Source organism: Triticum aestivum, chromosome 7B (genome assembly GCF_018294505.1).
Source record: "Triticum aestivum cultivar Chinese Spring chromosome 7B, IWGSC CS RefSeq v2.1, whole genome shotgun sequence".
Classification (NCBI taxonomy): Eukaryota; Viridiplantae; Streptophyta; class Magnoliopsida; order Poales; family Poaceae; genus Triticum; species Triticum aestivum.
The window spans coordinates 710,471,003-710,543,091 of record NC_057813.1 but is presented as its reverse complement, the minus strand read 5'-3'; the positions used below and the strand labels follow the sequence as shown (position 1 = coordinate 710,543,091).

The following is a 72,089-nucleotide window of genomic DNA, read 5'->3' as shown; positions in this document are numbered from 1 at the left end:
CGCCCCACCCCTAGGGTTCCCAACCCTAGGCACAGGGGGGCCCAGGGGGGGCGCACCAGCCCACCAGGGGCTGGTTCCCCTCCCACTTCAGCCCATGAGGCCCTCCGGGATGGGTGGCCCCACCCGGTGGACCTCCGGGACCCTTCCGGTGGTCTCGGTACAATACCGGTGACCCCTGAAACTTTCCCGATGGCCGAAACTCGACTTCCCATATATAATTCTTTACCTCCGGACCATTTCGGAACTCCTCATGACGTCCGGGATCTCATCCAGGACTCCTAACAACCTTAAGTGTGTAGACCCTACGGGTTCGGGAGACACGTAGACATGACCGAGACGGCTCTCCGGTCAATAACCAATAGCGGGATCTGGATACCCATGTTGGCTCCCACATGCTCCTCGATGATCTCATTGGATGAACCACGATGTCGAGGATTCAAGCAACCCCGTATACAGTTCCCTTTGTCAATCGGTATGTTACTTGCCCGAGATTCGATCGTCAGTATCCCAATACCTCGTTCAATCTCGTTACCGGCAAGTCACTTTACTCGTACTGTAATGCATGATCCCGTGACCAGACACTTGGTCACTTTGAGCTCATTATGATGATGCATTACCGAGTGGGCCCAGAGATACCTCTCCGTCATACAGAGTGACAAATCCCAGTCTCGATCCGTGTCAACCCAACAGACACTTTCGGAGATACCCGTAGTATACATTTATAGTCACCCAGTTACGTTGTGACGTTTGGTACACCCAAAGCACTCCTACGGTATCCGGGTGTTACACGATCTCATGGTCTAAGGAAAAGATACTTGACATTAGAAAGCTCTAGCAAACGAACTACACGATCTTGTACTATGCTTAGGATTGGGTCTTGTCCATCACATCATTCTCCTAATGATGTGATCCCGTTATCAATGACATCCAATGTTCATAGTCAGGAAACCATGACTATCTGTTGATCAACGGGCTAGTCAACTAGAGGCTCACTAGGGACATATTATGGTCTATGTATTCACACATGTATTACGATTTCCGGATAACACAATTATAGCCTGAATAAAAGACAATTATCATGAACAAGGAAATATAATAATAATCCTTTTATTATTGCCTCTAGGGCATATTTCCAACAGGGATATGTATATAGTTAGTACCTTTCTTACCGAGGAAGTGGTCACGTACGTGGTCGCCGCAGCAAGCATCGGGGCAACTTTATTATCATGCTTTGCACGAACTTAAAATAGAACATAATGTTTCATTTTTACATGTGCTATGAGTTTATAGCATTTGGAACAGGCAACCTCAATCCCATATCATTTTCGAGCTTCTTCCTAAAAAAAGCATTGATAATGACACTTTAGGCCCAACAACCAGATTTAGACAGGTTTCTAGTTGGGTAAAAAAACACAACAAAAGAGCTTTTGCATGATATTTTTTTCTCATGGAGTTTCTTGTCAAATAATTCAAATCTAATTTACACTACATAAAACATTACATGCATGTCAGACTTTGAAACTTGTTAAAAACAGTGTTGGTTTGGTTAACTTGGACAGAAGATAACCTGGCATACATATAAAGAGTTGCTAGTTCGTATTAATACAATCCTAAAGGACAGTCAAAAACCAAAGTGAATTTGTTAAAGCTTTTCTTACAGGACATCTCTAGTCATGTATTTGTTTGGAATAGGCAAGTGCAGTCTACTAACCAGGAATACTTCATCGAAAGCAAGCTAGGGAGAAGAAGCCAAGCTGATGTTCAAACTCAAGCCAAGTTGTCAATGGTTCAAACATTAATCATTTTTTGCGGACAATATACTCAGTTGAGACCTATCATTATTTGCACTGCTATCAATATCACAGACACAATGAGCTAAGTTGCAAACAAGCTTAACGATCAACTTAAGTTAGTTGTGAAAACTACACAATGAGGAAAGTGTAAACAAGCAAAATGATGACCTACATAGATGATGAATGCAAGGGAGGTGGCATGATGAGCAAAGTGTAAACAAGCAAAATGATGACCTACATAGATGATGAATACAAGGGAGGTGGCACGATGAGCCTGTACCGCTCAGGCAACCCTTTCCACAAAAGCTACCTCAGCTCCAGCGCCCAACCATCACCACATCCTGCTGCTTCCCCTTCTCCTACAGAACCGACCGCTTCTCCACGGCGTCCACAGACCCACAGTCAGTCAGCCCTGCCACATCGCCACTGACACGCCATCGACCTCAAGCTCTCCATCGACACAGCAGAGGCAGCTCTAAAGTGGAGTCGATTACGTTACGCTCCAAGTAGTCATTTTCCTCCATAATGTTTACATTAACAATGTAATCTAATTCCGTGTCTGTTTGCATTTGATTCTCATGAACAAAATCCGCTCCATATGTACCTGCATCCCAGGCAAACGATCCATCAGGTTGCCCTTCAAGGTTCAAGTGGCGTATGTAAGCATTCTGCACAGGCTTGGACTAATTCACCTCAAGAGAATTGAGTGTTTTTACATCATTGTTATATTGTCAAGATGACACTAATGATAGTTAAAACTTTAAACTTTTGGTTAAAGCTACCAAAGAGTAGAGCACTTCAAATCTCTCTTTCTATATGCAAAGACACCTCAAGTGAGAAGACCATTTAACAGCGATGACATGTCTAGAAGTTGCAGAAATTCTGCAACAATAAAAAATATATATGGAGACAAAGGACGAAACTTATATACATGTGAACTTGCAATCACTTACGTTATACCTCCAGCAGTTCAACCATTTGTTGCCGATACTAAACTGTGTTTTATGAAAAAGTTGGGTTGACCCTCTGTGTTATGAGACATTCTAATACTGTAATAAAATAAACTCAAATATTTTCTCTTCCTTGCATATTTTCTCCCAGCGGTCATGGTGCTTCCTTAACCACAATCTCATTCAAAAAAAACAAATTGACATATCTCTTCATCCGCCCTTACACTAACATAACTTGGCCACTATCAAGTACTTACATTTAAAGGAGCTCCACTTTTGTGTAACAAACAATTCATCTGTACAAGAGACCACTCATTTTAATATACAACAAGCAATAAAATCTAAATTGTGCAACAGTGTGTTAGAAAAGCAAAACCTCAGTATACCATGTAGCTTCTTAATCACTCCTCCAATATTTACTAAACTCTTAGCAACAATTACATCTCCAAGTAGTAATGATCCTGAAGAATAAACGCCTCACGGAACTTAGATAGAAATCAACAATGGATCTACAACCACTGAAGTGAAATATAATGGCAGCTTAATGGGAAATTCATATTTTCCTTTCCTCGTACGCTTTCCTTATCTCCACATGGTAGAGAGAATGTATCCTATCATCACTGAAATTAGTAAATGCAAGAAGTTTTTGTCAGCTGCAATGTCACTTCTAAGAATGTGAACCTGACGAACGAACGGCGACTAAACCAACTATCACGACCGCAAACTGCTCCTTTAGGAGTAGAGATGAAATGCAATTTACCACATTTTAAAAAGTAGAGAAATTATTACACTTAGAGAGACGTATCCTAGCAGACTAACCCCGACCCCAATCCGCTCATTCTCAGTCTTAAAATACACTAGCTCGTATTCTAAGTGAGCCAGTGATCGATGCTAACTTGGCAGGCCAGCGACAAGGGATAAGGGATAACCTTGGAAGCACATTCCGATCGCGTTCTAGATTTGAATTTCCACAACCTGTGCATTCTTGTTCCCTTATGTGGCAGTCTCTATCAATTAGCACTTAGGGCTGTGTAGTACAAGTGTTGCCTTGTATTGAACATTGGCCCCTGGGATTGGTTCTACGGGATTGGATCTGAATGGAACCTCCTGAGCTAATTTACTGAATGCTAGTAGAAACAACTATCGTACAACTAATCTACCGAATGGTACTCAAAAGAACTATCGTCAACTAATATTCCCCCCATCTCACTCACTCACTCAGACGAAGGACATGGATGGGAGTCAGAACAAGTCCAGTAGCCTAAAACCTCTCCCCCAAAATCTCAACCCCTAGTTTAGTCTCATATACTCCCTCCGTTCCCAAATATAAGTCTTTCTAGAGATTCCACTACAGACTACATACGGATGTATATAGACATGTTTTAGAATGTAGATTCACTCATTTTACTCCGTATATAATCCACAGTAGAATATCTAGAAAGACTTGTATTTAGGAACTGGGGGAGTATTTTACTAATGTTGGGGAACCAAGGAATTCATATGTTCATTATAGTAATAGTAATGCCCTGCATTTAAATTAAGTGATTAGATTATTGCTATTGTACCAAAATAACACATGAAACAAACAACCAATTGAATTTTATCTTTTCTATGAAACAAAAACAAAAAACACAATGGTAGCAGCAACATTCACATCTAGTAGCATGAAAAAATTGCAGACAGTCCACACACATCTATCTCTCTAGCACAAAGCCGCGACACAAACTTGCAAAATCTGCCATCCTTCACATCTATACTAATATTACAATCGGCCCGCCATGTCGGCGGTAAACCGTCTTCAGTACTCCCTCTCTCCATCACATATTGGATGTAATAACATCTTACATCATGGGACTGAGGGAGTAACATTCACCTGAGTGAAGATATATTAATACTTGCAATCGATGAATGCCTAATAACAAGGCCCGTATACTGAGAGTTTGTAATCTCCAGTACGTAAAAGGAAGCATAAATTATTTTCATACAAGCAAAATGATTTACATACCTCAACAATTATCCCCCTTGTAGCTAAACTTCCAAACATGGTGCGCCAAAATTTAAGAAAATCCATGATAGCCGAGATCCAATAAAATCCATGATAGCTAAACTTCCAGCAATGGTGCCAAAACAATTTCCGGATGTGTAACAGCACTGAAGAACATATGGAACCATGACAGTGTTGTCCGAGCATTGTCCCCAAAATTTATGCCTTCCCCTTCCATCAACATAATAATTCTGGTAAGTAAAAAAACAATTGGGCTGAGAAATCAGCAAGTAATTTTCAAACCATTCATGTGAGTGTAGTAACAATGATTATAGACGAGTATTTGGAATATGAGATTCATTGGCAAAGTACAGAACCACAAATTTATTTAAAACTGACAGAAGAAAGGGGATAAAAGGGACAGGGGTTTCAATGCTTCAGGTTATCTACTAATAAATCTAATGGTTCCAATAAATTGATATTTTTTAGTTGACAACATAGGAAAATTGTGTCTGAACTACATCTATAAGGAAGTTGACTAAAAGATGAGTAATCACCTACACAAACATGCATCTATACAACACAGGAGCAACTGAATGTGTTGCATCTGCATCCAACCTAACTCTCATGCTGAAATTATCTGCATGTATACAGTAAAATATATGAAACAGAGACAGCAGAACCTTAATTCCTGCAGTATGTAGACATTTGAAGCAAGCACGCAGCTAATACAAAAACTGAATATGAAACTCTATGGGTCATTTCTTGGTCCTAACCACTTAAGATCCTTCATCACATGTATCCAGCTTTGCCCATGGAACACAAAGCTGAATACATATTGATTCCATCGGAGACAAATTATATTTTGTCTTTCAATCCAAATCCAAGAAAGGAAGAGTTATAGTAATCAAAAGTTCAAAACTGAAAATGTCGTGATTACCAATTTATGGGCGCTGGGCGGCTTGACAATTGCAAGTAATTTTTTGGTCGGGTTGATAGTTGGACCGGTATTTGTCCGCCACCGCCACTGAAACCTGCAGTCCAAAACCTGTAAGTAATTTTTGGGTGGCTTGTTAGTTAAAGACGACCTCACCTGCAGTGCGGCCAAAACCTGCAGTCCGTCATGTGCCTCAAGTCGCCACCTCATTGAAGCCCCGTCCCCCTTGCTCCCCAGCATCTTATCACATCCCCTAAGACCCAGATGCCCCACATCGGTGCCAGGGAACTCGAGGAGCAGTGGACGCGGCACAGGCGGAGAGTTTCTGCGGGGATTGGCGACTGTGGCGTAGGAGAATGACCGGTGAGCCCGGTAGTGATTATGGACAAGGTGGGGGCTTGGTCTTCGACGGTGGTGGCGGCGGCCATATCGAGCCCCTTCCGTCACAGCCGCGTGAGCGCAGATTCGGGAGCCGCCTCCTCGACGAGCACGCGCGCGTCGCAGACATGGAGCTTCGCCGCCTAGCGATCTGCAAGCGGATCCGACGATGGGGAGATGTGTGGAAGTGGTGGAGGTGGCTGAGCGGGAGATAGGGGAAGGCGGGGGGGCGCCCCACGCCCTCCTCACCTTAGCCCCGATCTCCATCCCGGTGTGGCACTGTCGTGGGCTGGGGAAGCAGCAGGATGAGGCAAGGAGGTAGCGCGAGCGGGGCGGCGGCGGCGGACGCAGAGGGGGTCGATGGGAGGGGCGGCGGCGGCGGACGCAGAGGGGGTCGATGGGAGGGTTGTGACCTAACGTAGGTGGGACGATAGACGAAAAAAAACCAGCGATTTGACGGAGGTGGGAGGGTAGACGAAATAAAACCAGCGAAAAATAACCGGCGGACTATTCACCAACTGCTCAATTAGAAGTAAAGATTGGATCTACTTTTGACCTAAACTAAACCCCCACGTTCCAACTGTCACATGAAAAGAAATAAAGCAATCTTCTCAGCGTGTCACCTCTTTACTGTACACTGCCTCCCTCATTCCTTTCTAATCTGATCTCCTGCTTGCCACGAAGTCTCCTTGTGCACGGAGAGGGTTCCCCATATCGTGTGCCGACGAGATCACGGAATATCAATCAAGGGTTAAAAAGCGTCAGTCAGCTGACAGGGGAGAAAATTGGCCGCCTCTCAGGTCCCCTCATTGTTGTGATTGATGTGGGTTCCGCATCTATATCTATACCAATATAAAAAGACCCAAAGGGGCAGATCCAATTAATTTCGGTCATCAAATCATGTTAATGCAACGACCTAGACTACTTCAATGTCGAGCGCTCAACACATTTAGCGTGCAGTTAATTTCATGCCAAATATAGTGTTAATCACATAATAACATGCAAATAATATCCTACTTAATATCTGCATGCACTTAATATACTTCTAAATTAACGTACATTGCACGTACACATTGACTAGTAATGGAAACTGACCAAAGGAGATTGGCTACCTGACTGGCAAAGACTACGTGCATGGGCATGCACAAACGCTAGTGGCGTAGACCGAATCTAACATTCTTAAGAAGTTGCTCTCCACTTCTACCTATTCTCTCAATATGCAGCCCATCCACATCATCATCTAGCTACCTCAGCAAATTCCACCCGTCTCATCACTCCACGTCAGCAATGTGAGCTTTAATTTTTTGTTTCATTCAATCGGCCTTGCATACGCATTAGTTGACCCTTTTTATTTCGCACTTTGTTTCTTCAGCACAAACCGCTTCATTTTCTGCCAAAGGCCCACTACGCCAGGGGCCGATCTCACCTCAAAAAGAAAACTCCACTTCAATTTATTTCCCCAACCGAGTCCCCATCAAATCGCCCGATGGCACGCCGCTTCGTTCTCCACTTCTTAGATTTCTGCTTCATGCCCCATGGGGTTCCCCATCGCTGCTCGTTTTTCTCCAATCTCCATGACAACCTTCTCTTTGGCGGCCACCCTGCCCATGCGGCGACTTTGCCTGATGTCGGCCCCTCCTCGCATGCCGCAAAATAGCCTGGGCGACCGGCCCCCACATGACCATCCTCGCCGCCGTCGCACGTGGGCACAAAGCTGGAGTTCGTGAGTTGTCCAACAGATTAAGCGCTCATGGGAGCCATACTCTCATGGCAAGGAGGATGGACGATGGTTCAATCTGATTCTAATCTGCCATTAGAACAACTTTAACCCGATCTGATTCCCAGATCTCTCTCTCACACACTCACTCTGCGTGTGTGCGCGCGCGCGCGCGTGTGTGTGTGTGTGTGTGTGTGTGTGTGTGTGTGTTCGGCCTGTTTCGATGCTCTGTAATTACTCATCTCATATTATTTTTTTGCAGGATTAAATGGGCTTTGGAGAAGAAGTTTAACAACACAGAAACTACAATGCAATGAAATTAATTCAAGGTATTAAAACATCACCTATTTTTTTCTGATTTCCCCCCAATATTTATACGAATCATCTACTGATTTCCCATCGGATTTTCTCATATTTCACTCGCCAACAGCAAGGGTGATACATCAAACTTCTGGTTCCTCACACTTCAACTATTGTTTCCTGGTAGTGCTTTATTATTTAGATAAGTCATGGTCTGACAACAATTTGGTACTAAATTATTGTGTAGGATTCCCCCTCATTCACTTGTGGTTTCTACAACTATCATGCGAGATTTGGTACGTACGATTCCTGGCAATCTACTTCCTCTGAAATGTTTTATGTCATTGGTAACAACTTATTACTCATGGTCTCACACTTGCAACATACATGTGTGTTGCTTCTGAGTACAGTACAGGGCCCAACCGTCCACCATTTAGGTATATAAAAAAGAAAGGGTAGTTAAGATGTTTGTCCATTTGATCATTGGCCATCTCCTATGCCGCTTTCACAGACCGCGCATGCCACTGTCTATCCTAGCAAATGATCCATAGAATGTGTCAGAAACTCATATAACAACGTACGTTCTGGATCTGATACTTAGGTCTGGAGAGGGTAACATTTTTCTGGTTTTATATATGATGAGCAAACATCTACTAGAAAGTAATCTATTTACGAAAAAAGTGGTCTTTTTCTTATGAAGTTGTCCATTTATGCATGGCATATAGGGCATTCTTTTTGGTGATTTGCAAGTTATATGTCTGCCTATGTTGATATAGGTTTAAATAAATTGTATTTATAATCTTTAATTTACATCGGTATATTTAGACCCATTGCTTCTTTCAATGAATTGATGTTCCGAATGAATATATACATATTTCTTTGCATCCAACAATTTATTCTGATGCTTACCATTGTCTTTGCAACTCAAGACATTTTTTATGTTCGGAATTATTATCAGGTGCCATCACTAAATTTATCCCAAGTCAGCAAGCGTTGGCTTCTGATCTTCTCATCGGCTCGGTTGCACCTGTCTATGTGCGAGAACCATCTAACCTAATATTATATCCACTCTTTTTCTTTTATGTCAGCCTCTCAAACATCATATTATATTTGATCTAGATTTGACTATACATGTGCAAGCCAACGAACAAGAAGAGAGATATGCAACTAATCTGCATGTAGCATTTTATTTTACTGTCATATCTTCGTAGGTTTTTATCTACGAGGCATATCAAGGAAAAGCCTCATCTACAGGCACTTTCCAGGGGACGGATTGCACCTCAAGTTCTAGATCGTTCCCTTATTGTTTTAAAAACACATGCATATTATGCCAACTCGTCAAGAATTTCTACCGGCCATTGTATGTCTGCTATCGTCACAAAGTGCACTTCATCACTCTATCTATGGTCCAATTCTGTTTCCAATATATGATCACAGTCATTCTAACATTAAAGTTTTAGATCATGTTCTTATGAAGTCCCGCAGCAACGCGCGGGGTATCATCTAGTGTTCCTAAATTCTAGTAAGCATTGTCGGAAATGGTATTTAGCACTCTCATAAATGGCACCTGCTTCATAAATATCCTAAATAATTTTGATCAATCTCTAAATTTTGCTCAGTGCATCCCTTGCTTTGCAAGAGACGAACTTCTGAAGAAGCTGAGTATAAACGGGTCTATCAGGACCACTGTACATGTCCACCTGGAGACAAGAAAGGGCTCTTGTTTTCTATGCAGGATCGGGAACGAAGAACATAGGACCTTTTTCACAGGATATAGTTGGAAAGAATTTGCCAAAGTGTACCAGTTGGAAGTAGGTATGGAAATATCCCTCAGACTAGGCGGAAAACTAAAAGTCACCTCTGGGTACGTTTGAGCACTAATCCAATAACTCATTTGTGTAACTATTCTGGCATATATCGAGCAACCTTAACTAAGAACAATGCATCCAATGTTATATTTAACAAATATTATTTGCAAATATTTTCATAGCTTATTACGGAGTGGATATTGTAACAAAATTGTTTATAGACAACATGGGGGTTACTGAAGGGAGTAGAGTAACCTGGGAAGAGATGTGGTTTGTCGCCGTCTTTGTTGATCAAATTTGGATGCTCGCAGACGGTTACATTGCTAGACCAAGAGACCATTCCTACATGCCCCTGCTGCACACTTTGAACAAGACCAGCATTGATGACAGACTCATGGTTAAAATTGTATCTACTCTCATTATCTTCAGATAGTCCAGATACTTATGTAGATTACGTAAACTGTTCAAATTGTGTTATGCCACCAGATAATTATGCAACGTGTTGTGCCTAAGGAAATGGGTGCAAATGGAGAGCTAACAATTGTTCTCCATCCTAGAGTGAACATCAGTTTGACTTCATACTCGGCTTCAGGACAAGGAGATGGAATCATCGTCCTTAATGGGTGGAGCAAAGTAGTGGACGTGTACGACATGGATATTAGAGACAGGATGATCTTCGTGCTACATCATCGATGTGCAGGGACCTTTCTCTCCTTGGTTTCATTGTTGCTGAACCAGACGAGGAGTAGTTCTGACTCTCTATCATGTTGCCTTAATGATCGTCTATCTTTGTGGGTCATGTTTTATGCTACTATTGGTCCTGATGTGATGATGATGAACATGTATGTGCTATTAAGTAGTATTATGAGATTATTCCCTTTTGTAATACTAAGAGCACGCACGGAGAAATAATCAATGGATTTTGATACGAGCATCTGAACCCTAAACCCTAAAAATTGATTCTAATATGTTATAAACTCTACCATGGCAGAATTTATAAGGTACTACGTTCCAAACACCAACATGCCATTTTGTTAACCATTTTTTAACCCGCCAAACAATTTTCGTGATGCCAAACATTTTTCGTGACAATACAAACCGTCCCTGAAAATAGACATGCCTAGTGACGCCCAATATTGTCGCCTAAAATCAGGCCAGAACATCGCCAAAGTTGTCGAGGGCGCTGCCCCGGTATGAAAACACCTCGTGACGATGGACCGTCACAGAAAATGATTTTAGACGACGTTTCCTGTTTCCTCACTAAGGTTTTTGTCACTGAATAGAGCAAATTTTGTAGTATCGTCGGCGGGGTGCCTCATTACATTAGCCTCTTGAACCCTCTTTTCCTTGTTCCACTGGGTGTGCTCTGATATTTTCCTCGAAGAAAAAAAATCTTTGTAACCGTGGGATTATTGGGAAGTATCGGGGGATCTTGTGAGGAACTTTTTTCTTCCCATTGACGTGTCTCCACGTTGATGTACCACAGTGGGGACAGTGAGTACTATTGGCATAGTCTCCCCAATACAAAATGCGGCCATACTTGCATACATGAATTGTCTGATATCCAAGACCAAGATCAGAAAGAGCTCTCTTAGCATCAGCGTAAGATTTTGGAAAGTCCACCTTAGGCAAAGCACTATTCAACAACTGACAAAGCATATTGAATATCTTGTTCATGAAGTTTCAATGGCAGACATCGAATATCCAGAATTGTGTGTGGCACCAACCAAACTTTCTTGTCAGAAATCAGCTCGGGATCAACACAAGCACAAGCATGAGGAGGCGATTAGTGCACGAAGAACACATAACTTGACATAATAGGCCCACTTCATTGATGCTTTGAAACTCAATTGTTGGTTCATACTGCAAACAATGTCTTATCGATAGCTCTAGCATCAGCATCTATCTATTAAGCACAAAGATACATTCAAGACAATAGTTTGCAGTAAAGAAACAAAGAATAGATATTGAATAAGGAAAAATAGGAGTTCTGTGTGCCGTGCTCAACTTGCGACTTTTCTGATTTCTGTCCTCCCTTTCATTCTCGATTGCAATATATATCACGATCCACAAGCTCGTGTCGTCCGATGAGCAGATCATGTGATGTACAAGAATTGCTCCATGTTGTTGGAAACTTGTGAGGTAAACCCTACGGACGCACACTATGCTATGATCGTGTGTGCACGACAAAAGACTTAAGCTAGTTGTAGTACACTTTTTTTGAATCTTATTAATTCCTCGGCACATAATCAAGTTATTATCCACTTCTTCTCCCCTCGATCTCCACTAGTGAGCCCATGGATTTACCTCCCTTACGCCTTCCGCTACGGCGACTACTGGTAGGAAGCGGATTCATGCTTTCTCGGCTCCGATTAGTAGATCGGTGGGGTTTTATTCTGGGGGGGGGGGGGGGCACTCGGACGGATGCAGGTGCTTCTTCTTCGAGTCAATCTTCCAGGATCTGATCCCCCTCAAGTTCATCCGTCAGGACGAATTAGACGGAGTCCCGGCTTAGATTCCTGCCAGCTTCTCGAGACGGTGAGGTTAGGGTTTCTCGTCGCTCATAAGCAATGGCGAGATTTGGTTTCATGTTCTTCAGATAAATTCAAGGATTCAACGATGACGACTGCGGGTCCGGGGCATTGGTCATTAGGGCACATGCACGAAGACTTCCTGATTGTCATCAGCAAGGTCATGTTGGCTCATGTACGGGATCAGCAACAATGATGTGTTAGCGGCTCATTTTGGCGGCGGCAATGGTTGTTCCACTACACTAAACAACGAAGATGTCGACGGTCAAAGCCGTCGGCAAAGGCCCAATAACCACCAGCATAGACTTTGCTGACGGTGGTCATCGGCATAAATGAGCTCGGCAAACCTCGGTTGACCGCCGGCATATATGCCCTATGCCGATGGCTTCACTGTGGCCGTCGAGATATATCCGCGTCGGCAAAATAATTGACGACACGGCCATCAAGTGTCGTCCACAAACATTCACACTCCAAATGTTGCCATGTGTCTGATCTATGCCGATGGTATAGCCGGCGACATATCTAGAATCTATATATAAGGCACTCTAAGATAAATCTTTAATGGTTTCTCTCGTATTCAATTATTCAAGATAATGCACTCTATATATTCTAGCAATTATCGTAAGCTAGTTATTATGTTAAGCCTCCGCTTTCAATTTCTAGTGATGTTTCATTGTGCCGATGAACTACACATTTTCACTGAAAGTAAACTGACCTTTTTTAATATGCGAACAAAATTTGGAATACTGATTCTTTTGAAAAAATGAGAATATAAATTTAAAGTTCCAACCATATTTTCAATATGCAAACAAACATTTGGAATCCTGAACATTTTTTCAAAATTTCAACATTTTTTGAAATTTTAAACATTTTTTGAAATATTATATACATGAAAAAAATAAAACAGGAAAAAAACTGGTTATGTAGAAAAAGAAAAAGAAAAAACTAAAAATGAAAAAACCAGAACCCAAAAATCAGTGAAAATCATTTCAGGAACCTTCTAGACGATTCCCTTTTTTTAGGAATGAAGCCACTTTATTGATCAAATTCCACAGAAGGTGGGATACAAACTGGGTCATGTGGCTGGCCAAGCCAAACATGACGCCCCGGAGCTAGGTTTCTAGCAAATTTTGCTAACCTATGAGCTTCGACATTAACACTACGACTTTCAAAAATAAAGTTACAAAAAAAGGGCCTATCTAGCCTTAATCTCATGAATGATTGCTCCGTGGAGACCATTGCTACCCTTGGTGATGTCTTCCACCACCTGCTTGCAGTCGGAAGAGATGATGAATCTCTGGAGATGAAGATCTTCAGCAAGAGATATAGCTTCCCGGCAGGCTATCGCCTCCAACGTCGTTGGATCACTCACTCCATACACAACCAGCGCTGAGCTTCCCAAAAAGTTGCGGTGGCTGTCCCTGCAGACCGCTACTGCAGACCCACCTCTTTGGGCGCGTACACCCGCGTCCACGTGAATTTTAGCATAATTTGCCGGAGGAGCTCTTGGTCGATTAATAGTTTCTGATTGCACATTAGCCACTCTCCCCTGTGTTGGCTGTTCTGACCGTACAACATTCAAGTCTGCAATAAATCGAGAGATGAAAGATTGTATTGCATGTGGAGACTGAAATATAGCTTCATGGACGGCTTTCCTCCTAGAAGACCAGATTGCCCACAGGGTAATTGTAGTTAGCACAAACTGATCATGCGATAGTGTATCTTGTAGTGAGAAAAGCCAATTCTTTGCACTCGGTTCAGTGTTCACTGCTAGTTTGCTCCCCAGATCCTCATCAATGAGAGCCCAAGTACATCTGGATACTATACACTCTAGGAGGGAGTGCCGCCATGAATCCGGCGCACCACACATCCCGCATGAACTCGAAGTCGACATGTGGCGATGAGCACGAACGTCCTCTGTTGGTAGCGAGTGTTTCGAGAGTCTCCATAAGAACATACGCACTTTAGCTAGTACCTCTGTCCTCCATAAAGTTTTCCATGATCCCTCATCCAGGTGAGTACTCGAGGATCCCGATGTACCTTCCAGCCATGCTTCTCGCCTTTGCCGTGCTGACACTAGCATTCGGTACGCCGATCTGACCGAGAACCTGCCACTCTTTTCATGAGCCGACAATTGACCTTCTGTCAGTGACCCTGGAAGAATTGGTCATAGATCTATGACAATTTGAGACCAATTGGTCAAAAGCTATTCGGGGGGCTCCAAACCCTAAACCATTGCGACCATTTTGGTCAGTAAGGTCGTAATTTCCTTACACGAAATGGTCATAAAGCAAACAGTGCTGGTCCGCTGTCTTATTTCTAGTTGTTAACAACCAATATAGATGGTCATAACCTTGTAGAATGTGGTGGGTTGTGATGACTAGGCGACATCTCATCAGTTTTTCCTATGTGTCATGTCCATGTGTCAATTTTTGCCCTAGGTTGTGAAGCAACCTATATTTCTGGTATTCCAAAAATTCCCAAAAAATTCTCATAAATTGTTTGGATCATATCTTCATCAAATATGTCAAAAACCTTCCTTGCCTAGTTCAAAAATAACTCAACAATATTCATTTTCCTATTCTGTTCAGAGCAGCACTTTGTGAAGGAAGTGTTATTTATAATTCTTGATTTCCCTAAAAATTTGTGAAGACATTTTTCTTACTATATGATCATCCTCAGCCAAAACTCACGCCTATTGGCCGTGTGCATTTCCCCTACCGCTAATCAAACACTTGCTGCTAATTCATGTTTGAGCATAGTTCGGTCTCCTCATGAGAATATTATGTTATAATTTTCTTTCTAGCACCTACCTGGGGAGTTCCCAACCCACTAGACATGCATAGGCCACCCAAAACGCATGGCAACGCCACGGTCATGCGGTGACCACGCGGCGGCATGCGAGCGTATGCGCTCTAGAGTTGGGGCCCTCAGCCACCGTCCAAACCTCGATATCTCGCCATCAAACCATGTATTTCTGATTAAATAGATACTTATTTACCTAGAAATGATTTTTTGAAAAAATAAAGAGCAAACTATGAGGCACCTGCAGTTCAAATTTGACCCGCTTCCAACTGAATCGACGGGAATTTGTCTTTTTCACCAGAGGTGGATCAAAACTTTTGACACCCAACCATTTTGTCAATTGTGCATTATATATGGCCTGGTATTTTATAAAATTGATTAGGTCCAATTTTGCAACAAATATATGGTAGGTCCTTCACAAAAAAACTCATTTTGGGCACTCGAAAAAATGGAAAATGAATTTTTCGTCCAAAGAAAATGAAAAGTTCCTTAGGCAACATTGTTTGTCATTCCAAGATGCACCCTTGTGCACGATATGAGGTCATTTGAACAAACTATGCCATGAATTTGGCGATAAGATTGATCATTTGGCTTGAAAGCCATGAATCTTCACACATGATAGCTCATTTCTGAGAACACTTTTTAAAAATAATTGTCGTATTACAAGTTTATTATTTTTCCTGAAAACTTGGTCACATATAATGACACAATGCGAAGGTTTTCCAATTTTCTGATTTTTTTTGAATTTTTTATGCCCGTTTCAAAATGCGGTCAAAACGACGGGCTTGACCGTTCCTAGCTAGTGGTTGAATCTTGGAAAACTTTTGATTTTTCTCTGATTAAATAGATACTTATGTACCTAGGAGTGATTTTTGGAAAAAAATAAATAGAAAACTATGAGGCAGCTACAGTTCAAATTTGACCCGTTTCCAACTGAATCGGTGGAAATTTGTCTTTTTCACTAGAGGTGGATCAAAACTTTTTACACCCAATAATTTGGTTAATTGTGCATTAAATATGGCCTAGTATTTTAGAAAAATGATTTGGTCTAATTTTGCAATAATTATTTGGTAGGTCCTTCACAAAAAAACCTCATTTGGGGCACTCAAAAAATGGAAAATGGCTCTTTTCTGCAATGAAAGTGAAAACTCCCTTAGGCAACATTGTTTGGAAATCCAAGATGCACCCTTGTGCACTATATGAGGTCATTTGAACAAACTATGCTATGAATGTGGCCATAAGATTGATCATTTGGCTTGAAAGCCATGAATCTTCACACATGATAGCTCATTTCTGTGAACACTTTTTTAAAATAATTGCCGTATTACAAGTTTATTATTTTTCTTGGAAACTTGGTCACATATAATGATACAATGCGAAGGTTTTCCAATTTTTTGATTTTTTTTCAATTTTTTATGCTCGTTTCAGAATGCGGTCAAAACGGCGGGCTTGACCGTTCCTAGCTAGTGGTTGAATCTTGGATTTTTTTTGGTTTTATCTGATTAAATAGATACTTATGTACCTAGAAATGATTTTTGGAAAAAATAAATAGCAAACTATAAGGCAGCTGCAGTTCAAATTTGACCCGTTTCCAACTGAATCGGCGGGAATTTGTCTTTTTCACCAGAGGTGGATTAAAACTTTTTACACCCAACCATTTGGTCAATTTTGCATTAAATATGGCCTAGTATTTTATAAAAATGATTTGGTCCAATTTTGCAATATTATTTGATAGGTCCTTCACAAAAAAACCTCATTTGGGGCACTCGAAAAATGGAAAATGGCTCTTTTGTGCAATGAAAGTGAAAACTCCCTTAGGCAACATTGTTTGGAAATCCAAGATCCACCCTTGTGCATAATATGAGATCATTTGAACAAACTATGCCATGAATGTGGCCATAAGATTGATCATTTGGCTTGAAAGCCATGAATCTTCACGCATGATAGCTCATTTCTGAGAATACTTTTTAAAAATAATTGCCGTATTACAAGTTTATTATTTTTCCTGGGAACTTGGCCACATATAATGACATAATGCGAAGGTTTCCAATTTTTTGATTTTTTTTTGAATTTTTTATGTCCGTTTCAAAATGCGGTCAAAACGACGGGAATGACCGTTCCTAGCTAGTGGTTGAATCTTGGCATTTTTTTGGTGTTTCTCCGATTAAATAGATACTTATGTACCTAGAAATGATTTCTGGAAAAAATAAATAGCAAACTATAAGGCAGCTACAGTTCAAATTTGACCCGCTTCCAACTGAGTCGGCGAAAATTTATCTTTTTCACGAGAGGTGGATCAAAACTTTTTACACCCGACCATTTGGTCAAATGTGCATTAAATATGGCCTAGTATTTTAGAAAATTTATTTGGTCGAATTTTGCAACAATTACTTGGTAGGTTCAATGGAAATGAAGACCACAAAATCATCATTGATTGAAATCCTAAGATACACATATGTGCAATATTGGGTCATTTAAACATACAACATGAGGCCAATATGTTGAGTGTTTACCCGAAATAAGAGGGTAAAAAATATAAAAAAACACACAATTACATAAGCTGGATTCTGATTGGTGGAACCATCTATGACACGGATCGATGACATGGCAGACATCCTACCATCCATTGCTAGCCCTAACCCACCGCACGTCCATCCATCCATCCATAACCCACCGCACCCACTCCTCGTCCTCGCGAACCCTACCCAGCCACTTGTCGCCTCCTCCCCTTCCAGATCGCTGCCGCCCGCACCCGCAGCGGCTCCCACCCTCCCCGCACCCGCGCACGCCGCCGTTGGCTCCTCCACCTCCAGGCGACGCCGAGCCCGCGGTCTCCCTCCCCAAGATCACGCCGGAGCCCACGGTCCTCCTCCACCTACAGCTTGTCTCCTCTCCGGTCGCGCTGCCGACCTGTTCGTGGTCAGGCTTCAGCGAGATGAGCAGCAGAGCACCGACGGCTCCTCCTCTCCCCCTGCAGCCGCCTTCCGCGCCAACCTCCCTCCCTCCCTCCTCGCCAACGAAACCCTAGCCAGCAGCCATGGCTAGGGTTTGTGCAGTTTCTCCCCATCTGATTTGGTGAGTCTCCCTCCTCCTCCCCCGCTCCCTAAACCTTAGCCACTCCAAACCCCTGACCCCTTCTTGTCTCGTCTCTGCAGGTAGACCGCGCCGGCAAGCGACCAGGACGACGCCCAGAGAGGAGAGGAGGGCCTTCTCCTCACCGTGTAGCCGCCGACCTTGTCCTGCTCGAGGAGGAGGAGCAGGAGGGGTGCACCCATCCACCACAGTCGCCGTCGTCAAGGGCTTCTTCCACCTAGACCTCTAAATCCACAGCGTCGTCGTCCAGCCACCCAAGGTGAAGGTGCCCCCAACTCCCCTCCGTCCCCTCTCCCCTCCTCTCTAGCAGCCATGGATTTACCCAGAGCCATAACTTGGCAGATGTCGCCCGTGTCACTCGCAGACTGATGTATTATTACCCAGAGCCACCGAGTTGTTCAATCTTTGTTGTAACCTGAATGTGAGGATCGTCGCGTGTCCTATATTTTGTTTGTTTTCTACCTGTTGCGAGTGCATAAATAGGCTGCTTGTGAACAACGCACAAGCTGCTACCTGCAGCCATGGATTGAACAACTCGGTGGCTCAAGTTTCATTCGATCTAGCAGCCATGGATTTGGGTTCCTCAAGGCTGCCTAATTACTCTACCATTGTTCCTACTACTAGCTCTAGTCGTAAATGATGGGTAGCTCCCTGTTTTCTCTGTTTTTATGTAATCCTAGATAGAACCATACAACTATGGATGACAAACACTGCAATTTAATCTAAAATTGTCATCATGATCCTAGCAAATACTCCTCAAATTATTGTAAATTGTTGGACGATTAGGGGCTAGTGTAGATGCAAAATATTTTGCACTTTTAGAGGAGATAAGACACTGATGTTGAATGCTTGGTAGTTGTCTTGTGTTGTGTGCATGTCGGTACTAGCAGTATGTCCGTGAGCACCGTGCTGGTGTTAGTCGCAATGATCAGCTTCAATAGCATGACCAGTACCCGAACATGATGCATATTTATTAACAAAAATGGTAATGCATTTTGCTCATACCAGGGTGCTCGATTTAGTCTGTTGCGAATGCTAATAGACCATGATAACTTGTATATTGGAAGTGCCCCCTCTCTCTGTTTGACTCGCTCAATCTCTCTCTATCTTTCTGCAGGCGCCGCCGGATTAGAACTATACGGCTTAGCGGGTGGCCCTATTTTGCCGTCGGGAGAGGAGCTCTCGTCACTGACCCCTCTTCTCCACTACACGTGTTCAACAGAAAATGTTTTAGTTTGTCATACATAATTGACTATGCTTATGTTGGTTGTTATTGAGTGTATAATTCATTAGATTAATTATTTGTTTTGAAGTATAACTGAAACTTCATATATGTATTTACATTCATTGAAAGCATATAATCAATATCTGGTCTGATGATTTATGTACTGTTATCTCAAATAAAAAAGCATATAACAGTAGCAGTAGCACAAATTTAACTAAATTCAATTAAAATTTCCAGAATCTCTTCTTGATCTGTAATCTTTTAGTGCAACAAAGTCATACCGAGTGAGGTCCATGTGGTGCTCTGAGGTGCTCTTGATGGTTTGTTGTCAAGAGTGATATCCCTTGTATGTCATGATGCTGCTAGCTTGTTTCAGTCCAGTATCTCTTCTTGATAGTCTTGTTAACATAATTCAGTCCAGTAACTCTAATTAATTAACTGAATTTATTTGTTTAATTAAATTACATTGAAACCTTTCCTTTAATTATAATTAAAGAAGGGTTTCAGTTTAATTAAACTGGACCGGCTTTGGGACTTATATATACACAAATCAGTACTAAAGTAGGTCTGTATGATCTCCTGTTAGTAAAATTACAGCATAAATATCTTCCCATGTAGTTCTGCTATTTTTAGTTTGGGTTGAAGTTATTGGTAGGCCTAGTGGTTGTGCGATACTATGATCATATCCTGCAAAATTTATATGCACACCTCATATGAATCTGTGATCATATCCAGTGAAATTTATATCCATGTTCCACTCCACTGCCTACACATTTACTTAGAGCCCGGTCGGAAGCTCTCCACGAGCTGGCTTCCAAAATTCGCTCCGAGAAGCCGGACCGAACGACAACGCTTCGAGAAGCTGGCTCCGCGGAAACGAGGATTTGCCCGTGCAATTATCGCAGAGACGAGAAGCTACGCTGGCCCAGCTTTGCCAAAAGCAGAATCGGGAGTTGCTCAAAATTACGGTAGCAATGCCACCACGAAGTATATCGACTCAAATCGTTTCCTTCGACCTGGTGGCCCGACTCCTCTGCTTGTACAGAAAATGAATGCCCACGCTCCTCTTCTCTCACAACCCTAGCCGCTGCCCCGTCGCTGGCCAGCCGCCGCGCCGTCGCGCCGCCGTCCTCTGCCGCCCCTCGGATCTACGCATCGCCCCGCAAGTCTCCGTCCATCGCCGCTCGCAGCAGCCTCCCTAAGTCGCCGTGCTATCGTCTCCCCATCTGTCGTCGTGCTGTCGTCTCCCCGTCGGAAATCTATTTTGAGTGGATTTGGATGGCTTCAAGAGACTATTGCCACACCGGGAGAGACCTACACAATGTTGAGGATGACGGCAAGTGTGTTCTTTGATCTTCATGACTTGTTGGTACGTGACTATGGTCTCAAAGAAACAAGCTTTGTTAGCACTTATGTGTCTCTTGCTATGTTCTTGTGGACATTGGGAGGTTGTGAATCAAATAGAAGAACTCAAAATCGCTTCAAACATTCAGTAGATACAATCCATCGTAAATTCCATGAGGTTCTACAATGTGTAGTGAACATGGCATCTCACTACCTTAAGCCACAAGACCCAAACTTCCACATTGTGCATGATCTAATTAAAAAGGATAGGAGGGCTTATCCTCATCTCAAAGATTGCATTGGTGCAATCGATGGGACTCATATAAGAGCTTCTATTCCCGATGGCCCGCCGAAAGTTAGGTACATTGGGAGGACGGGCATGACAACTCAAAATGTGATGGATGTGACTTCGATATGCACTTTACTTATGCTTCAATTGGGCAACCTGGTTCTATGCATGATACAAATGCGTTATACCATGAAATTGAGAAGGACAGGCCCTCCTTCCCCCATCCTCCAAAGGATGAGCATTTCTTTTCATTACAAGTTTACACATGATGTACTCTATTCTCCAACTAACATGTATGTGTGTTGTCTATTTAGGCAAGTATTACCTTGTAGATGCCGGGTATCCTAATAGAGATGGATATCTGGCACCATACAAAGGAGAAAGGTATCATGTCCCTGACTTTCAAAGAGGTGCACCTCCAAATACTCCTAAGGAGAAGTTCAACAAGATTCACTCCTCCAAACGCAATTGCATAGAGAGAACCTTTGGAGTGTGGAAAATGAAATGGCAAATTCTCCTCAAGATGCCAAACTACTCATTCCAAACACAGATGAAGATAGTTGCAGCTACTATGACATTGCACAACTATGTTCGCCTCCATGACAAAGATGATATCCACTTCGTTCGATGTGAAAGGGATCCGGATTATGTTCCAACAATTCTGGATAGATATAAGAAGTATGCTATTCCTTCAAGTGCATCAGATGCTTCAACTTCGGAGGCAAGTGCTCCTGACATGGATAGGTTGAGGAATGAACTAGCTACCGCCATTGCTCTTGGTTGGTGAAGTCATGGTCATGTTGTATAAATATCTGTACCCGTTTTGATTTGCAAACAGATGCAAATTTGAGAAAGCTTTCATCATTGGACATATCTTAAACCTTGTGGTTCTTTATCTAAACTTAGTGAAATTCAAAAAATCTGCATGTTCATTACATTATTTGCACTTGTACTACCCAAAACTGCTATCTGACTACCCAAAACTGCTCTTTGTACAGCCAAAATCGCAGAAACATACACAGAAAAAAAATACAAGCAGCTTTGTAATCTGGTCTGCAGTACTCTTTTCAGCCCAGCCTACCTTCCTCACAAAATCGGGCCATCAAGCAGCTTCCCCCGAATGGGCTTCAGGCTCCCTTCCTGGGCTGCCAGCCCATGCAGCAGAACTGGAGCGCCCATAGCAGCCGAACGAACCTGGCTCCCGTGGGAAGCTGGCTAGCGCTGGCTCCCACGAGAAGCTGGCTTTGCGGGAGCCAGGCGACGTTCCAAACGGGGCCTTAGTAATACATACTTCTGCACTTCTGTTATGCTTCTCTCTTTGTTTGTATGAGGCGGCCAGGCTGCCTATTTTGTATCAGTCTGCTTCCATAGTGTTTGTATGGAGTTGAGATAATTGTGTTTTCCTCGGCAGTAGTTCAGCAGACACCGCTCCTGCTATATAGGCTAAGCTGCCGCCAGTGTTTGTGCGATGTTACCGGCTTAGAGCATCATCTCCAATAGCTACTGCCTGTTGATGTGCTTGTTGTAGTGTCATGTGCTTCTCCTGAATCTGTTATACGCTTAGTTGATTAAACGTGCAGTTTTTTTAGTATTTTGGTTTGATGGTGTTTCTTTTTTTGGCTCAAGTGCTTAACTTATGAGCTTATGTTGAAGTGTGCTGATTTTGCACTATTGAAAGATACTATGGATGCAAGATTCATTGTTTGTTCTTGCTCACTATGTGCTTAACCGATGATGATTGTTGTTGTTAAAAATTATGATTGCTTGTGTCTTAATTTTTTCTTCTGTAATGATGATATGAAATATCACGCAGGTCCTTATTGGTGCTGCTGCAGTTGCTGTGGTTGTCGGAGGTGTTGCTGCCGCATCTGGCGGAGCTGCAGTCCGAGAAGGTCAAGGATGAGCTGCAGTCCTGTTGTTGTGGCTGTCTTCTAAGATTTACGGCGTCAAGGTAATCTCACTCTCTCCGACCCTGGTTGTCTTGTGGTACGGTAGATGTAGATGGTGTTCTGTGTGGATCTTGTTATACTGAGGGTGTTATGCTGGTGGTGGCTTGAAAGAAGGGCAGAAATGCTTAGCAATCTATTTCCTGTAGTATTTAACTGTTTACATTATGAAATGTGTGGACAGTAGGTATGTTTCACAGGTTATATGGTAATAATTGTACACCTTATCGTTGAGTTTGGTTTGTGTTTATAGAATGACAAGGTTGATTAATTAAGCCTTGCCTGTATCTTTTAGAGTTTACTTCATTGGTAGCATATTCAGTTGTATTAACTAATATTGTACATGTTGGAGAATTTAGACGATGATAACAAACTATAACCATGAATGCTCAAATAGAAACTTGAACAACCATCTTGTTTAATTTGGTGATGTTCCTCCATGCTAAGAGCTAATCTGCTGCACTGTTATTCAACTTACATCGACAATTTTAATTTCGCTGAAATCATGTTTTCTTTTCTATGTTTATCTCCGTGGATGACCACTACTACCTTTGTGAGATTTTCATTATAGCCTACATTGGTGTTTGGCGATCCTGTTCTAATTAATGTGTATAGTTCAAGCCCTTGTTTCTATCTAAATATGTGCACAGAAGTTCTATTACCTTGTGAAAAATTATTGGTGCATTTTTTTGTTTCTCAAAAACAAAATAGCTTGCTCATTTAAGCTGTGCCATCTCTACTGTTAGCTTTCATATTGTGTCTCTGTTAGCTTCAGGCCTAATTTTTTGCCTTTTACAGGAGCTCTAGGCCTAATCTTTTGAGTGTGAAGCTGTGAAGCCAAGTGCGAAGCAGCGAAGCCCTACTTAGGAAGATGGCGAAGCAGCGAAGCCCTACTTAGGAAGAGTTTTTTGGTTTTGTAGTAGAATTGTAATTTTGTAACGGATTGTAAAAGGCTACTGTAGTGTTATTTGGTGAATTATATTTGTTTTGTCCTGTTTGAAATAGCTATTATGTATGTTAAAAATATGTGAAATGGAAACTTGACCAGGTGGACCAATTTATGTCCCACTTATGAATATAGTCTGAGCAATTTTGAAATTTTTGACATGTGGGACCAATGTATGGCATTATGAGTAGTGGGACCCATCTGATTAGTGAGACCAGCTCTAAAATATAATAATAGAAAAATAGAAAATCAATTGATGTAAGAAGGCCACGACCCAATAATAAAAAAGGCTGCAATATTGGGCTTAGCCCATGAAGCTGATAAAAAAAGACAGAAAAAACACAAATAGGCTAAATTAATGGGCTCGGCCCATATAAAAACTGAATTGGACCGGGCAGAATCTTGTGCCACATCAGCTTGCCACGCTGGATGTCTACGTGGCCTAGTGAGGCTGCTAGTGACCAAAACAAGACAGTAGGCTTATTTTGGCCGTAAATGTCTACGACCTTCTCACAGAAAAGGTCAAAAATGTCAGTTTATGACGGCCAGCTTTTGACCTTCTGGTTTTGGTCACAAAAAGGTCGCAAATAAAAAACTATGACCATTCAGTGACCAATAGTGGTGGTCACAAGTTGAACATATTTCTTGTAGTGCCAGCACCAAAAATCTTGCATGTTCATTGTGCATAGCGGGATGCTCAAGATAACCTTCACATCAAATTGCATAAATGTAGCTTCTAGCAACTCCTTATTCCAAGTGGCCGAGGTCTGATCGATTAGATCAGAAACAACCACAGGTGGGTTTGCTGCAATGCAGCCATAAGGCCTCATCATCTCCTCCCGTGGGAGCCAGTTGTCTTCCCAAATGTTGGTCGTTGCCCCATTGCAAATGCGTCTGATCATCCCTTGTTTCAAGGTGTCACGCCCTTCAATGATAGCCCTCCAGACTTGGCTAGGGTGGTTCCCCAATTTGGCTTGTATAATGGTAGTGTTGGGGTGGTAAACACTTTTCAGAATACGAACACTCAAAGACTCCGGCTCATGTACCAGACGCTAGGCCTGACGTGCCAACATTGCTAAGTTAAATAGCTCGAAGTCTTTGAAACCCAAACCTCCCATTGCTTTAGGCTGCGTCATAGCCTTCCAAGACACCCAATGGGGTTTGCGATGTCCATTTTTAGTCCCCCACCAAAACTTCCGAATAAACATGTTCAGATGCTCATAAAGGCCTCTGGGTAACTTGAAGCACAACATGGAATATACTGGCAACGATTGTGCTACTGATTTCACCAAGACTTCCTTTCCAGCAGTTGAGAGTGTCCTCTCTATCCAACCCTGAATCTTGCTCCACAAACGATCTTTAAGGTATTTAAATGCCCCATTCTGCATACCCAAATACTTCTCATTTAGAGTCTCATTGGGTGAAAGATCGTGGATGTCGCCTAGAGGGGGGGTGAATAGGCGTCTTAAAATAATTACGGTTTAGGCTTGAACAAATGCGGAATAAACCTAGCGGTTAATTTGTCAAGCACAAAACCTACAACAACTAGGCTCACCTATGTGCACCAACAACTTATGCTAAGCAAGATAAGCAACTATGTGATAGCAAGATATATGACAAAGAACAATTTGGCTATCACAAAGTAAAGTGCATAAGTAAAGGGCTCGGGTAAGAGATAACCGAGGCACGCGGAGACGACGATGTATCCCGAAGTTCACACCCTTGCGGATGTTAATCTCCATTTGGAGCGGTGTGGAGGCATAATGCTCCCCAAGAAGCCACTAGGGCCACCGTAATCTCCTCACGTCCTCGCACAATGCAAGGTGCCGTGATTCCACTAAGGGACCCTTGAGGGCGGTCACCGAACCCGTACAAATGGCAACCCTTGGGGGCGGTCACCGAACCCGTACACTTTGTCAACCCTTGGGGGCGGTCACCGGAACCCGTCAAATTGCTCGGGGCAATTTACACAACCTAATTGGAGACCCCGACGCTTGCCCGGAGCTTTACACCATAATGATTGAGCTCCAAACACCACCAACCGTCTAGGGCGCCCAAGCACCCAAGAGGAACAAGCTCAAGGGCACCAAGCACCCAAGAGTAATAAGCTTCTCAACTTATAACTTCCACGTATCACGTGGAGAACTCAAACCGATGCACCAAATGCAATGGCAAGGGCACAGGGAGTGCCCAAGTCCTTCTCTCTCAAATCCCACCGAAGCAACTAATGCTAGGGAGGAAGATGAGAGGAATAACAAGAAGGAGAACACCAAGAACTCCAAGATCTAGATCCAAGGGGTTCCCCTCACATAGAGGAGAAAGTGATTGGTGGAAATGTGGATCTAGATCTCCTCTCTCTTTTCCCTCAAAAACTAGCAAGAATCCATGGAGGGATTGAGAGTTGGCAAGCTCGAAGAAGGTTAACAATGGGGGAAGAACACGAGCTCAAGGGATGTGTCTCAATGGGGAAGAAGACCCCCTTTTATAGGTGGGGGAGGGGGATCCAACCGTTATCCCCTCACTCAGCCCGCACGCTGCGGTACTACCGCACGGAGCTGCGGTACTACCGCGGTTGGCTGCGGTACTACCGCTGCAGGTTGCGGTACTACCGCATGTGCAACACTGGCTAGATGAAGGCCTGTAGCACAGGGCAACGAGCGGTAGAACCGCCGGAGCGGTACTACCGCGCGCCCCTACGGTACTACCATAAGGCAGGCAACACTAGGCGCAGAGAAAGCACGGAAGTAAAAAATTACTTCCGTACCTACTTCCGCTGAGGGAGGACCTGCGCAAAAATCCGGCACGGTACTACCACACACGAAGAGCGGTACTACCGCGTAGGGCGCGGATGTAAAAAATTACATCCGCCCCTACTTCCGCTCATGCTGCTAAGCCTGGCCAGAGCCCACGGTACTACCGCGCCCGCGGCGCGGTACTACCGCGTAGGGCATGGATGTAAAAAATTACATCCGCCCCTACTACCGCTCGAGCAGCTGCGCCTGGCCTGAGGCCACGGTACTACCGCTCCCACAGAGCGGTACTACCGTGAGCACCTATAGTACTACCGCAGGGGACTGCGGTACTACCGCATGGGCCTGCGGTACTACCGCTCCGGAGAGCAGTACTACCGCATGCCCCATATCAGCAACACTAGGAGTCCTTCATTTTGCAGAGAAGACAACAGAGGGAAACAATAAAACCAAAACTGCCATAACTTCTCCAAATGAGCTCCTAATTGAGCAAACTCAAGCTTGTTGGAAACAAGACAACGAGTAGCATCAAAACTCAAGCTTGTTTCAAACTCAAGCTTGTTGGATATAGTAAGAAGAGGCAGGGGAGGTATGCCTAACAAAAAGAGGAGAGAAACCTCCAACAGAGAAGAACCGGCAGAACCTCCAACATCGAAAACATCATAGAAGATGCAAGTGAACTCCGTTTTCGATGAACTCGAGCTTGTCATAAAAATGATCATAAGCTCCAAATCTCTCAAGGAGAAGAACCAAACAAGAACCAATAAATATGATGCAAGGATGCAATGATTTGAGCTCTCTACGAACGATACAATCAAGCAACTCATCGAGAGCCCCCCTTGATAGTACGACAAACGATCCTAAAACCCGGTCTCCCAACTACCACCATGGGACCGGTAAAATAGAAAACCTATCAAGGGCAAACCTTTGCCTTGCACAAAGTCCACTTGAGCTAGATGATGACGACTCCCTCAAGTTGGACCATCTTTCTTGATTGCGTTGGCTCGATGAAGACTAGATGATTGCTCCCCCATAGTCCACTATGGGTGAGCCACTCTTCGGCTCATCTTCACAAGTCCATTGACACCACAATGGACGGCAAGCTTCAAGCACTTGATCTCTTCGTGATGCATCACTTGAACTTGCACACCGCATCCTAACCCCACAAAGAACTCTCACGAAGACCATGGGTTAGTACACAAAGCATAATTGACAATGCTTACCATACCATGGGATCACTTGATCCCTCTCGGTACATCTTCTACGCTTTTTGTGTTCATCAACTTGATTCACTCTTTGACTTAGTCTTGATCAACCTCTCACAAGACCAATCTTTTAGGTAATTCCTTGAATAGCACCTTGGTCGACACAAACTCTCCTTGAAACCAACACATGTACTCCAAGAAAAGCCTATGGACAAAACCTTCAAATAACTCAAGGCAACCATTAGCCCATAGAGATTGTCATCAATTACCAAAACCAACATGGGGGCACCGCATGTTATTTCATTGGGGACATTTAACAAACCTTTGATTTCATTGCGGATATTGTCCGGAACACCTTTGCTGAAGAAGATGTATGACTTATCGTAGTTAACCCGTTGGCCCGTAGCCTGACAGTAAACATCCAACAATTGGTTCACCTCGTTAGCTCCCTCACTATTTGCCTTGAAGAACAGCAGGCTGTCATCAGCGAATAAAAGATGGTTAACTAGGGTTTTCCCAAGGATCCCCTCTCGCTAGGGTTTCTATCTCCTCTCGGCGACGGCGATGCCATCACCGTAGAGACCAAACCTCCCCTACCGCTTCTCCTGGGTTGGGTTCCGCTGCGTCACCGGGACGTGGTGGCCGCGCGGAGGAGGCGGACCTTGGGAAAATACCGCTCGCGGAACCAAAACCCCGAGTGAGAGGATCATGGATTCGACTGCATCTAGACGATTCCCAAAACCAGATATTGTAGCACATGCGTTATCTCATAATTAGGCCGGCCCATCTCGCTTGCTAGGTCGCTCGACTCTATGCGAATGAGCGACCACTTGCAGCAGAGAGTGGCAAATAGAGATTTGCACCATATTTGGCGCTTCGTATTTTTTTCAAAAATATCACTTCTTTTCAATTTCTCGAATTGTTTTGTGTAACTTTTTTGGTGAATTGTTTTTGAAAATCTACGAAATATTTTCAATTCAAAAAAGTACCATTTCTGTGAAGTTAGAATATTTTACAAAAAGATTCATAAATTTCAAAAACGAGTTCACAAATAGTAGATTGTTTTTTACAAAAATTGCGACAGTTTTCTAAAAAAATTACAAAAAAAAGGGATGAATTTTTTCCAAATCAGCGAATGTTTGGCCCAGCCCAACAGGCGCCCGACGAGAGCGACTAGTTGGCCCAAGTCCTAAAGTTTTTTTTTCTATTTTTTCATTATTTCATTTTCTCCTTTCTAACTTTATTATTCTTTAGAAACCTGTTCAAAAAATTTGCAATATTCTTTCAAATACCAAAAGATATTCTTGTCTTCAAATACACTTTAAAATTTTAAAAATGTTCTGGAATTTCAAAAGAGTTTCCTTTTTAGAAAACTAATCACAAATTTAAAAAAGCTAATCACAAATATAAGAAACGTATGCATTTCAAAAAAGTTAACACTTTTTTAGAAAAAAGTACATGGTTTGCAATTTGTGTTCAACATCAATTATTGGGAACTTGTTAACAATTTTAGAAAAAATGTTCAAGTTTATTGAATATTCATATACAATTTGATATTTAAAAAATATTGACAAATTTCAAGAAATGTTTAGGACATAAGAAAATGTACATCTTGATTGATGTTCATGGGAATTGCAAATAACAGAAGCATTAAAGTTATAAAAGAGACATGCTTACGGATGCACCCATTTGGATTAGTCTAGCACACTTCTCTCAACTGGTGTTTTTTTGGACTAAATAGATAAATGACTCTAACTTCTTGTCGTTGTCTCGCACGGACATTTGACGCATCCATGCCAAGTTTGAACGGCTTCCGACACCGTTTGCACGTTGGGACACGTCGTGCCATTAATCGGCCTTTTTCATCGTGAAAACTTTAGAAAATACAAAAAATAAAAAATCCAAACTACTTGGCATGATGCTTTGAATTGGTCATGGAAATGGTGGAAAAAATGGGGCCATTTAACAAACGTCGAAAAATAACGTGCTTTCAAATGGACCCTTCTGGCTTTACCAGAACAACCTCTGTTGCACATAGTCTATGTTTGGACATCATTGAAATGACCCCAACTTTTGCAAGTAGGTGGCCATGCCCATGTTAGGCATCTATGCCTGGTTTGAATAACTTTCGACGCCGCATGCACAATGCGACACATCCGGCCATTTATCGGTCTTTTTCACCGGGGAAAACTCCAACAAAAGCAAAACTTGTCAAAACCCAAATTTTTTGGCATCGTACCTTGAATTGGTCATATAAGGACATATAAAAAACTAGGGTTATTTCAGGTATGTCGAGAAACAACGAGCTCTTAGACGGAGTCTTCTAGCTACGTGGACACCCTTTCTTCAACATGGTCTATTTTTGAACATCTTTGAAATTACTCGAACTTTTGTAAGTAGGTGGTCATGTCCATGGTAGGCATCCATGCCAGCTTTGAACAATTTTCGACACCATATGCAAGTTGCAACATGTCTGGCCATTTATCGGCCTTTTGTTGATCGAGAAAACTAAAAAAATGCAAATTTGTCAAAAACCAAAATAACTTGGCATGGTGCCTTGAATTATCCATACAAGGTCATGCGAAAAAATTGGGGTCATTTTAACGATTTCGAGAAATAACGTGCTCTCTGATGGAGCCTTCTGGCCCTACTCGGGCACGCTCCTTTGAACATAGTCTATCTTTGAACATTCTTGAAATGAGCCGAACTTTTGCAAGAAGGTGATTGTGTTGGGATTCCCCGAAGAGAAAGGGTGATGTACTATAGCAGCATATAGTATTTTCTTCGGTTAAGAACCGAGATTTATCGAACCAATAAAGACGCCACACAAACAACATAAAAGGGTATTTGCGCACACACAAAACAAATACTTGCACCCAACGAAGGCAAGGGCATGCCCATGGTAGGCATCCATGTTGGGTTTCAACAATTTTCGACACCCCATGCAAGTTGCGGCACATCCGGACATTTATCGACCTTTTTTGATTGAGAAAAGTCCAGAAATGCAAAAATTGCCGAAAATTAAAAATGTTTCGCAAGGTAGCTTTAATTGGTCATGCAAGCTAATTAAAAAAATTGGGGCCATCTCTAGGATGTTGGGAAACAATTGCTTTCACTTGAAGCCTTCTGGCCTACTTAGACACTCTCCGTTGAACATGGTCTATTTTTGAAAAAAATTAAATGACCCCAACTTTTTGCACTATACACAACTAGCGACAAGTCTGGCTATTTATTGGCCTTTTTGACCGAGAAAGGTTCAAAAATGCAAATTTTGTCAAAAAATAAAAAAGTTGACAAGGTGCCTTGAATTTGTCATAAAAATTATGGAAACAAATTAGGGCCATCTCAAGGATGTCGCAAAACAATGTGCCCTCAAACAGATTGTTCGGACCCCAATTTTTACAAGTGCTCATTCTAGGCATCCGTGCTAGGTTTGACGAAAAAATTATTTAAATCATAATTTAAACATGTGCTTACAATTGTTATTTTAAGATTTTAACGTAAATAATAAACATAAACGATTAAATTGAAAGGAAAGAATTCTTTTTGGAAAGCATTTAATAAATTTATCAAGGAAAAAAGAATTTTAAATCACAATTTAAGATACTTAATTAAAACTGTTATTTTGGTATTCCAATCAATATTTTAGTTTTTTTAAAGGTCACAAAATAATAATAAAGTTTAAAAAGAGAAAAATAAATTAACAAAAAAAGAAGAAAAACGAAAAACGTAGAAAAGAAATAAAAAAGAAAGAAGAAAAATAATAGAAAAGCAGCAGAATGCGGCATATTACCGCTGTTTCGCACAAGGCGAATGGCCGAGAGACACGTTTGGGCCAGCCCCATCTGGTTTGGGAAACCTTATAGAAGTTTCCCTGAACCAGTTTTTTTTACTTTTAGTGGTTTTCTAGTTTCACTCTCTTTGTCGTTTTTTTTCTTTTGTTCTCTTTTCTCTTTTATTTCACTGTTTCCATCTTTTTCCTTTTTTTCTTTTGAAATATATTAACGTTTAAAAAATGTTCATGATTTCAAAGAATGTTAACTTACAAAAAATGTTCAGATTTTAAAAAGTTGTTTAGAATTGCAAAACAATTTGTTTTAAATTTTTTTACATAAAATTAAAAAATGTCCTAGTTTTTTAAAAAATGTTCTAGTTCTCTGAACATTGTTCTGAATGTAGAAAATGTTCCTGTTCTCAATTTTGTCTCAAAACTCAAAATATGTTGGTGTTTTCCAAAAATTCTCAGGAATTAAAAAATGTTTGTTCTTTCTAAAAAATCACGATTTCAAAAAAAACTTGAGTTTTATAAAATTGTTCATAATTGCAAAAAATATTCGTGTTTTCATATATTTTTCTGAAATTCCAAAAATGTATGAGATTTTCAAAAAAAACACTTGTTTTCTAAAAACTGTTCAGATTGTTAAAAAATGCAAATTTTTATCAAAACTCAAAAAAATTGGGAATTAAAAAAAATGTCCGCGCTTTCAAAACTTATTAGAATTTCGAAAAAAATCCCATTAACAAGTTTTGTTCTCTAAATTCCTTGAATATTTGTGTTTTTCAGAAAATGTTCGGGATTATCATAAATTGTTTCTATCAAAAAAGGCTAGTTTTTTGTACAAAAATATTGAATTTTCAAAGTTTGTTCGAGTTGTTCAGACAATTTCCGCATTTTCAGACATTACTCGCATTTGAAAAAAAATCATAATTTCCAGGAAAAAAATAAAAAATCCAAAAACTACCCGGATTCTGTGTTGTATAGAGTTCTTAAAGTGACGCGCTCATTGTTAGTCACCAACGCTTTGGAGGTCGATTAGTTAGCAAATCTTCTTTGTGAGCTACAGGTCTGTAGTTTGAATCCTTGAGAGGTCGCGCTTTGTTATTTTTTCAGATATTAGATTGCTGCCGGGTGCGATCGCTACTGTAGCCACCTCCATGGGGCGGCCCAATCGGAGTACGTACGGCGTATAAGTTCCAGCGGGGGGCCCACCATACATACAAAAATGGGTATAACTAGTCAAAAGTCCATATTGGCCTTTATACATTTAGTGGGGGGGGGGGGGGGTGTACCGAAGCGGGGCACTTTTAGTTAAAGTTTGAAAGACAACTATCACATATTTACTTCGCAAATCGACGTGAACTGAGACTTGCGCAAAGAAGATGAGGACATCTTAAATGGTCTTCACCATACTAGAATTACTCAGCGGAGTGTTAATCAAACACTACTTTGGTCTTTGGCTATTATCCTAATAATGCAGACTCAACGGCCATGAAGCAAGAAAATAATCAGGAGGAAGATTCTCGGTTGGGCACATCTATCGCTGTTGCTTCTTCTTCCGATGCCAATTTCTACTTTGTGGGATGTAAACTGTGAAATATATTTTCTAGCATTTTTCTTTTTTGTTAAGAGTATGAAATTTTGTACCAAAGGCAAAAATTGCCCATGTGGAAACCTAAGAGGAGAAGAAAAGTTATAACAATAGTTCTCCCCATTTGTTCTTAATTGTTTTCAAGCACTCATAGACCATCAATACATTGTCCATAATGAGCCTACTTGGGACCAAAGCACTTTGAGCATGGTTGATTACCTCAGGTAGAATCAACTTCAAGCGTGTCACCACCATCTTTGATATAACTTTATATACTACATTACATGGACTAATCGGCCTAACTTGGGTGACCTTCTTTGGGGACTTCACTTTTGGGATCATAACAATTGTTGTGTCATGCTAGTGCAATTTAGTGCCCCTTGAGTGTTTTGGAGATCATGGGACAAAACAGTTGAGGGACCAATGTGTTTGCCGGTGAGTAAATTTGTCCCTGGAGTATTGAGGAGTTTGCTACAAAATCCTGCGATGATTTTCTGCGCAACAGGGAAGAATGGTTGATGTCGAGAAGATTTTGTGTCATGGACGACCCCCAAAATTTGGTTGTGCTGAAGCATTTGCTACGGTGTGTTGTTCGAGAAACAAGTGGCTGCAGCGAAGAAGAATGAAGACCGCGTGAAGACGTGGTACTTTTTCATAGTTTTACTTTCTTCATCTGAGTCATGGGGTAACAATATTACTGGGGGGGGGGTTCAAGTGTGTCGAGACTTTTGTCTGGGCTGATGCTTAATTGAAATCCTATGAGCGAGAGAAATCTCATGTTGCGATGTGTTTTTACTCGTAAGATAGTGACAGTGTTCTTTTGTGCTTCGTGAGAAATTCATAGCAATGAGTCAACTTTATATATTTTTTCCTCAAGTAAAGTTGACGCGTGAGTTTGAAATCCGGCTATTGGACACATGTTGGTTGGCCGTTGGATGGTGGTAGGCCCCTATTGGGCATTTCACCCTTGAGATATCTCCCGTTGTAAATAGTCGCCGCCTCCCAAAAATTGTTGGTTGGCTGCTCTGTCTAGTTTGAGTGAGATTGTTAAGAAATCCTTCTCCTCTGAGAGATTTCACCGAGAGAAAAACCCAGAGGCAAATCTTAGATTGTGGTTGAGCATCAAGTAGACCTAAGTTGAGATTGCTTGTGCCTATTACTCTTGAAAACTACAAACTCTTAGACGGTTAGGCGTCAGTCTGGAGCAACCAATGCCATTGTGGTTTGCCAAAGACAAAGTCCATGCAGATTAGGATATTTCCTTGAAGTACCTACCACGAGTGAATTGACTCAAGTTGATGAAGTTGCGGTCAAGGAGAATAAGACGGAGATTCCTTCAACCAGATGTAGCTCTTTTTGCAGAAGAGTTATCTGGATGATCAAATAACCTGTCACCATCGAGCAACATTGGTTCTTTCTATTTACCACATTTCCTTCAGTATTTATATTTTGTCATGTTATTCTCCAGTGTGATTTTTCAGAGTTCTATCTGATAAGTTTGTTGAGCATTTCCATCAGTGTGACGAACATGTTATCCTTCATATTTTCCCCCGTAATGCTTAAGACAATATGTTTGTTTTTTGTTCGCATGTTTTTCATCTACCCCCATTTGGTTATTCTTCTAGCATCGGTTTTCATGACTATCTTGCATGGTGGTACTTAGCTTTTCATCTAATTTATTTCCCTTCTAGTTTATCTTCAAGCATAACTGCTTCTGTTTGAGTTGTTTCCTCTGTGTTGTGTTGAGAGACTTAAGTGTTCCGAAGAAAATTTAAATCTCTCATTCACCCCCTTTAGTCGATATACTTTGATCCTACATGTCGTCCATCCCTTGGAAATTGGACGAGTGTTCTTATCAAATACTTCTTCAGATATATCTTCCCAACATAGGACAAATTGGTTTATGAAAAACAACATGTGCAAACCATATGATTATGGCACCTTCAGATCACCAGTATCAAATAGAGATCTATGAACCTCCTCGACCAAGTATGGTGATAATAAGGTGTCATACATATTGCGATCCCACGCCATTCAACTTGGGATGAAACGATTTGTTCAAAAGAGAACAGTTTATGAGTGGAGTTTCTAGTTGTTCCATACCTTCACACCAAACATTGAAATCATCAAGAAGGTGCTTGATTTGGTTTCTTTTCGTATTGGAGTTGTTTCCTTTTGGGGAAAAAGAGCTGTTCTGATCACCGTGCACCGACCAAATGTTGTAACCAATATATCCCTCTCAACCCATCAAGATTTCAATGCGAATATGGAATTATATCTCAGTCGTGCTCTCGCTCAATCATATTTGGCCTCGGGATCACCTTCTGAAGCACCTTTTCAGTTTTTCCAACATGTTAGTTTGGACTTATGGGAATCTCATGGTCACATGTATGGAGTTCGGCATGAACATCACGAGCGCGATCAACCAAGGGTTTAGCCCAAACCAATTTCACCCAATTCCATGTCGCAATGAGGATCTCAGAGACTGTTTCCTTCTGCAACCAACATGCCTTGAACTGGAGCCCACCGGTGGATCTCGAGAACTAAATCTCGTCATTGTATTTTTTTTGTCCAACATAAGTGGGTGGCGAATAGAGTGTATATGATGCTCATTTGGTATTGTCGTTAAAGGAGACTTAGTTATCCAAGCTGCATTGTCAATGGCTCGGTCTAATCTCTCTCAGATTTCTCTCCTCCTCCAAGTGAAATTCGCTCCTAGTTATTCTTTGTTTCACCCCAAAATGGCTCAACTAATCGAGAAGAGTCCAGGGAGATATCATCCACCTAAAAATCCTAAAGAAAGTGAAACAATGGAAAACAAACTAAAATGGTAACACTTGGTGGTATAATCCAAAGAATATCAAGGTTAAAGTCAAGGAAAATCTGGGTGTTAAATACCATCATCAATACCATGTTCTTCGGCGATGGACTCCTAGTACTAGTGCCCCACAACCAAAAAAAGCCAAAAAATCCGGGAGCTTCTCACTTGCGCCTGATAGTATTTCTTCTTCTGACTCTTGGTGATCAACACAAATCTATTCAACTTCTTATTGACATAAAGAATCATCCTTAAGTAGACAAATTCACGAACCAAATATGTCGAGAGTTGAACCCGAGCCTCCAGAACTTGCCAATGATTCGGTAGACACCATTAACTATGCCAGCCTCAAGAAGTTGTCTGGTACCTTTAAGACCCTAGCCCAAACGACACTCTTATCAAGCACCACTAACCTCATATTAGTAAATCCATCATACTCATTCATTGGCATGTTCCAATCACCTAGACACCCAAACTGCACTATGAAGAGATCATCACCGATTTTTCGCCACTGCACCTTTGTTGCAAACTCCAAGATGATCTCATGCTGGACTATAGCCGGGCTAAATCCCTTTGGTAGTGTGCACCACGCAATAGCAAGCCACTTTGCCTTCGCCTCTTGATCTACAACCTCTTTCCATAGAAAGCCATTTTCTCCATTCCCGTGTTAATCGAGGGTTACTTGGTTCTCCTTGTTCCGCCATGCGACTTTCCGACGATATCAAACCCTTGCATCGGGCACGTGCCAGGGACTTTCCGACGATATCAAACCCTTGCATCGGGCACGTGCCAGGGCGTAGACAAGTGACCGAGACCAGGTACAGGGTCTGCCCGACTAGTATCTGTGCAGCCGGAGAGAAAGACGATAGTGTTAGGTGATGGGTATTGCTTTCCATGAATGATATACATCTTGGCCGAAAATAAACTCATCATGTGCGAGACAGAGGGTGTGTGTGTTAGAGCGGAAAAAGGAAAATTAAAAAAAGAGAGCAGAAGAACATTTTTTTAGGGAAGCAGAAGAACTTTTTTTTTGAGGAATAAGCTTCTTTTTTTTTTGAGTGATTTTTTTTGAGGAATAAGCAGAAGAACTTGTTGCAATGCTTGTATACAGGCGGGTCTGGCCCAAAACACCCTGATGGACCGGACCGGACCGGGGAAGGGAAGCTGGACCCAACCCACCCACCCAGATGGCCCAAACAAAACCACCGAAACTGACTGACCTACCGCGGCCTCCCTCACCCTTCGCCCCCCCTTCCTCCTCGCGCCGCCGCCCCAAACCCTCTCTAAAACCCTCGCCGCCGGCGCACCCACCCGTCTCTCCCCTCCAGACCAGACCGGAGAAGCCCCAGACGTCCGCCGCGGCCGGGGAAGGGATGGGGATCTTCGAGCCGTTCCGCGCGATCGGGTACATCACCACGGGCGGCGTGCCCTTCTCCCTGCAGCGCCTCGGCACCGAGACCTTCGTCACCGTCAGCGTCGGCAAGGCCTTCCACGTCTACAACGTAAGCAAGCCCCTCCGCCACCACCAACCCACCCTCTCATCTCCCCCTCCGCAGGGCCCGTCCCTGCCGCAAACCCGCAGTGGATTAGTGTCATAGCCTGGGAGCTCGCAGGAGCCCGCTGCTCGTTTCTCCGTCCGTATTTAGGGTTGATAATACTACCAGAGGCAGCGATGTGTTAGCTTCCGTTTGGACCTCATGCGCAGTTCAGTGCTGATTTCCTGCTGGTTGCTCGCCACGCCTACAGTCGAGCTTGTGTTCATATTATTAACCCTGCCTTACTGTACTTGTCTGTCTTCTCTTGTTTTTCAACGGCTTTACATATAACTCTGATGCAGCCGACTCCCATTTTGTGATATAACTAATCACGCTGTTTTCTCTTCTTGTTGTGCAGTGTGCCAAGCTCACTTTGGTCCTTGCCGGTGAGCCTGCTATTTAGTATGCTTGGTTTCTTATGTTCAGGGTTGTTGTTTTTCTTCCGCTCATGGTGCGTGAACTTTCTTTGCGAATTCAGGACCTCAACTGCCCAAGAAGATCCGCGCCCTCGCATCCTTCAAGGAATACACCTTTGCTGCATATGGAAGTGATATCGCGGTTTTCAAACGGACCGATCTGGTAAGGGAATTGCTGTAGCTGAATTAGGGTTTCAACCCTAAGTGTGTGGTGCCCGGTGAATGAAATGATTATTGGCTACTTATTCCAAACTTCCAAAAATGAGTTCCTGACCAGAAAATGCCTTTGTCTCAGATGTGCTTGTACATCTTTTGTGAAATCAGATGTTGATTGTGGAATTATAGGTGCACTCGTAATGTTCTGCGAAACAACATATTTGACCGTGTGGTTATACAAAAAAAGATGAATTGTGGGCACTTTCAGTTTCTATATTAGCTCCTCTTCCTTGTTTTTACAGCACACAAATAGGCATGTTTTTGCAAGTGGACTCATCATTCCAAGATCTACATATATAACTATTTTGTGCTTCTGCAAATTTGCAAATTCTTGTTTGAAAAAGAAACCCTGGGACCAAATGCACCCAGGAGCAAAGTATCTGCTCTTGACCCAGACCCCACTATATCATGTCCATCAACTATTATTGAATATCGAGGCTTTTTTTAATGTTTTCTCTTCAAAAATCAGGTGGTTACCTTTACTAAACATGAAGAAAAGGTGAACATGTTGTACCTGTTTGGAGAATACATTCTCAGTGCAGATACTAAAGGTGATATATTTATCTGGGCCTTCAGAGGAGCTAAACCAAGCAGTGAGCCTGTTGGAAACATATCACTGGGAGACAAGTTTACTCCAACCTGCATTATGCATCCAGATACTTACCTAAATAAGGTGCCTGAAATTATTGATTTCTTTTTGGAGATAGTTTGCTTTCTGAATTTTGTGTGTGTTGACAAGTCTGATTATCATTGATTCATCAGGTCATTATTGGTAGTGAAGAAGGACCATTGCAGCTGTGGAATATCAGCACAAAGAAAAAAGTATACGATTTTAAGGGTTGGGATTCATCAGTACGTTGTTGTGTTTCTTCACCTGCTCTGGATATGGTTGCAGTCGGTTGCTCAGATGGATCAATTCATGTTCACAATATACGATATGATGAAGAGTTGATGTCTTTCAACCATGAAATTCGGGGTGCCGTAACTGCCCTGTCATTTCGAACAGGTGATTTTGTCTGACATGACATACAGTATAACCTTTTATAATTCATGTTTGCTCATCCTGTGACAATGATGAAATTTCCAAACAAATCCTGGTTTATGCAAGTCCTCAACTTAGGTTTGTGATTATGATTATATCGTATTTATGATGGAAATTCATTAATTCGGAGATCCAGTTCAGGAATGTAGCGCACACATTCTTTTTGGCTTTATGTATTTTTTTAATATTATTTTTTTGGAGATTTGACTTGCGAATAAAACCTTTACTGACTGCCGTCCTAGTTCAAACTTAATAACGTGATATTTGGTGTACTTGAATAAATTCTAGAGCCTATGTAGTTTATTGTGGAATTAAGGATATGGAGCTGAATTTTATGACCAGTACTGCCATCAAGGTGTTTTTTATGGTTATAGATAGCTTTGACTCCCTGTTTGAAACAGGAGGTGCATTGTTTTATTTTAATAATACACGTTTTCATGCTTCTACATGTCAAGCTTAAGTGTTATTTTCTCAAATTTGCTTTGTCCGCCAGATGGGCAGCCCCTTCTAGCGTCTGGAGGTTCCTCGGGTGTTATTAGCATTTGGAATCTTGAGAAGAGAAGGCTGCACTCTGTGATTAGGGAGGCCCATGATGGTTCTATTGTATCACTTCATTTTTTTGCCAATGAACCTATTTTGATGAGCTCAGCAGCTGATAATTCAATTAAAGTAAGTGCCGTTTTCTTGTCTTCTATTTTCACATCATTGATATTGACGGAGAAGAACTGTGTATTTGATTAGCTATTGAGCTGTAACATATGAAAGGTCAAAAGTTGCTGCATGTTGTGTGACCTAGTGCTTAGCCTGTCATTGTTTTTAAGGCGTCCTGCCTTAGACGCTTAGGCGACGCTTAGGTGATAAGGCGCCCTGGCAGCGCCTTACAAATATGCCCGCCTTAAGCGATTAGGTGTCCGCCTTAGGCGCTTAGGCGTCGCCTAGGCGCTAAGGCGGGTGGTGCTCGCCTTAGGACGCCTTACCGCCTTAAAAACAATGTAGCCTGTTACATAGAACATCATCTCCCTTTTTTCTAGTTATACCACATTGCCTTATTTTGGGGGAGCATATAAGTATCATCCTACTGAATAGAGCTTTGCAGCTAGTTAATAAGTAACAAAATCAGCCAAGAAAAACAAAGTTAATACTGGTGTGAGATGATATTTGCTTTGACAATCAGATTAAGTTAGCCGCAACACCTTATTTCAGTTTACATTTTAAAGTTAGTAATCTAATATACTCTATTCCAGATGTGGATATTTGATAATAATGAAGGAGATGCTCGTCTGTTACGATTTCGAAGTGGGCATAGCGCTCCACCTCGGTGCATAAGGTAACAAATGCCCTCCAAGTTTGTTGTGTCTGTACTTTTGTATTGGTTGTGTTTTAGTGAGTCAGCCTATTTTGTTGTTAGATTCTATGGCAACGGAAAATTCATCTTATCCGCTGGTCAAGACCGTGCCTTCCGTCTTTTCTCAGTTGTTCAGGTAATTCATAACCTTTGTAACATTAATTTTTACAGCCACACTGGTACACCTGTTATCATTTCCTGCATTTTTTTGTCCTCTCAAAAATGCTATTGAAGTAATAGTGTTCATTTCACACCACACACTAGTCTTTACCCTGAATTCCTGCATGCTGTCTTCTTGTCAGTTTTTTTCCTTTTTGAGCAAAATGAGTTTATGTTTACTGTTTTTTTTAATCCTATTGAAGTAACACTTTTTTGACAGGATCAACAAAGCAGAGAGCTTTCTCAGCGGCATGTGGCAAAAAGAGCAAAAAAGCTTAGAGTAAAGGTATTTTTTTTATTACTATTCCTTTATTGCCTTCTGTTTCATCATTTCCTTATTAGGATTTTGACATTTTCTTCTTCTCTGCAGGAGGAAGAGATAAAGCTAAAACCAGTTATTGCATTTGATTGTGGTAATTCTCAGGTCCTTGTAATACTAAAGTTCATATCATGTTCTTCTGCTTTTCTATCTGTGTAATTTCTTCTGGAAGTAGTAAACCATGATAATCTTCAATCTGTACTATTTATACTTGGTGCAAAGGGCAAAATTATTTCCATGTTAACACATAATAAACCACTGTACCAGTATTCTGTGCACCTTTACTAGTGTTGAAAAGAAACCACAAACTGTTATCTTCTTTAGATAAACCTGCTTATTTACCAATGGAATCAACTGTTGTTCAGCTGAGATACGTGCACGTGATTGGTGTAATGTTGTTACATGCCACATGGATACTTCAAAGGCATATGTATGGCGTCTTCAGAACTTTGTTATAGGCGAACATATTCTTACACCATCGTCAGAGACTGAGTCACCGATTAAGGTAATGCTTGTTTTTGTAATCTGAATGTATTGACCTTATACTATAAGAATGTATTGAATTCTCAATTCTTACCGTGGGCTAGATCAGAACAAGCTTGTACTATAAATGATAGAAGTATTTCCCTACTTCTTTAAGAAATTCCTTTTCTTTTCTGGCAGGCTTGTACTATAAGTGCATGTGGTAATTTTACTATCTTGGGCACCGAAGGTGGTTGGATCGAAAAATTTAACCTTCAATCTGGGATTAGTCGTGGTAGTTACATTGATGGCTCGCTGTCATTGCAATGTGCACATGAAGGGGAAGTTGTTGGATTAGCATGTGATGCTACAAATGGTTCTCTGATTAGTGCTGGATACCGTGGGGATATTAAGGTTTGATGATGCTGTTGCACTTCAGTTACAATTTATTTAAACCGCGATTCCATTACTCAGCTCTTGACTTGTCTCCTGCAGGTGTGGGATTTTAAAAGTTGCAAGCTAAAATCCAAATTCAATGTTGGTAAATCTGTAACTAAGATTGCATATCACCGAGCAAATGGTAATATTCAACATGTTCTGTTGTTCCCTTGTAGGATGCCATGGATGTTTAACAGTTTTTTTGTTGCTGTTTTATGGCAGGTCTTCTTGCTACGGTAGCAGATGATATGGTGCTTGTATTGTTTGATACAGTGTCAATGAAAATGGTTCGTAGATTTGAAGGACATACAGACCGCATCACTGATCTGTGTTTCAGTGAGGATGGGAAATGGCTCATCTCATCTAGTATGGATGGGACGCTCAGAATATGGGATATCAGTTTAGCAAGACAGATAGATGCGATGCGTGTTGATGTATCTATAACATCTGTCTCCATGTCTCCTAATATGGATGTGTTGGCAACCACCCATGTTGACCAAAATGGCGTGTATCTTTGGTAATGTTTCTTGTCCTCACCCTGTGCATTTGCATACCTTTGACAGCTCTACATGTTTCAGGAAAATATCATAAGACGAGTTTCCAAGCTGGTGCAGTTTGTGCTAATCACGGCACATCTCATTTAGGCAAATAAATACTAGTTTCAGTCCACTGTACCAATGAACATAATTAACTAAAATTCCGTACCATCGCACGCAATTAACCAACCACCCGCACCGTCTAAAAGAAGTCGAGTTCATCACTGTACAAACACTTTTCTTTGTTTTTGAAATGTTCATTTCCACTCCGTTTAAAACTATGCTAGAGCTTAAGAGTATGACAATATAAGTAGTTTTATAGTTTAATTTATAAGTTGCTGCTGACTGGTTGCCACATGGAACAGCTTCTGAAAAATGTAAACTTTTCTGACATGTTCATTGTGACCCTTGTGTCGGTCACATGCACGGAGGATAGTTTTCCCAGAACACCTCATAAGGTCAACTTAAGGATACACATTTACAGTTTTGCTTTCCATGAAGTTAAATGTCCCTAAAAGCAAAGAGTTGAATGCAAGCAGAGGCAACTCAAGACTGATAGTGTTTTTACCTCCTGTTATGTTTCTACTTCATAATCTTCTGCCATTATGGATAACAAACATATGTAGTTTATTGTTGTTCTGCAAAATATTATATAAAGCTCATACTTCTCTTAATAATTTTGACAGGGTTAATCAAGCTTTGTTCTCACCTTCGACAAATGTTGATAGCTATGCAAGTGGTAAACATGTCCGGAACGTGCTTTTGCCAACTGTTTCATCAGCCGAAAGATCTGAGGAGGAAGAACCCATTAAAAAATCACAAGATTCAAATCAATCTAATATTAAACCTTTTGTCATAATGGATCATCAAATACCAAATATGATCACACTCTCATTACTCCCAAGGAGTCAATGGCAAAGCTTGACAAATCTTGACATTATAAAGGTAATGCATTTTGTCTCCGTTTTGATACTGAAAATTTTCGCTGCAAAGTAACGAATCCTCTGACCTTGCATTAACTATGCGAGCTCCTTGAGTTAGAATTAGGTGGGGTGTATATAGTAGAATGTGTAGATGAACTACTTTAACTGTGGGTGACAATATTTTGATGAACATTTTGGGCATGGTAGTAAGTTTCTATTAAAAAAAATGCTTGGTAATATTGTAAATTTATGAAGTTTGACAAATATAATACTACAGTAGGAAGTGCTGGATCAATGCTATCACTTAATGACTGTAAATGTCCTAATGGACACTTATTTGTGACTGAAGGAAGAACTTACTTAAGTAATATTTTTGTTTTGTGCATAAGCCCGATTGGACTTGAAGTGCTCATTGTCACATTTCTGTGTCTTTAGGTTCGAAACAAACCGATCGAGCCACCTAAGAAACCTGAGCAGGCTCCATTTTTCTTGCCCACAGTTCCATCCCTTTCTGGGGAGATATTGTTTGAGCCTCCTTCCAGTAAAGAAACAGACGGCAGCACTACTGAGGACATAGGTCATAAAAAGATGGCTGATCTCTCCTCCTACTTCAGTCGGCTGTTACAATCCTGTGGAGAACTTGAGAGCTGTAAGTATTTATTAGTATCTTCAGTCAAGCAAAACGCGTAAATAAACGTCAGATTTTTTGGTTCTCACTGTCTATTGATGAGACTATATGAAGAAGCTGCAACCTTCGTCATAGTAAGCACTGGCCTGGAATCTGTTTTGCAGATTCAGCGTTCACTGACTACCTAAAAGGCCTATCTCCGTCATCTCTAGACATGGAACTACGGATGCTACAGTTAATAGATGATGACGAGGTGGAAGAGTCGGAGGAACCAAGACCCGAGCTCCAGTCCATCTCGTTGCTGCTGGACTACTTCATTCACGAGCTTTCCTGCAGGAACAACTTCGAGTTTGTTCAAGCTGTTCTGAAATTGTTTCTGAAGGTATGTGACAACGTGTATGCCATGTTAAAAACCATCGAGTCGGTGCTTAAAGCGTATTTCATCTTCCTTGGAAGCAGATACATGGTGAAACAATACGGCGCCACTCGACGCTACAGGAGAAAGCGAGGAAACTCCTGGACGTCCAGAGCAAGGTCTGGCAGAAGATCGACAAAATGTTTCAGAGCTCGCGATGCATGGTCACATTCCTCAGCAACTCGCAGTTTTAGTTGCAGGTAATATCTTTTCATCCGATTTGCCAAATGAACTAGTGCTATACGAGGCTTATTTTGGAGCCAGAAAATACTTTTGTACCTCAATTCGCTAACATTGTCGTCACCTAGTTGAGCTTTTCCGATACACTACACTATATTGCTGTAGAGAATGATTTTTTCCCTGCAGCTTCTTCTGAACTCTTGAATGACTAAATATCCTATTTCCTTGTGGTCCACAGGTCCCAATTTCTGAAATCGATGCATACTTGGGAGTCCATGTGGCTGTTGTACCATTCTGCTGCACCTCACCGTTTGTTTCGTCGTCGTGGTAAAAGCTGCAAGGCATATATATACGGTGTTGTTAACAGCAATGACCACATGTTGTGCTCCTGGTGATGATGTAACAGTTTTGTTCCTGTATTCTTTTGTAACATACAGTTGTATGAGCACTGTTAGGCGAGAAATATCCGGGAATGTCGCAATTGCCAGTTAGGCGAAACATCCCCTAAAAGTTTATTCAGCATTTTACTTTAGTGATAGTCCTCCGTGTTCATCTTCTTCGGTGTTTTGACTCCTAAAATCCCTTCAGTCCACTTTTGCATGCGCTATCGGAAAAACTTATCACCCTTTTGTTTATAATAAAATTTATTTCGAGATTGAGAAGTCCTGAAAAACAAACAAATTTCAAGCAAAATGATATTTAAAGCGATGAATCACACACGTAAATCAGAGTCAATTGTCTGAGTTATCTTTTTACAATTCTTTCGATGAGAATATGGATAGTCATAAAAAATGCTGCAAGAATAGCCCAGTGTCCACACTTGAAGCTGTGTTATCTGGTAGTTTGATGAGTTATGTTTTTTGTTATCTGGCTGGAGGGTGTTCCAGGATCATCTTCATCTTCTAGTTGTTCTTTTTTCTGCTTTTACTTTTGAACCTTGGTTGTGAGCTGGAGGAACTGCTTGTGTACTGTACCTCACCATTCAGGCATCTTTCTAGCAATGGAGCCGGGGAGCCATCCCTGTTATTCTAAAAAAAAAAAGAATATCCAGAGTTGAAATGACAAGCTCCAGCAGATGAGAATGAGAAAGATTGCATTCTCTGAGCTCAATATTCATCATATCATGTGCATAGATGGATTTTCAGAACCACAAAATTAACAATGTAAGGAGTAGTAGAATTTATGAATGCAGCTCTTATCATATCATAGGCAGAAAACTAACATCAGTACAAGAGCCGGGTTGATTAGCTGCCTCGATCAGAAAGTAGACACAGGATACACATTTATGTATGTATATCAAAGGAATCTGGTCCAAAGGTTCTCAAATTAGGAAACTTTTAATTCTAGTCCCCACTTGGAAAAACAATGTTTGAATATACGAAGCACATAAACATCTGTATCAGAGAAAACTCTTTCTCAAATCTGTCTGTATAATTGTTTCAATGAGAATATAGATAGCCATAAAAATATACTGCAAGAATATCCAGAGTTGGAATGACAAGCTCCAGCAGATCAGAATGACAAAGATACATTCTCTGAACAACATTCATCATATAATGCACAGAGATAGGTTTTCTGAATGCAAAATTCATTAATAAGGTAGATTTTCTGAATGCAGCTTTCATCATACCATAGGCACACAACAACCTCAGTAGAAAAAACCAGGGTTGATTTGCCGCCTCGATCAGAAAGTAGACCCAGGATACAAATGTATATGTATATATCTAAGGACAAGCAGAAGATCAAAAAATACATCAAAGAATCTGGTCCAAAAAAAAGTACAAGAATGCCCACCAACAACATGTCAGCCCATCACCCATGAAACAACCCTGTAGATGAAGAAAATGTATAGTAGTATGATGAGCTTTGCTCAGCAGCTCAGCTGGAACTGGTGTACCTGCTAACTAGTGTATTCTGGCAGTGGTAATACAGTCTCTGTATAACAAGCCCTACAAATATAGCTCACCTTGATGATCCATCCATCACTCACTCAGACTTGCTCCTCAGGCTGTACACGTTTCCGACGACCCCGACGACGCTGACGACGATGGCCAGCCCCAGCATTCCGACCGACAGGAGCCTCTCTCCGCGGCCCAGGCACTCCCCCTCCTTGTCCAGCCTCAATGCGACAAGGGCGGGGAACATGAAACCTAATGCCAGCCCCGTGGTCGCGCCGGTGAACTTGAAGGCCATCCAGATGTTGGGTATCATGGTGGAGCCGAGGTAGATGAGGGCCAGCAGCACCACCGTCAGGGAGAGCATCCTCTTCCTGCTGTGGGGCGCGAGCTCCCCGAACACCAGCGAGTCCACCGTCTGCCTCAGCGAGAAGTGGACCACCGGGAAGACGAGGACCAGGTGGACGATGTACCCGATCCTCACAATGTAGTTGAGCGCCGTGCTGAACTTGATCCCGAGGTCCTTGTCGAAGTTGGTGAGCACGTCGGACTCGGTGTCGTCGCCGAACAGGAGGTACCCCGAGATGGCGGTCAGCGCGTACACGACGACGCAGAGCACGGTGGAGATCCGGCCGACGTTGTACATGTTCTGAGGCGTCTTCTCCTTGAGCTCGTTGTAGATGGGCTGCACGTTGAAATGGCAGATGTAGGCGTTGGTCATGATGGGTATCACCACGAGAAGGTCGAGGATCGCCGCCTTCGAGCTGAAATCCGGCCCCATCCTCGGCGCGGCGAGCTTGCCCTCGACGAGCTTCACCGCGGCGATCATGCACGAGACGGCCACAAAAACAACGGCGAGCCCGACGGACGCGGCGGACGACAGGCTCAGCGAGTCGATCTTCTCCAGCGCGCACAGCGGCGCGAGGAACACCACGAGGACGAACAGGATGAGCAGCCTGCGGTTGTCCCACTCGCCGTGGCCGACGAGCTGGTCCATGACGCCCATGTGCTTGAGCGACCCGGACATGACGTCCCCGATGATGATGAGGTACACCACGAGGATGCCGGCGTTGTTGACGACGATGCAGAGCTGCGCGACGACGCTGGCGGGGCGGCCGAGCGCGCGGTGCACGAGCTCGCCGTAGGAGAGCGCGCGGCAGCGCACCGCGAACCGGACGAGCAGCTCGATGGTGACCTCGGAGAGGAGCCCCATGACGAGGATGGAGACGAGCCCCACGGCCACGCCGAGCACCTTCATGGTCGCCGGTAGCGCCATGATGCCCGCCCCGATGATGGAGGTCGCCAGGTTGAACACCGCGCCGTAGACCCCCGAGCCCTCCGGCGGGCCGGAGGGGCCGTCGTCGCCGATGAGCGGCAGTGAGTCGTGCTCGCCGGCGTTGGTGGCGGCGTCGTCGTCATCGACCTCGCCGAGGAACGAGTCCTGCTTGGTGAGCTTGGCGTGGCCGTTGGTGGAGGCGCCAGATTTGGGATGCGGCGGCGGCTGGCTTGACTGCAGCTCGATGGCGGTGGAGGTGAGCGGGAGCGCCGAGTAGTTGGAGTTCACCATGGTCCCCAGCGCGACCGCCCGAGGCGGATCGACGGACTGGAAGGCGGCGGCAAAGAAATCCTTCCTCCGCCGACGCCGAGATTAGGGGGGAAACGGGGGAAAAAATGGAGATTTCCGCCCAATCCCCTCCTCCAAGAAGGCGGGATTCCGCACAAGGGGGCGAAGACCCCGACCCCCGCCGTCCGAGCCGGAGAGACCTCACGGGAACCCGGCCGGCATTGGCGAATGACGCCCGCCGCCGCCGCGGAAATCTCACGGAAATCTCGGTTCTTGGCGCGATTTGGTCGGGCGGGGCCGAGAAGGCCCGTATGCTCCGCCGGAGCAGGGGTCGACGAGGATCCCGGCGAGGCAGATGGATCGCTGGGGGTGGATGGATTGATGGATGGATTGGAGGGAAGAGATCTGAGCCTCCCTCCCCTGTTCTTGCCTGGTTGCTTCCCTTTCTTCGGGGGAGGAAGAGGACGCGATGCCAGGCAGCGCTGCGGGTCAATTTTACGTTAATTCCTACTCGTAAAGCAGGGTGCACCAACCACGTGGGGCCCGTGCTCCTCCGGCCTCACTGGCAGGCGGGGTCCGCCACTGTAGCACGCGGGTAGACCGTAGAGGCATTTTTTTTGCGGGTATCATAGCAGATTTTTTTTAATGCTTTTTCTTCTGCGAAGACCATACGTCCATACCCCCTCCGTACGGTCAAAAGTGTACGCACAGAAATTTTAAGACAAATTATAAAGTGAAGTAAAAAATGCATTGGAAAGGTGCAAGTCACCATCTCTCTCCTCTTTAAGTACCCAACCCCCAATGAGCTAAGTGCATGCAGAAACTAAGGAGACCATGCGTAGACTGCTGTTAGCCTTGATTACCGTGTGATGAGAGACAAGCATTTTTTTTCCTACTTTAAAGTGCATTGAGAAGATGGAAGTACACTCTTTTGTGGGCAAATTTTAAAGCCAAACCTACACTTTTCACCGGATGGAGGGGTTACTTTGGTGGAACCTTGAGTGTAACCGCTGCCTTGGAAGACAAAATTGGAAAAAAGGAGAGAAATGGTTGGAAAACGTTTGTTCTACATGATCAGCCATCCAAGTGAAGATACCACTCACTCAAGAATGAAATCTTTGCGTGGTATCTTCGTCGAGGAGTCGTTCTTACCAAAGACACGCAATGAAAGTGCCCAATGTATTTTTTGTCACCATGATGAGACCATAAGAACGTGCTCTTCCAATGCAAATTGGCTCCTTTGATATGGTCAATCGTCCAAGTAGCTTCTTGTATCCTTCACGTAGTGTTGCTAATATATTTGGCATTTGATATCATGAATTGGTCACATATTTAGAATCCTTCTCAGCATGAGAGAACTTGCCGTTATTTGATCGTTTTGACTATGTAGAAATGACAAGGTTTTAATAATAAAAGTTCTTTTTTTCCTTATGCGTGTTATCTATAAATGTGCCGTACACTGGACGATACGGCAAGGGATTTTTTTTCCAGATGTTGTTCTTCACGTACGGTAGTATACTGTCGCAGACAGCACTTCAGTTGTTTATTGGCTGTAGAAAAAACAATTAGATTCACTGAACGATTTCTGGTTGACCAAGCGCAGCTCGAAGCTTCCAACTTCTCTTTCGAAACAATTGAAAACACTACTTCCTCCGTCCGGAAATACTTGTCATCAAAACATATTAATGACAAGTATTTCCGGATGGAGGGAGTAATAAATAGTCTAACGATGATGTGCTTGCAGTTCTTTTCTTACAATTCAATGAACTACTCCCAACCGTGTGATAATATAAGAGTGTTTAGAACACTACAACTCAATGTACCACTCCAAGTTCTGTTAGTTTGTAGAAAAAAAGTCCTATATTATGGTACAGAGGGGTACTATATATTACGAAGTACTTCCTCCGTAAAGAAACATAGAAGTGTTTAGAACATTACTTATATTTGTTTTACACAGAGAATATTAAGTATTTCGCCTTGTTTGGCTAGGTTGAGTGAAGGTTGCAACCCACCCTGGCCTTTCTTCATCACTGCTATGTAACATGGGTGCAGCTTTTCCAGGTTTACTCCACTACTATCTCTCCCTTCTCTCCCTAATAATAAAGCACGGATTGGATCTCCGGATTCACCGTCACAATACGCTTCCGCCTGTTCGTAATACGCTTTTACGATTTATAGGTGGTACTATAATTGATGTGTATATCCCTGAAGGCTTTCGGGAGGCAACGATCGATCGCTAGCAAGTCTCGCCACGCACTATTGACAACCAGATGGGCCGATCGCTAGCAAGCCTCGCCTCGATTGACAGCCAGATGGGCCTTTGCTACTAGATGCGTGGATTCGAACACGTGCGGTCTGGAGCTTAGGTGGGCCAGAATCTATATTTCTGTTACGGGACGCTACTAAAAAAGTTGCTCCATGTGCTAAACTTAGATACTACTTTTGTGATTAATAGTCCCACCCTGCTCTTCTAGATCATATCCTAGCAACTTAAATACGTTCTCGAATTGCAATCAAACAAGCCAAAGCAGAAAAAAGACACCTGCAGCATATGGAGCTGGAGCGACGGCGGCTTCGAGCGGGAGGAGAAACAGAGCCTATCTTGAGAGGAAAAAAGGAACGAGAAGTGACCATCGGTGCTAGGCGATGGCGGCCTCTCGAGCAGGCCAAACTTGGGGGATGAGCCCGCCATGGCCGGTGGAGCGGGAGGGAGTGGGAGGTGTGCCATGGCCGGGGTTTGATTTTACTTTATTTATCTCCCTCACAAACTCATAATGACAAAACTAAAAAAAATAACACACATCACACGTAGATGAATAAGGATTAGACAATGTTATACTAGCATATATACACGGATTAGAACACGCACGGTGAAAACATATATACTTGCACGTCAAAATAAATTCTCTCTAAGTGTTATTGATCCTGGTTCATACAAGTGCATAATAAAAAACATCGATGCCAAAACACAAACAATCAAAAAAGGAAGACCCTCCTAAGGTTGTCAGTTACATGATAATCCAAAAAATTAAAAGAAAGGCAAACTCATTAATTGTGAAGTTTTTGTTGATATACATTTTGACCTTGGCATTCATCTCTATGTCGTCTTTGGGTGGCACCTGATGGATTCTGGCGTGTTACATTGATGAATGTTTATATAAACACACAAAATCTCTCTCCCGTTGCAACGCACGGGTTTATCGACTCTATTTTTTTTGGGAAAGTAAATGACAGACGTCATCTCCTTTTCAACCGGAATTCTTTATTGTGGAATAAGGGAACTAAATTTAAGTAAAATTTAACATAGTTCTAATGGTTTGAAACAAAATTAAAAGAAGACATGTTGTTGTCATGTATTTTGACCATGTATAGGTTTATTCTAGAGCCGTAGCAACGCACTGGTCTTTTGCTAGTTATTATCTAAGCCCTGAACCACATGCTATGTTCTTGGACTTTGCATCCAAAGGTGAAGCTGCTAAAGAGAATGGTCAGAAGCAAGCAGTACCATCGGCGCTCACAAGATGATTCTTCACTTGAGAGGAATCTCTCTACCATGTGAATAAAAGTTGTTTACAAGCACAGCCTCACAAGATCGCTGCATAATCTTCTATAAACATTTGCCTGGAGTAGTAGAAGAACATTGTTAAGCTCCAGTAAAATAGATGGTTGGTATTTCGTCATGAACAAAATAACCTTTATTTTGCACCAACATTGCTATATATTAACAAAAGATATATTATGCCATGTAAGCATTAACATTGCTATATCCTAACAAAAGATATATTATGCCATGTATTACAGGGATTGGCATTGGGTATTACCCAAGTATAGTCAGGTCTATGCTCCCTGGACTTGCAAAACACCCATTTTCTGATCCCATCCCAGTTGAAAGCGACGGCGAAGCGGACTACAAATGAAGTTATTGCGACCCCTATATAGCCGACTCGTTATCTTGAATGACTGTCATCATCTCTGAACCCTCGTCAATATTTTAAGATCAAGATCTCACGTAGTAAGATCAGGATTTTCCCGTCGAATGGACCACCATGAACCATGGAAACTTCGAGGTGTACCCAAAGATGATTGTAGGAAGCACCAACTTTGTCAAGCTGTGCAGACCTTCGAGCGAGGGCGCGGTCGAACAAGTCATTGTGGGAAAGATCAAGGACATCTTGAGTAAAGTAGAGAGCCGATGTTCGAAGGGATGGAGCCACTGAGATGGTTGTGGCTTAGATTGAGGCCCTGTTTGGAATCTCTCTGCTCCGCTCCACTCCGCGGAGCTGCAGAGCTTGGTTTGAGCAGCTTCATAAAAAACTGCAGTAGCCTGCTCCGCTTCGGGAGCTGAGTCACGGGAGCGGAGAGAAACTGAACATGCTCTGAGTACCGCCCTCAAGTTGGCCGGCAATGTGGTGATTGCTCCACCGAGCGAATTATTCCCAAAATCAATTTCGAAGAGAAACTGCGACGAGCTGATTGAAGTTGGAATGGCGCCCGTGATCTTGGTGAATTCAAAAAAAAATTATATTCAGTGCAAACAAAATGTTTCAGATTCAAGTGGACATGCAATGCAGTTATGCAAACCCCTGCGGTTTTTTATTTTTTGAGAATCACCTGCGTTTTTATCTTATTTCCGTGTTTTCCTAATCTTGCAAGTCAAATAGGCCGTGGATGGTTGGATCTGGATCTAATCTATTTCTTGGTCAACCATGCATGATAATATGATGTGTAAACGCGTAGACAACTCTCTCCTACCTCCTCCACTGTTCGAGGCCCATTTGCCTTTTTTTCTTAACACAGTCAAACGCAAGCGCTCATACAAACGCACATACACTTACCCCTATGAATGCACACACGTACATCCTATCCCTATAAGTACCTCTGAAAGTCTGAGCCAGCATATTATTTTGAGATTTTACGAAGTCATCACAAGCGCCTCGTAGTCGACGGGAACGTCTCCTTCCATTAAAAGTGTATCGTCGGAAATACTGAAATAAATCCTGGATAAATGCAAGCACCAGGCTTGAACCCTGGTGGGATGTGCACCTAACCATCCCAACCATAGGTTGGTTCGCGAGGCCCACTCGTCGACGACTAGAACGTGTACAGTACCATCGCTGCTTCTACGGTTCTACCCATCACCCCATCACCCTCTTGCACGTATGGTGATGGATCCTTTACGGAGAAAAGAAGCAGCCATGGAAAAGAGCAGCAAATCATCCGGCTCATGCGCTTCTCACCATGGCTTATTGCAGGCGCTGCTGCTGCTTCATCTGTCCATGGCCGCCGGCGCGCAAGCGCAACCGCCGCGGCTGAGCAAAGCGCAAGAAAGCACCATGAGGGAGCTCTCAGCCACGGTGTCCGCCACGGCCCCGTGGGCCAGCTGGAACACGACCGATCCGGACCCGTGCCTGTGGAGCGGGGTCACCTGCTCCGGCTCACCGGCGGCGGCGGCTGTGCGCCGTCTCTCCATGTCCGGCTTCGGCCTCTCCGACTCCTCCGTGCTCGCCGCCCTGTGCTCCCTCGGCACCCTCGAGTCTCTCGACCTCTCGAGGAACAGGTTCGCCGACCTGCCGCTCGTGCTCCCTGGGCGCCGGGCTGCGGGCGCTCAACCTCAGCTACGCCCAGCTGGCCGGCCCGCTCGCCGACTTCGCCGGCTTCCGCAGGCTGGAGCTCCTCGATCTCTCCTTCAGTCATCTCACCGGAAATGTGAGCAAGCAGCTGAGTTCCTTGCCCCAGGTTGAAAATCTTGAACCTCAGCTACAACGGGCTCCATGGTGACCTCCCCACAGACATGGCCGGCTCTCTGGAGGAACTGGTGTTATCCAGCAACAATTTCAGTGGGAAGATACCGACGGGCTTGTTCCGGCATGGAAATCTCACTCTGCTGGACCTGAGCGACAACAACCTCACTGGTGATGTGCCCGATGAGTTCCTCAAGCTCCCCAACCTCCACACCCTGCTCCTCGCCGGCAACGATCTCCGCGGCGCGATACCCGGAAGCTTGTCGAGCGTGACAACATTGTCTCGTTTCGCGGCTGGCCACAACAAGTTCAGTGGCTCCATATATTTACCCTGGCAACTGGGCAAATGCAGTAAGCTGCTTCTCTTGAATCTTGCAAGCAATGAGCTGAGCGGTGCGGTGCCCGCCGAGATCGGCAAACTCGGTAGCCTGGCCGTTCTTAAGCTCCAAATGAACAATTTTGACGGCCATATACCAAGTGCACTTGCCGGTCTGGTGAACCTGAATGAATTGGACCTTAGCCAGAACTCATTTGACGGAGAGATACCACATGAGATTTTCCAGCTACCGCGGCTTTCAAACATGTACTTGCAGGGGAACAAGATCACCGGCGCCATTCCGGCTTCGGTCAGCTCAGCGCAGTTTCTCATCGAGCTTGATCTCGGGGACAATTCGCTCAGTGGTGTCATCCCCACAATGCCGATCAGCTTGAGCACGGTCCTCAATCTAAGTCACAACCATCTCGGTGGCTCCATCCCTTCGGACATCGGATCGTTGCTTTACCTCAAGGTCCTTGATCTTTCCCACAACGAATTGTTCGTCGTCGCTCAAAGGTTTGTTGAGCTTGACACGTTTGGTGATTTCCTATAATCATCTCTCGGGACCCCTCCCGAAGTTTCCATCGTCTGTGGCGGTCCATTCGATGGGAAATCCTGATCTTACTATGGGAGATCTCGATCTTGCCGATATCGACGAGGATTCAGAGATGATGGCAGCCATTGAAGACAATGAGTCAGCTATATGGGTTGCAATAACTTCATTTGCAGTCTGCTTCGTCGTCGCTTTCTACTGGGATGGGATCAGAAACGGGTGGTTTGCAGGTCCAAGATGCAAGTAGCCGACTGCTTGCACAATGCCTGCCTGTAGACTGTAGTGACCCATGGCCAATCCCTGGAATGCATGGCATAATATGTCTTCTCTTATGAACAAATGTTGGTGCAAAATGATGAAAAGTGTTATTTAACTTATTTTGCTTACATGTAAAAGAACTGGTTGGTATTTTACTGCCTCCTGCGATTATAGCTTGACAGTGTTCTTCCACATAACATCAGTAAGGCTGTACTATAGTATAACTAGGTAAAGGATATATTTGATGTGCGGGACACTACTAGCATTTGCTTCAAATCGTTTATAGAAGAAAAATGTGTTGGACATATTTCATGTGAATTTCATGTCATGTTGTACAATGCAGCCTTTGAAAATTTTGTGGGTATAATTTAATTTCCAATGGGATGAACTAGGATAATTAAATCTACATCTACATCATGTATATATGACTCCGAACTTACATGTTATATAATGCAGTAATGTTGATATTCATGCATACTTGAGTTATCAAAGCTTCTACCTACCGGTAGAAAGTAGAGACTGTTCTGAAGTGAAGAATCATCCTGTGAGCAAAGATGCTACTTACTTCTGAGTACAGATGTTTGGATGGCCTGGCCATTCTTTTGATAACTTTACCTTTGGATGCTATACCCAAGAACAAGGAGCCGCCCATGGTTCAGAGCTTAGAAAATAGAAGTAGTATCTCTGTGAAATCTCCACCCATGTTACATCACAGTAGTGATGAAGAAACAGCTGAGGGTGGGAGTCAAGGCAATCTGGTTGTCAAACAAGGTGAAATGCTTACATCACATGTTTTTCTTTCTTACAAAGAAGGCTTTGATAAAACTCATGCTATCACACTTATGTCCACAAAATGCCTATGATATTGGGTTGCATTGCATAAAAAGCCAGTGACTATGCTAAGCACCTTGTTTGACAACCAGATTTCTTCAGCACGGTGTACTAACATGGGTGGAGATCTGCCAGAGATAGTCGTCGTCCGCTTCTATTTTCTAAGCCCTAACCCACATGCTCCTTGTTCTTGAGCTTGGCATCGAAATTCGAAAAGGTTGAAGCCATCAAAAGAATGGTCAGGGCAAAGGCATCCTAATATCTGCAGTCATAAGCAAGCACTACCTTTGCTCATATCACAAGATGGTCCTGCAATCTCTCTACTTCACAAATAACAAGCACAACCTCTCGAGATCACTGCGCTGTTTTTATGAACATTTCAAGAAGAAAATTGTTAGTGATGTCTGTCATTCAATCTCAAACACACCCTTTACTAAATTATACTACAGTACTATAGTACAGCAAGACACTCTTTGCCCTTAATCTTCCTCTAAGGCAATCTCAACCTGTTTCGGTAATGGATATCTGCTCAAAGAGCACCCTGTAACCACTAGTTGGCGTCAGACAGAACAAGCCAGGGGATAGTGATGCCAACTTGCTGTTGTACTTCCAAAATAACGGTATCTTTCATTAGCTGAGGGCACCGTGATTGGCGGGCAATCAGGTAGCGTAAGCTGCGTAGTTATGCAATTCGTCGGGGTTTGGAACGATGGACATCTGAGCTTCTTTTGGAAGAGAGTCGTCGTCCTCGGCGACCTCACCTTCTGCTTCGGGAAGCGACTCGTTGCAGTGGATGAAGAAGGTGCGTTTTTCCTGCTGAAACAGCCTGCAAGCAGAACAAGGTAAATGAGTTCAGATCGTACAACAATAAGAGACTGTCAACAGAAGAAGAAGAAAAAATGGTACTTACGGGTTTTTGCAGAGCATTGGGCTTTGGACTGTTAAAACATACTTGCAGGAAGATATCTCCTTTATCGAACTGATCAGTACAGTAGGCTCAGAACAAACAAACCTAACCTGTAGGAAGAAAGCAAGGTACCATTAAATGCACTACTCAATGGGGCACCACAGTTATCAAACGGCTTGAAGTAACAACAAACATGGATCATAACAGTAATTTCCTTTCTTTCCTTACCTCTGTGTACCGCGGTATATCGGTAAGATCACAGACAGTCCCGTTTGTGTACACATGGACATGATACCTGCAATGGCACGGAAACATCAAACATTCATTCAAGAGAGTTCTGCTCCCAGATGTAGTTTATTGTTTGTATCCTTCTTTCCAAATTTCTAGTTTAATACCTCTTAGAAGTATCTTTCACATGATCCTCATCAGCAGACTCGGAGGTGTGATTATCATGGTAAGCATCGGTTGCATCAGGGTCATATTCACCTAGGACATACTCTTGGATAACCTTCAAAAAAGATATACACTCAATAAAAAAAACTCAGAAGTCCTAGCAACTACGGCGCGCATATATGACAATGTCAAAGCATGAAGATATGTAACTGAAAGTAATACTATTGGTGCAACTACGACGTGCATACATGACAATGGTGAAAGCATGAAGATACATAATTGAAGCCGTATTATACTATTTGAGCAAAATAAATAAATTTTGTTTGCTTCTTTCACAATGTAAATGAGTTCAGTTCTGGTTTCTCCACTTAAAGCTAGAAATATTTGTATCGAAACAATTCAGAATTAGTTTCTGTGGAATATAAAAAGATTAACATAACAACAACAACAACAACAACAACAAAGCCTTTAGTCCCAAACAAGTTGGGGTAGGCTAGAGGTGAAACCCATAAGATCTCGCAACCAACTCATGGCTCTGGCACATGGATAGCAAGCTTCCACGCACCCCTGTCCATAGCTAGCTCTTTGTCGATACTCCAATCCTTCAGGTCTCTCTTAACGGACTCCTCCCATGTCAAAATCGGTCGACCCCGCCCTCTCTTGACATTCTCCGCACGCTTTAGCCGTCCGCTATGCACTGGAGCTTCTGGAGGCCTGCGCTGAATATGCCCAAACCATCTCAAACGATGTTGGACAAGCTTCTCCTCAATTGGTGCTACCCCAACTCTATCTCGTATATCATCATTCCGGACTCGATGCTTCCTCGTGTGGCCACACATCCATCTCAACATACGCATCTCCGCCACACCTAACTGTTGAACATGTCGCCTTTTAGTCGGCCAACACTCCGCGCCATACAACATTGCGGGTCGAACCGCCGTCCTGTAGAACTTGCCTTTTAACTTTTGTGGCACTCTCTTGTCACAGAGAATGCCAGAAGCTTGGCGCCACTTCATCCATCCGGCTTTGATTCGATGGTTCACATCTTCATCAATACCCCCATCCTCCTGCAACATTGACCCCAAATACCGAAAGGTGTCCTTCCGAGGTACCACCTGGCCATCAAGGCTAACCTCCTCCTCACAGCTAGTAGTACTGAAACCGCACATCATGTACTCGGTTTTAGTTCTACTAAGCCTAAACCCTTTCGATTCCAAGGTTTGTCTCCATAACTCTAACTTCCTATTTACCCCCGTCCGACTATCGTCAACTAGCACCACATCATCCGCAAAGAGCATACACCATGGGATATCTCCTTGTATACCCCTTGTGACCTCATCCATCACCAATGCAAAAAGATAAGGGCTCAGATAAGGGCTCAAAGCTGACCCCTGATGCAGTCCTATCTTAATCGGGAAGTCATCGGTGTCGACATCACTTGTTCGAACACTTGTCACAACATTATTGTACATGTCCTTGACGAGGGTAATGTACTTTGCTGGGACTTTGTGTTTCTCCAAGGCCCACCACATGACATTCCGCGGTATCTTATCATAGGCCTTCTCCAAGTCAATGAACACCATATGCAAGTCCTTCTTATGCTCCCTATATCTCTCCATAAGTTGTCGTACCAAGAAAATGGCTTCCATGGTCGACCTCCCAGGCATGAAACCAAACTGATTTTTGGTCACGCTTGTCATTCTTCTTAAGCGGTGCTCAATGACTCTCTCCCATAGCTTCATTGTATGGCTCATCAGCTTAATTCCACGATAATTAGTACAACTCTGAACATCCCCCTTGTTCTTGAAGATTGGTACTAATATACTCCGTCTCCATTCTTCTGGCATCTTGTTTGCCCGAAAAATGAGGTTGAAAAGCTTGGTTAGCCATACTATCGCTATGTCCCCGAGACCTTTCCACACCTCAATGGGGATACAATCAGGGCCCATCGCCTTGCCTCCTTTCATCCTTTTTAAAGACTCCTTCACCTCAGACTCCTGGATGCGCCGCACAAAACGCATGCTGGTCTCATCAAAGGAGTCATTTAGTTCAATGGTAGAACTCTCATTCTCCCCATTGAACAGCTTTTCGAAGTACTCCCGCCATCTATGCTTAATCTCTTCGTCCTTCACCAAGAGTTGGCCTGCTCCGTCCTTGATGCATTTGACTTGGCCAATATCCCCCGTCTTCCTCTCCCGGATCTTAGCCATCTTATAGATGTCCCTTTCACCTTCCTTCGTGCCTAACCGTTGGTAGAGGTCCTCATATGCCCGACCCCTTGCTTCACCAACAGCTCGCTTTGCGGCCTTCTTCGCCATCTTGTACTTCTCTATGTTGTCTGCACTCCTATCCAGGTATAGGCGTCTGAAGCAATATTTCTTCTCTTTAAGCGCCTTCTGGACATCATCATTCCACCACCAGGTATCCTTATCTTCGCTTCTCCTTCCCCTGGACACTCCAAACTCCTCCAAGGCCACCTTACGAATGCAAGTCGCCAACTTCATCCACACATTGTCCGCATCCCCTCCTTCCTCCCAAGGGCCCTCCTTAAATACCCTCTCCTTAACATAAGCACAATCTATTTACTATGACCCTCACCAAGAAAATGGCTTACCTTCTCATTCTCTACATGAACCTGTCGGATTTTCCCATAATAGCAGAACTCATAAGACCACCAACCTTCATGCTGTGTCAACAACAATAAGAACAATCAGATCATTTTTCAGGCATTCCATTAAGCCTGGCACACATGCACAAGACCAAACATATGTCCCATGCGCTCATTACACAAAGAAAGAGTTTTGTATGCTCACCCTGTAAAAGCACTGGTCTTTGAGAACCTCCAGCAGTTCATCTGGCTCCTTTGGCTTAACTTTCCGTTCACTTTCTATTATAACATTGGTTGCATTCTGTGGGACAATCGACTTCATGGTCTTGGTTTCTTCCACTGGTAGGTAGCAGGTGTACTGTCTCCCCTCGTGGTCCGTCATTGGCTCAGACTCCTGGCCATTCTCCTGCAGAAGAACAGCAAGTATCTTTCGTTAACAGTTGCAATTAGGTAGAGGAAGTAGGTTTGTCAAACAGCAACCTCTGCAGCAAGGACTTTTGGTAAGAAAAAGACTGAGATTCAGGATTTCTAATGACAATGGCATTTGGACACACATGACTTAGTAGAAACATGGTGAATTAGCATTGCTTATAGCGTACTCTCCTATTTGAGGCAGACAGTTTCTCTTGCTATTCCTCGCTCTTTCGAGATCTTAGCTAGTTATCCACGTTTAACATGTCATGGATGGATTATTATTTCTTGGTAGTATCATCATGCGGTGTCTTAAGTTCTAATTTCCCCATTCTCATCAATTCTGAACCACAAAAAAGAACATGGTTATCTACATGGATTGATCGTTTGATATTTGCTGGTGTTATCATCTTATTGTGGCTTAAACTCCAATTCACTGAACACGAAAAAGAGCACATGTTTTCCTGTGGCTGGAGAACAGAATGAGGACTCATCGGGAGTTAACCACTCACCGGGTGGTAGGGCGAATCGACAGGGTGGAACTCCACGCGGTACCTCGGCTCACGCGAGTTCTTCCCGAACGGCACACCTGAAAATCATCAGCAGTTCAGTCAGTGCAACACCTCCATCTAATTTCAGTAGCCAACAAGCCAACAAGAGCTAGATGCAGATATCAACCAGTCAGAATTTTGCATCACATCAATTGAACACGGCGACACAGTGGAGTACTCAGTTTTGAACTGCAGGGAGCTGGATCTGGCCAGGAAGCGCGCAAGGGAGACGCGGAAAAGAAGAGGGGGTTCCGATTCCAAGGGCGGCCGAGAGGGGAGGGAGGGGCGGAGATCGGGATGAGGCCCTGGCGCGGTTGATGATTACCTGAGGTGGTGAAGATCTGGTCGGTGGCGGCCGCGCCGGCGACCAGGAGCAGCAGGAGGAGGGGGAGCGGCCGGGCGGCGAACCCCATCGGCGACGGCGTCGTGCGGGCTCCGGCGGAGATCGGTCGGGAGTGGGTCAGAGTGGAAGATTGGAGACGACGCGACCCAAGAGTCGCTTCCTCCGTCCTCGAAGCCGGCCCTCCTTCCGCTTCCCGCAGATGGGAAGCCGCTTTCCCGGCAGGGTCGCGTACGGCGCCTTTTCCGCCTTCTCTTGCTGCGAGGCTGCGAGTGCCTTAGCAGCTTTGATGTTTGTTTGGGATTGATAAGGTCTTTCCCGTGGTTTTGGTTAATTTAGACTAAAACTTAACTAAAATCACGACAAGAATTATGAAACGAGAGACTATTTTTAACGGACAAATCATATGTTGGTAACAGATAACCAGAGCCCACGCTCTGATGGCTGATGACACAGTCCACCGACATCCAGCATCAAGATCCACCTTTAGCCACTCCATACCAGGAGCTAACAGGATTAGGCACATGGATTTTTACCATCGGCTCAAGTTTAGTGAATTTATAGCAAAGTGTTCGCGACCAACAAGTCAGATGTTGAATTGACTGCATCACACGTGTTCACCTTGCCTTGGTCGGACCATCGATGGCTCATGAAAGCACTTAACTTCCTTCACCTGCCTCCTTTTTCCGGAATATTGATAATTCAGTCTATTCAACTAAGATATGCTTCATGAAAGATTTGGCCTCTCTTCTTCCAAGAGCTCCACGCGCCACCACCAATTTCACATATTTAGGTCTCAAAAACAGGTTGGGTGGCCACCACCTCCATTTTGTCTTTGGCATACATAGCAGAAGGGGTCTGTATTGATGCCTCTCCTTCAAGCATTCATCTGTGTCGGTAGAGCACTGCCACGTACGAGTGAGTCTCCAAATGAAATGGTTTTACTTTACTTGGACAAGCCAAGCTCCAAATTTTCCTCCACGCTCGACTCTTGTGTTATATGCATCATGTGGGCTTGCACACCACTGCGTTTGTCCTCCTGCACAAGAAGAGCGCATGATAAATTCTCAATAGCATGACACTTCTCATGAACACATGACATTGAACCTTGTTCATGGAAATATACAAAAATAACATGGTTCCTGCAGGAATCAACAAGTTAAGTTATAGTATGAGAGGAACATAAAAGAAGGGGCTCTGTTGGACAATACGACTCATAATATATTCATATGTTGACCTCTTCCAAATTAGCGGCTACACCATTGTCTACTAAAATTTTGCTAACCCTGCATAACTGATCTTGATACATTTTGTATGGACATCGAAACCTCTTTGCAAATGAACCTACGGAGGAGACCACCAATATATGCTCCCTTGAATAAAACATGTCAACGTACCAAGCATGTAGATGTACTGATCTGTAGTACAACCTAAAATAATTCGTCTAAGAACATGCATGGAAACCTAATATCTTCAATAATTAAGCCACAAATTTTCCTTCAAGCAAAACACCATCATTTTGTATGCCAAAAAAGGGTGAATAGATATACATAGGAACTGAATTTAACAATGTTCGGGACATTTCTCTAGTCAACCTCTCACATGTAGAGCAAAAGCAATGGAAAACACTAAGTACCACTCCATAACATATGTGAGCAACACTAAATTTATGAATTCATATTGTAACTTCTTTCATCTATTACATGCTAACAATATCTTTGGAATGATCTGTGATATCTTAATCACACCTATCGCGGAGGAGATAATGGTCAATATGAAAGAACGATTAGTTCCCAAAATATTCAACACTTGTCAGTAGAAATGTAGAAAATGAAAATTCTCATAAAAGAGATAAGTGTGTATTACATGCAATACCTACCATAGCAAAATTCTTGTCAATTAATTTCTAGATATTATAAAACTTAGTTTAATAAGAAAGGCACTTGACAGGCGGTTGATTATTCACTGCAGCTAACACAAATGAATCCCATGTGATGGGAAATCCTCATTTGATTGGAAAAGCGAAAACAAGATACTGTTTCTAGCTAGATCGAACATTCATGAAAAGCATATGTTATCAGGAAGGCAAGAAAAAGGCAGCATAACGCAACTCTTAGTGAAATGAGAGCTACTCTACACCATGTAAGAAGGGCAAAACAAAGCTGATTTTAGCTTTCAACCTATGTTTGCATGACATATGATATGGGACTTGCACAATTCTAATGCTGCAGGTTGAGACTTGATTGCTCTTTGTGAAGCAGGAAGATGGCCGTGTTCATGAGCTGATGTCTGTCGTGTTGAAGTTTGAGTTGAGTGGAAACCTAGATGCTTGAATTACAATCTACAGTTACCAACAACTTTTTCCATCATTCTTTCTACAAAATTGACCAAAATAGTGTACTTGTCTATTGATTAAAAAAAATATATGAACTCCAGTTGATTGAAACACAAATTTGTGAGGATTGTTGTATTTGTTTATTCGAATTGCAAACTTTGGTTCAAGTTTCATATGCAAATAACATACCATAGTTTTTGTATGGTACTTCACAACCCAAAAACAAAACAATGGCGTAAGTTATAACTAAGAAATGATAAATCTGTATCAGCAACAAGAATATAAAAAAGTAAAAGGTAAAAAGAATTCACATATAGTTTTTTGGCTATTCTATAATGTTATTTTTACTGCTTGTAGATTTAGAAATCCCCATGAATAACAAAACCGTTCAAATATTTACATGACGTTATTTTTACTACATGTGAATAATTAGAAGTTATATTGGAAAATGTATGAGCTGTTATTGTTTACATCTAAATGGTATTAGCATATTTCTCTGTCAAAAATTACAAGTTATATTTGCCTCCACAGGCCTGCTAGACAACAAATGAATGGGGATTTTGAGCCGAGGCGAACTCCTCCGCAAGCATGATGTGGCTTTTCATGGGGCTGATTGTCTTGATGGACTTAGGACTTAGAAATGATTTTCGGTAGTTGGTAAGCAATGATTTGTATGAATTAGGACTTAGAAATTATATGCTCTTTGCATGAAATTTTAGGTTTTCAAAAAGTGGGTTTATGTTATGATAGAATTATTTTGTTTCATAGTAGAACATATTTTAGTCGAAACGTGCGTTGCAAGTGCATGCTTAGTAATTAGATTAGTTTCCATGTCTACAGAAGCATATTGTTTTCAGATAGTGGACTCTCCAACCGCAAAAGGTTTTTCCTATAAGAGTGATTCAAATGAAATTTGGACCCGATGCCAATTAAAATAAGTTTTTTAATACTAAATTTTTATACTTTATTTAAAATTAGTTTGATCATACTACATTCTTAATATTTTTATACATAGATACTATAGTTAACCATCATAATAATGTTGCTAAATATTGTGTATAATGTTTTTATTATACAATTATAATGAATATCACTCAAAAAATAGCTTCCACTAAATTCAAATTGTTTGTTCTAGCATTTTTTGGAATTAACTTCGGACAATTGCATATAATATATAGTGTGTACATATACATATTTGCATGTATATGCATTTGTTGGTGTATATTTTAATAAGGTAAATGTCATGGTAAAGATCATTAAAGTGTACCGTCTAAAATAACATGTTAACATTGGTTTCCGTTGAATATTAGATAAACACACATTTTAGAAACTTCTATAATATAAATTGAACAAATGTGCCTTGCAAGTTGAGTTCAAAATGTTTATAGCATGATCGTTAAAAATTGTGTCATCTGTTGAGTATATGTATTTAGCACGTGTATTCTTATACTCCAAGTCTTCCTCCTTATGTATAGTTAGGTAAAAAATGTGACATGTTGCTTTCGGGTCACAGGGCGTTCTTTTTCCATTGTAATCAAACGTGGTTCTCATTGTACACGTGCCAACAAGTCGAGGGGCACTGAAGTTACAAACAAATAGGAGGTACATTTTACAGCTTTCCAATATCACATAAACGAAAAATTATGCCATTTCGTAAGGCGAGAAACAGCCAGACGCATTAATTCTATCACTACCGTCATGCCAAAAATGGGTATCAACAATTGTAGTGAAGAAAATAGTTCTCCTTAGAAGCACGAGGTAGAAAATGTGCATTTGTCGGGTATTTCCCGAATTAAGCCTACATGGTCTTTGCCGGCCACGTGCCAAAAGAGGGGTACCAACAATATTCGCATAGCCTTTTTGTTGCTCCATTCTAAAAAAAAACACAATCACGGTCCGGACCGAAGCATGATGGTTAAAAATTATATTATCGATCATCAACTGTCCATGTGAAAACGTGGATTGCATTTTCTCTTGCCACGGGAATTGTGTTTTGGTCGGCTTTTATTGCTGGTCACATGCCAAAATAGGGGGGGAGTCGGTGTCAAAACCGGCGGATCTCGGGTAGGGGGTCCCGATCTGTGCGTCAGGGCTGATGGTAACAGGAAGCAAGGGACACAGATGTTTACCCAGGTTCGGGCCTGATACGTCTCCAACGTATCTATAATTTTTGATTGCTCCATGCTATATTATCTATTGTTTTAGGCAATATTGGGCTTTATTATCCACTTTTATATTATTTTTGGGACTAACCTATTAACCGGAGGCCCAGCCCAGATTTGCTGTTTTATGCCTATTTCAGTGTTTCGAGGAAAAGGAATATCAGACGGAGTCAAAACGGAATGAAATCAACTGGAGAAGTTATTTTTGGAAGGAAACCCACCTGATGGACTTGGACTCCACGTCAAAAGATACGGGAGATGCTCACAAGGGTGGGGGACGCGCCCACCCCCCTAGGGCACGCCCCCCTGCCTCGTGGGGCCCCCGTAGCTCCACCGACGTACCCCCTGCACCCATATATACCTACGTACCCTAAAACTTCCAGAACAGAAGATAGATCGGGAGTTATGCCGCCGCAAGCCTCTGTAGCCACCAAAAACCTCTCGGGAGCCCGTTCCGGCGCCTTGCCGGAGGGGGATCCCATCACCGGTGGCCATCTTAATCATCCCGGCGCTATCCATGACGAGGAGGGAGTAGTTCACCCTCGGGTCTGAGGGTATGTACCAGTAGCTATGTGTTTGATCTCTCTCTCTCGTGTTCTCTATCATGTTCCCTCTATGGCACGATCTTGATGTATCCCGAGCTTTGCTATTGTAGTTGGATCTTATGATGTTTCTCCCCCTCTACTCTCTTGTGATGAATTGAGTTTCCCCTTTGAAGTTATCTTATCGGATTGAGTCTTTTATGAGAACACTTGATGTATGTCTTGCCATGATTATCTGTGGTGACAATGGGATATCATGTGCCACTTGATGTATGTTTTGGTGATCAACTTGCAGGTTTCGTGACATTGGGAACCTATGCATAGGGGTTGGCACATGTTCTTGACTCTCCGATAGAAACTTTGGGGCACTCTTTGAAGTACTTTGTGTTGGTTGGATGAATCTGAGATTGTGTGATGCATATCGTATAATCATGCCCACGGATACTTGAGGTGACAATGGAGTATCTAGGTGACATTAGGGTTTTGGTTGATTTGTGCCTTAAGGTGTTATTCTAGTACAAACTCTTTTATAGATTGATCCGAAAGAATAACTTTGAGGTGGTTTCATACCCTAGCATAATCTCTACGTTTGTTCTCCGCTATTAGTGGCTTCGGAGTGACTCTTTGTTGCATGTTGAGGGCTTGTTATATGATCTATCTATGTTATTATTGTTGAGAGAACTTGCACTAGTGAAAGTATGAACCCTAGGCCTTGTTTCCTATCATTGCAATACCATTTACACTCACTTTTATCATTAGTTACCTTGCTATTTTAATTATTTCAGATTACAAAAACCTATATCTACCATCTATATTGCACTTGTATCTTCATCTCTTCGCCGAACTAGTGCACCTATACAATTTACCATTATATTGGGTGTGTTGGGGGACACAAGAGACTCTTTGTTATTTGGTTGCAGGGTTGTTTGAGAGAGACCATCTTCATACTATGCCTCCCACGGATTGATAAACCTTAGGTCTCCACTTGAGGGAAATTTGCTACTGTCCTACAAACCTGTGCACTTGCAAGCCCAACAACGTCTACAAGAAGAAGGTTGTGTAGTAGACATCAAGCTCTTTTTTGGCGCCGTTGTTGGGGAGGCTAGGTAAGTGAAGGTATATCTTTAGATCTTGCAATCGAATCTTTTTGTTTCTTGTTTTATCACTAGTTTAGTTTATAAAACAAAACTACAAAAAATGGAATTAAGGATGCCTCATATGCTTCATCTTTTTAATGTCTTTCGTGAAAATGATGGGAAGGAAAATTGTGCTCAAGTGCTAGAAGAAGAAATCTCTAAATTGTTTGTCACTAAATCTTTGAATGATGAGCATGATTGCAATGTTGTTAGTATGAACTCCTTGAATATCCATAGTACTAATGATGATTGCACTAGTTATGATGAAAATGCCTCCTATAAATATGTCAATTTTTGTGGAGTGCATTGGGTTTGTAAGTACACACCAAATAGGGAAGATATATATTGCAAGAGGCATAAGTACTTAGAAACCAAATTGTTGCAAGAAGAGCTAGATGAATGTGCTGAAAATTTATTTTTTCTTAGCCATACTTGTGAACTTTGCAATGAACGTGATCATTTGAGTACCCAATGCAAATTGTTTCATGATCGTATTGTGTCCAAAAATTGTGATGACTTGATTTCCCTTGCACATCATAATGAACTTAGTTTGCTCTTGGGTTATGAAGAAATTAAATGTATAACCAAGGATATTCCAAAATTTGCCCTTGATAAAGTTCTTCATTTTGATCTAGAGAAAATTTATATGTATTGTGCAGTGAATTGTATTGAAAATCCTTATATTACCAATTACATACGGAAAAGAAAACAAATAGAAGATGAAGAGAATGCTAATGAAAGGGAAGAGACTTCCCAATATCCTCCTATTATTTCTTATGATGAATCAGGTAACGAGGAGGAGCCTTCTATTCAACCAATCTCATTAATAAGGAGCTCCAAAAAGAAGATTGAACCCACACATGATGTGGTGAAGAAGAAGAAAAGAAAAAGGAAGAGAGGTAAAAAGGTATCTCTCCAAAATAAAGTTGCTCCTATTATTGCTGTGCCTCATAAAAATGAAGATGATACACTTGATGATGATCACATTATGCCTATTGCTTGTTGTGATGATTATGATTGGGAAGATAATGATACTTATTATGATCTTGAAAATCTTTTTGGCACTTGCTTGGAAGAATATAATAATTGCTATACTATTGATGCTATCCATACTATTAATGATGAGAGTGATTATGCTTATGATATGAAAAGGCCCAAGCTTGGGGAAGCTATGTTTGATGAGGATGACATATTTGAGAATATATTTGCTGAAATTAATGTTTGCACCAAGCTTGGGGATGCTATGTTTAATAATGATGATATTTTTAGCCTCCCAAGTTTTGTTATGCAAATTTGTTATGATGATAGCATGCCTCCTATCTATGATGATTATTGTGATGACACGTATGCTTTAAAGAATAATGATAACGATGAAACTTGTCATCTTGATCCTAATTTTAAATCATATGATAGTTATTTTGTTGAGTTTGCTCCCACTACTATTCATGAGAAGAATGTTGCTTATGTGGAGAGTAGTAAATTTTCTATGCTTGTAGATCATGAAAAGAATGCTTTAGGTGCTGGTTACATTGTTGAATTCATTCATGATGCTACTGAAAATTATTATGAGGGAGGAACATATGCTTGTAGGAATTGCAATAATATCAAGTTTCCTCTCTATGTGCTTCAAGTTTTGAAGCTATGCTTGTTTTACCTTCCTATCCTAGTTGATTATCGTTACCATAAATTGTTTGCTCACAAAATCCCTATGCATAGGAAGTGGGTTAGACTTAAAAGTGCTAGTCATATGCTTCATGATGCTCCCATTATGTTTCAATTCTTATCTTTTATGTGAGCATCATTGTCATCATCATGCCTAGCTAGAAATGCATTAAAGAAAAAGTGCTTGTTGGAAGACAACCCAATACTTATCCTTACCGTTTTTGTGTGTTCACATGATTATTCTACTGTAGTAATCATGTTTTATAGCTTTTGTTTCAATAAAGTGCCAAGTAAGACCTTTAGGATGGCTTTTGGTGATAGTTGTGTTGATCCTGCTGAAAATCAGAAACTTTTGCACCCAGTAAATTAGTTTCGTTAATTCACAGAAACGTGCTTCTGATCTGATTCTTTTTGCTCTGGATTGGTACACGAATTGCCTAGGACTTCCTAATTTGTTAGGATTTGTGGAGTTCCAGAAGTATACGTTTGATACAGATTACTACAGACTGTTCTGTTTTTGATAGATTCTGTTTTCTATGTGTTGTTTGCTTATTTTGATGAATCTATGAGTAGTATCGGAGGGTATGAACCATAGATAAGTTGGAGTATAGTAGATATTACACCAATATTAATTTAGAATGAGTTAATTACAATACCAATGTGGTGGTTTTGTTTTCTTTCACTAACGGAGCTTATAAGATTTCCTGTTGAGTTTTGTGTTGTGAAGTTTTCAAGTTTTGGGTAAAGATTCGATGAACTATGGAATAAGGAGTGGCAAGAGCCTAAGCTTGGGGATGCCCAAGGCACCCCAAGGTAATATTCAAGGACAACCAAGAGCCTAAGCTTGGGGATGCCCCGGAAGGCATCCCCTCTTTTGTCTTCGTTCATTGGTAATTTACTTGGAGCTATATTTTTATTCACCACATGATATGTGTTTTGCTTGGAGCGTCATTTTCTTTTTATTAGCTTGCTGTTATTTAGAATAATGTTTTGCATCTTTAGTTTCAATAAAGAAGTCAAGGATAGCCTTTGCCATGCTTATTTTGCTAGTATACATGTTGCTGTTTGAAAAACAGAAAGTTTACCGCTGTTGCAAAAATTCCCTAGAAAAGTCAGAGAGTGGTATAATGTTGAATCTTTTTGCATATTGAGCTCTGATAAATTTATTACAGTGGGAATTTTAGTTCATATTTTTTGGAGCCAGGGAAGTATTGATACTCTTGCATTCTTTACAGACTGTACTGTTTTGGCAGATTGCTGTTATGGTTGCATTGTTTGCATATGTTTGCTTGATTAATGATTCTATTTGAGGATAGGAGTATTAAATATGCAGAGGCGTTTAGTATGCAATGTTGAATAATTATTTAAGTGATTTGTTACAGTAGAAAATGATAAGGTTTTGCATTGGTTTATACTAACCTATCTCACAAGTTCTTGTTGAGTTGGTTGTGAATGAAGCTTTTGATAAAAAGAGAAACCATGATATGAGAGGAATTAAGGAGACACAAAAGCTCAAGCTTGGGTATGCCCAAGGCATCCCAAGATAATATTTAAAGAAGTCTCAAGCATCTAAGCTTGGGGATGCCCCGGTAGGCATCCCACCTTTCTTCTTCAACAACTATCGGTTAGTATCGGTTGAGCCTAAGTTTTTGCTTCTTCACATGAGTTGTGCTATCCTTGCAATGTAGTTTTCTTTAGCTTTGCTTGCTGTTTGAATAAAGTATCAAGATCTGAAATTATTAAATGAGAGAGAGTCTTCACATAGTTGCATAATTATTTAGCTACTCGTTGACCTTCACTTATATCTTTCGGAGTAGTTTGTCATTTGCTCTAGTGCATCACTTATACCTTTTAAAGCATGGTGGTAGTTTTATTTTGAAGAAATAGATGAACTCTCATACTTCACTTAGAGTATTTTCAGAGTCGTTAATAGCATGGTAATTTGCTTAATATTAATATACTTGGTATTCAAGATATGTGAAACTTTCTTATGAGCGTGTTGAATACTAAGAAAAGTTTGATACTTGATAATTGTTTTGAGATATGGAGGTAGTGATATTAAAGTCATGCTAGTTGGGTGATTATGAATTCAAATAATGCTTGTGTTGAAGTTAGCAAGTCCCGTAGCATGCACGTATGGTTAAAGTTGTGTAACAAATTTGAAACATGAAGTGTACCTGGCTTGTGCATCCTTATGAGTGGCGGTCGGGGATGAGCGATGGTCTTTTCCTACCAATATATCCCCCTAGGAGCATGCGCGTAGTACTTGGTTTTTGATGACTTCTAAGTTTTTGCAATAAGTATATGAGTTCTTTTGACTAATGTTGAGTCCATGGATTATACACACTTTTACCTTTCCGCCTTTGCTAGCCTCTTCGGTACCGTGCATTGCCCTTTCTCACCTCAAGAGTTGTTGCAAACTTCGCCGGTGCATCCAAACCCGTGATACGATACACTCTATCACACATAAACCTCCTTATATCTTCCTCAAAACAGCCACCATACCTACCTATCATGGCATTTCCATAGCCATTTCGAGATATATTGCCATGCAACTTCCATCATCATCATCATGACATACATTACTTTTGTCATATTGCCATTGCATGATCATGTAGTTGACATCGTATTTGTGGCAAAGCCACCATGCATTATTTTTTATACATGTCACTCTTGATTCATTGCACCATCCCGGTACACCGCCGGAGGCATTCATATAGAGTCATATCTTGTTCTAAGTTTCGAGTTGTAATTCTTATGTTGTAATCAATAGAAGTGTGATGATCATCATTATTAGAGCATTGCCCAAAAAAAGAGAAAGGCCCAAAGAAAAAAAATAAAGTCCCAAAAAAAAGAAAATAAAAAAAGGGGCAATGCTACTATCTCTTTTTCCACACTTGTGCTTCAAAGTAGCACCTTGTTCTTCATGTACTGAGTCTCATAAGTTGTCATTTTCATACTAGTGGGACTTTTTCATTATAGAACTTGGCTTGTATATTCTTACGATGGGCTTCCTCAAATGCCCTAGGTCTTCATGAGCAAGCGAGTTGGATGCACACCCACTAGTTTTCTTTTGTTGAGC

General features: G+C 42.3%; 3 protein-coding genes across 3 annotated transcripts; 1 reads left to right on the top strand and 2 right to left on the bottom strand.

The window, feature by feature from the left end:
* Positions 1-37,404: 37,404 nt before the first annotated feature.
* On the top strand, positions 37,405-45,340 carry LOC123160596 (U3 small nucleolar RNA-associated protein 21 homolog). The gene is made up of 19 exons (XM_044578399.1): positions 37,405-37,690; positions 38,082-38,109; positions 38,202-38,302; positions 38,825-39,028; positions 39,118-39,361; positions 39,891-40,066; positions 40,642-40,724; positions 40,806-40,878; positions 41,122-41,187; positions 41,272-41,314; positions 41,586-41,725; positions 41,884-42,096; positions 42,178-42,262; positions 42,343-42,637; positions 43,343-43,601; positions 44,015-44,228; positions 44,372-44,589; positions 44,667-44,822; positions 45,041-45,340. Exons 1-18 carry the CDS (start codon positions 37,562-37,564, stop codon positions 44,814-44,816), a joined length of 2,721 nt encoding a protein of 906 aa, XP_044434334.1. The 5' UTR covers positions 37,405-37,561; the 3' UTR covers positions 44,817-44,822; positions 45,041-45,340.
* A 1,031-nt stretch (positions 45,341-46,371) lies between these two features.
* On the bottom strand, positions 46,372-48,746 carry LOC123160597 (amino acid transporter AVT6E). Its single transcript, XM_044578400.1, has one exon. It carries the CDS (start codon positions 48,262-48,264, stop codon positions 46,789-46,791), a length of 1,476 nt encoding a protein of 491 aa, XP_044434335.1. The 5' UTR covers positions 48,265-48,746; the 3' UTR covers positions 46,372-46,788.
* A 7,562-nt stretch (positions 48,747-56,308) lies between these two features.
* Positions 56,309-61,421, bottom strand: LOC123159173 (protein OS-9 homolog). The gene is made up of 8 exons (XM_044577003.1): positions 61,156-61,421; positions 60,792-60,868; positions 60,074-60,274; positions 59,875-59,946; positions 57,263-57,375; positions 57,096-57,162; positions 56,871-56,977; positions 56,309-56,786 (listed from the first exon to the last, which is right to left on the bottom strand). Exons 1-8 carry the CDS (start codon positions 61,241-61,243, stop codon positions 56,621-56,623), a joined length of 891 nt encoding a protein of 296 aa, XP_044432938.1. The 5' UTR covers positions 61,244-61,421; the 3' UTR covers positions 56,309-56,620.
* Between the last annotated feature and the right edge of the window lie 10,668 nt (positions 61,422-72,089).

Coding starts and splice junctions, on each gene's coding strand:
- LOC123160596 (XM_044578399.1), top strand. CDS start 37,562: ATGGGGATCTTCGAGCCGTTCCGCGCGATCGGGTACATCACCACGGGC. Junction 42,638..43,342: donor CAAAATGGCGTGTATCTTTG/GTAATGTTTCTT, acceptor TAATTTTGACAG/GGTTAATCAAGCTTTGTTCT. Junction 43,602..44,014: donor CAAATCTTGACATTATAAAG/GTAATGCATTTT, acceptor CTGTGTCTTTAG/GTTCGAAACAAACCGATCGA.
- LOC123160597 (XM_044578400.1), bottom strand. CDS start 48,264: ATGGTGAACTCCAACTACTCGGCGCTCCCGCTCACCTCCACCGCCATC.
- LOC123159173 (XM_044577003.1), bottom strand. CDS start 61,243: ATGGGGTTCGCCGCCCGGCCGCTCCCCCTCCTCCTGCTGCTCCTGGTC. Junction 60,869..61,155: donor CCAGATCTTCACCACCTCAG/GTAATCATCAAC, acceptor GATGATTTTCAG/GTGTGCCGTTCGGGAAGAAC. Junction 56,787..56,870: donor CCAATGCTCTGCAAAAACCC/GTAAGTACCATT, acceptor TTCTGCTTGCAG/GCTGTTTCAGCAGGAAAAAC.